We start from the raw sequence: 54,803 nt of genomic DNA, 5'->3' as shown, positions 1-54,803 counted from the left end.
ACTCTCGACTGGGTTTCGCGAAGATCCTCAAAAACAAAGGAGCAATCGCAGTATTAGGTGGAATCAAGCAATTTGTTAAGGAAGAGAGGGTTCATGTATTAACGTCGGATAATGGTAAGGAGTTCCTCAATCGTAAGCTTCAGGCATTCCTCAAAGAGCGAAAGATCACACACTACAATAACGATGCTGGCGATCACGCTAAAATGGGTAAGATTGAACGTTTCAATCGAACGTTGAAGATGCGATTACTTAAAATTAATCAGCCTATCACTGAGAAACTACTTAGCGACGTTGTAAGTGGATATAATAACACTTGGCATAGTTCTATCAAAATGACCCCAAATCAAGCCAAAGGCTCAACCATAGAAAAAGATCTTGATCATAATCGTGAGTTAATTGAAAAGGTAGAAGGAAATATACCAATCAAATCTACAGTACTCTATCGTCTATCTAAAGGTGTATTTGATAAGGAAAACGCTCGATGGAGCAATACCATCTATGAGATCGTTGGTATCGATGGATATCGTGTTCAGATTCGATCCAAAAATGGACATACCCTCTATAAGAGTCCCAACGATATCAAACTATTCAATTCAAAACCTACTGACGCACCATTCGAAAACGGACAGATCTATGAAGCTGAGCGACTATTGAAGCATAAAAAAATGCCATCTGGCAAGCTCAAGTACTTAGTCAAGTGGAAGGGATATGATGAACCTACCTGGGAGAGCCAAGACAACCTTAGATTGATCAATAAGAATCGAAGAAGTAAATTGGAACAAACTTATTTCACAAGGTAATCGAAGCTAGATCAGGCAAGCATGCTGGCATTGGCTTAGGCATCTCAATAATCCTCTGATCTATTTTTTTCTTAGACTTATGCTTACTAAGCTCCTCCGCCTCTTCAACGACCTTGCTATTATCATATATGTAACGGACAGCGAATCGTAGTCAATATACTCAATATCCATAATTTTCTTAACTATACTATATGTATACATAAGTTCAACATGCCTTGCATCGCGATCACCCTTTCCAATAAACCATGCTCAAGAGAGCCTCTCGCTTGTGGATTCTGTACTCAACACTCGAAAGATTACAAGATCCAAATCTATAAGAAGGAACTCAAGAAAATGCATCAGAGGATGCGTTTCTACGCAGGGAAACTTAATAAAATGAATACGATGCTCAGTGATATCCACCGCCTTGACTACATCAAGTATCGACTTCAGCAGTTAGACTCAACACGCATCCCGTTTATAAAGTCGAAGTCGAGGACATATTTGGGCTACCAATCGATGAATGTCAAGAAGCTTATATAAGGCTACTCGAGAAGCGCAACACAATTGTTCATAAATTCACAAGGCGACTTTGGGACACTCCAGACGAAGTACCTGAAACTATCGAATATAAGAAGCGATTTATAAATAATATCGGTTGCCACATATAGAGCAGAGCTTAGAGATTTCAATTTCAGGTCTGCGACCCTTCGATTTTCAATCTAATAGCATTCGACATGTTTCCATCATTTACATCCCTTGCTCAACGCGAGCAAAAGGGTATCGATCTACTCGAGCGGACGAAGCTCCGTGTCAGACAGAAATATGCAGCTCTACAGATGTACGCGGAAGCATCATGGGCATCGGACGCAGGCAAAACCATCTCACTTGACAAGCGGGCCACTCAGGACTCGAATGATCAAGCTGGAGATGGTGATTTAAAAAAGCCTTCAGTAGCAACTGAAAATCAAGATGATTCACTAAAATCCTCCCAGAAAATACCTGAGTTATCATCGGTTGGAATCAATACTGATCCACTGAAAGTGCCTCTTATGGTTGATGCTGAAACTACTGCCAGACCAGACATGGCTGACGCTGAAGCAGTTGCTAATCCATCTATAGCACATATGGGGTCTACAGCTAAACCAAATATGATGGATAGATCGGCCGGTGTTAAACCTGATACCGCTGATGCATGGATCGAGACCTCAGAAACCGCGGTCATTCGAGATCATGAAGATCAAGTGGCATCAAGAAATTGGATTAAAGCATTCTACAAAGCGAATCCAAACTGGGCGACCATTGGAATCAACCCAGTTAAGAAGGATGGTAGACGATAGAAAACGTGTCATTCGGGAAAATGGATCTCTTCGATCGGTAAAGAGTGGCAAAACATTTAAAAGTTATGGCTCAATCGATTGGGTCGCTACCGAGGCTAAAATACGAGATATTCTCTACGATGGTGAAAGCAATTCGATTGATGAACTTGGTGCCATGCGCGCTGAAGATAAGAGAACGCTCGAAGAGCGTTCGATCGGCCAACAACGTCGGCCTCCCCAACCGCGATCAGATAGAAAGAGAAGGGGCGAAGATGATATTGCAGATCTCGATAAAGCGCTAAAAGATCCACGGCTTACATTAAAATATTTAAATAAATCGACTTCGACAAAACTCGACGATGATGAGGCTAAATACAAGCTGACATGGATTATCATTGAGAATAAAGCTATGTTAGAGGCTAACAACCTACAAAAACGCATAACTCCTATTCTTAGAGATGGTAAGTTGTATTTGGGTGGATATCTATGGATTGACAGCGATTTTAGGATCTTCGTGTTTGGTTTAGATTCTAACAAGCATCACCCCGCTGTGCAAAAAATTGTAAATTGGTCTGCTACGCTCGAACGATTCTTGACCGTTGTCAAGGAGAAAGGGCTTAGCTTAGTATCAAATACTGAGATGGCTAACGAGAAATTTGCTAAACCATATGAATTAGCAGATGATCTCATCGATGAACGACCCGGTGTTAAAACCGGTAAAGATGAATACATGGACAAAGAGCTTGCTATCCCAGAACTTGAAGCTAAAACCATGCTCACGGATTATTACAGGAAGCTTACTGATAATCAAGTGAAGATAATAGTAAGATAACGTCCGATTGTTAATTCGGATAAAGGTTCGAAGATCCACCCGACTTACTACCTAGGTGAGCCAACTCATAACAAACCCCTATATTTTAGAAACGGTCAGCACAAGCCTGTGAAAGGCGACGCAATGTCGCATTCGATGAGAAATATTCGATGGATGGACACATTCCAATCCTTACTAACTGAGCTAGAAGACTGTGGGAAATATGTTGATGATACCGGAAATCGAAATATAGAAAAAAACCTGAATGATAATCTAAAGTTGCTACGAGAAGCCATCTTCAGCAACGCTGCTGATATCAAAACACCACTTGGATATGAAGCTTATGGCGATGAGACCCTTCAAGAGTTACACGATGACGCAGAATCTGCTTTTCAAGAATATGGAGAAGCTCAAAGCCGCTTGGAGAATAATATACACGATTATAAGAAGTCGGAATCAAAGGCTAATAAAGACGCAGTAAGAGCGTTAAGGGCAGCGGTAAAAGCTACCAAAACAGCATATTCAATCAAATTTCGTGCTTACCAATCCAAGCTTCAGCAGCAGCGAGAAAATGATCAAATGGGCGATAATGATACGTTAATGTCAGCTTCAGCACTTGCTAAGGTTGAACTGGCAAATGGGCTGAAAGGTCGCGGACTACAAGGGGCAGGTGTCGTGCCATTGGAAGATGTTGAGCGTAAAGGTAGGACTTACAACCTGAATGACATTCAAGGCAAAGCGACTCCATCAGCATATGTTTATCGCAAGCTTGGTTCTAAATTTATCAGATTGCCAGATCTTGACAAGAGGACGCTGACCATCGTTCAGCCAAATCGCAGAAAGGTTGGTCCGATGCGTGAGATCAGTGATTCTCTACAGACCATGATAAAGGATCTGGTATTTAGAAACGATATCAGTCAGGAGAAGTATGATCATCTATCTATTGATGATAAGAAGCTATTCAAAGAGATACTTGAGATGACCCATCTTCAATACAACTTTGATCAGCATCTTGAGGACCCGCTCGAGTCGCTTCGGATGGAATACGATAAGCTCAAGGGAGAACTGATGCTTGGCAATACAAATCCATCGAATCTAAAGCAACTCAAGGTAGTATGTGTGGATATGTACAGCAATCGATTGATTTCTGATTCTGAATTCAAATCGATTATCACGCGACTATTATAAGGATGTTAGTACTTGACCCTAAGAACATTGGAAAGAGCGGAGGACTCTACAACCTCGATGCTGATCATAATCTAACAGAGCTCAAATCCATCATGAAGGATCTCCTCGTTAAGGAGGTTCCATCGCGTGATCGTCCGACAGTGTGGGCGACTGATTCTAAGCCATACTCGAAAAAGATTGTCTCAACACAAACTGATGCCACTGGCGAGCAGTGGGAGAAGCACAGTGATATTAGCGGATCAGGCGTATGGGCCTATAAAAAAAAGAAGCGAAGCGTTAAGACATTCGCTCTATAATTAGCTGGGATTTAAATATTTTTTAGCTGTTTTTATCCGTGTTAGGAGATCATCAAGACATGCTTGCATGTCGATTCGATCCTTTTCAAGGACCTCGATTTGGCTCTGCTGCCTTAGCACAAGTTGGTGAAGCAAACATATCATTTTGAGTAATCGATACTGTAGGAGATATCCTTTAGATCAGTCTCAGGGTCTGCAACTTCCAATCCCTCAGATTCATGGAAAGTTATGCAATGAGGTAGCCCAGCCCGTAAAAGGTCTTGAGCTGAATAACCGACCTGGAGTGCGGAGGCATCCGGATCCGTCTTATAGCGATATAACTTCGGCTTAACGGTTAGCATCGAATCTGCGACTCCATCACTGAGCTCTGCCCAGTCCTTTTTCAATCTCTCGTCTGACCAACAGTAAACCCCTGTTGATGCTACGAGAGCGCCTGAGCAGCAAATGCCTACTGCAACCGATGTGAGAGGTACAACGGTGCTGACGAGCCCTCCTGTCGTTTTGAAGTAGGCGACGTCCGAGGCACCGGAATCGATGGTGACGGACACGGTCGTTGTGCAATGGAGCCCATATAAAGGAGTCGTAGTACCTATGCCTACTCTTCCAGCGTTTGCTCCTCCCAGAATTGTCATCCTGGTACTATCCGATGTACCAAATCGTAAATCACAGTTGGTCATCGTTCCTATAAACATAGCATTTGAAGAGGTTGCATTAGAGCCATTGCTGACCTGAATGCATCCCCTTACAGGTGTTGCATTGGATCCGTAGTAGTCCGAACAGATAGTATAAGTACCATCGAGCCAATTGACTCCATCTCCAGTAATTGTTTGCCACGAAGTTTGAGAAGCAGCTGGTGTATTAACGAGAACACCACTAACGGCTTGAAAGAGGTTTCCCCAGACATCGCCTCCACAACCGATTCCTCCACCTACGATAAGGGTTCCCGTGGCTTGTGATGTAGCGGAGATAGCTCCACTCATATAAGTTGAACCACTGGATATCCATAAAGAATGCGTATTGGTCAGAGTCATGTTGCTTCCAGCAGCTGGAGGGCCAGCGATATACAATGTAGCCGCTCGGCTAGTGATAACGCCAGTATTACTTGCAGCAATGGGGCAAGCGGCAAACTATTCATTACAGCAGATGCAGCTGTGCCAGAAGCAGCAGTGCTTGAATTGGTATAGGTTTGCGACAGAGTAGCAATTTGAGGACCTTGGTTAGTCCACGAAGCTAGAGTTGTCGAAAGACCGACGAAGAGGTTCCTAGCCCCAATACCACCGCTAGCTACTAAACAACCAAAATTAGGACTTGTTGAAAATGTTGTATTCGATAAGGTTACAATGCCAGATGCTGCAATAGTGGTTGCTCCAGCAATGGATCCCGCTAAATTGAATGAGCCGCCTATTCCAAAGCCACCAGAAATGACTAAAGCTCCAGTAGTGGTAGAACTCGAAGCTGTTGTATCTCCAAGTAGTACTTTTCCAGCATTGATCCATAGGCTGTATGCATTAGTAATCGTCATACTAGTACCAGGAGCAGGGCAATTATCGATATATACAGTTGCTCCATTTTGAATCGTTGTTGAGCTAAATCCTCCAATAGTAGGCTGAGCAAAGCTGGTAACGACAGCACTAGCGAAGGTGCCTGACGAATTGATGTTATAGGTCGTTGATATTGAATTGTGCTGGATACCACTGATTCCCCAGGACGGATAATATGCTGCAACTGTGCCTCCAATCGTGATATTTTTAGAAATTCCAAGCGAGGTAAGAGTGCCAAGAGCCGTAATATTAGGCTGCCTAGCAGTTGTTAAGGTTCCGCTAATGTTACCAGAGCAACTTATTCCAGTTAGAGTGCCAAGAGACGTAATATTAGGCTGAGATGATGTACTCAGAGTACCACTGATGTTGCCACTCACGGTAAGGCCAGTTAGCGCACCAACGGAAGTGATATTAGGTTGAGCCGATGTATTTAAAGTACCAATAATGTTTCCACTCACCGTAAGACCGGTTAGCGTACCAACGGAAGTGATATTAGGCTGGGCTGCGGTTTGGATGGTTCCAGTAAGATTTGCACATGATAGCGAATTGATACCAGTGATATTGCCCGATGCATCAAGTACCAGTGATTTCGATAAAGCTGCAGTGCCAGGTGTAATACCGATGACGTAGCTTGGCGCCGATGATACTGCTGCACCGTTAACAGTTAGACTTGAGCAACTTAGTGCTCCTAATCCGCTGAGTGATCCATCTGGGGCAACGACAAGAGCTACTCCAGGAGTTGCTGTTCCAGCTGTTATGCCCGTAATGTAGCTCAGTCGATAATCATTAATACCGAGATATAGTGTTTGGGCGTATGCATATGTCAAGTATCCCGTCTGATCAAGCGAGAGGTAGAATGCTGGGTTATAGCAATTAGAAATGAATAATGGTGGCGGATAACTAAATTCTGTCATTTTTAGCCTCTCTTATATACGTCGAACGTTTTTCTTAATCATGAGCTCTATTAGACTGAAGTCAAGTGGCGCGAGCCACGAGACAAAGTCTCTAATCCCGCTTATTCCTGACTATGGAGGTTCTCTGCCTAAGAAATACAAGGCTGAGTCGGTAGGTGATATCAAAGAGCTTGGTATCAACAAGCTATTTAGAATGGTTATGCTTGGCCCATCGTTCTCAGGCAAGAACAACCTGGTTTTTCATATTCTAAAGCATTCACCTCATGTTTTCAGTCATCTTCACATCATCGCGAGGAATCCTCATCAAGAGCTGTACGACTATCTCAAGGACAAATTGGAAGGATTCATCACGTTTCATGAGACTCCTCCGCAAGTCGATGCCATCAGACACACGCCAGGCAGCAAACCCGAACTTGTCATCATCGATGATTATTCATACGATAAGAGTCTACAGAAGAACGTTTTCAGTCATTATTTCACGAGAGGTCGCCGTCATAAGTTGAGTACGATATTTCTGAGCCACAGCTGGTTTGGTACTGATAAGATGATTCGTTTGAATACTGAGTATGTAGCGATACTGAGAGCTAACTCTCGTCGCGATCTAAAGCTACTAATAACCGATTTCAACATTCCTGGTCTCACGGAGGAAGGCATTCTGCATTATTATAATCGAGCTGTCGGGCGCGGAAAGGGCCAGATGCTGTTCATAGACTCTGTAAAGGGTCAAATCAGGTATAATTTTGATCAGCCAATTAAAATTGGCGAAAACTATTAGTCGGATTATATAACAAATATGAGTAGTTTCGTCAAGATTGATAATTCTAACTTAGTCCAAAACGGCTTGAATAATACCTGGCGATATCAATTTCCAGGCTCAGCTTGTAATTTCCAAGATGTCGAGGCTTCGATTCAATCGATTTCACTGTACAACTCCGAGTTCAACATCGATTCAGGGCAGTTCGCTAACACCAGTTTCACGATTGAAGTGCCTACTGCTGCTACCACTTCTACTATTAGTGTCAATCTCCAAGACGGATATTACTTGTACTCCGATATCAACCGAAACATACAAACGGCGCTGGTCGCAGCTGGAGCGTATCTGATTGATAGTAATGGAAACAATGTTTTCTACATTCAGATCGAAGAGAATTCAACCTATTATGCGTGCCAACTTGATTGCTCAGCTACGCCCACATGGCTTCCAACTGGATACACGCGACCAGCAACGGGTCTGTATTCGACAACGGGAACTGGTCTCCCAACGACGACACGAGTTCCGCGTTTGATCATCAATAATGCCAATTTTGGTTCGATTCTTGGCTTTACAACAGGAACATATCCAAGTGCATCTCAGACGACTTCTACGAGTCTTCTGAGCAATACCATTCCAGCTATCAGCCCTTCTACGAGCTACATAGTTCGGTGTGATCTTATCAGGAATGGCTTCGTGATTTCGGGAGATACGATGGCCTGTTTTGATAAAGGAATTGCTGGTATAGGTCAGCAGATTCAGTACTTCCCATCGCATGAAACTTGGTGCCAGACGCATGACGGCCCTCGGGCGAGCATTACCCTCTCGATATGGAACCAGAACAATCAACCAGTGAAATTTCGTGATAATAGCGTTAATATCATGCTTCTACTGCGTAAGAAACGAAGCTAAAAAAATAAGTTTTTTTCTTCTTAGTACGATCACATAGTGAAAGAGCCCCCGGTCTTGTTTTTACGCATAGAACGAAGCTTAGCCATATGAGCCTTAGCTTCAGGGGAACCCTTCGAAAACTTGGGTTTTCGCTTAGGTGCTAGACCTACTCCAAAGCAATGCTTGATACCCTTGCGGACACTGCTGATGAGCTCGTGATGTTCCGGCTTGGTTGCCTTAGAGTGTAGGAAACGCTCGCCCTCATCGATGACGTCAGTGATGATCCCCTTTGTCTTAGCATATCGGAGGGCATTGCCCGCATGTCGCTTGACATCTGCGAAACTAACGCGACCTCCTTCCTCATCACTATCATAATTGTCTACACCGATTCCGGTAAGAGACTTTAGACCTGCTCTAACAGGCACAGAAGCTTCAGGAGCACCAACTGCGGTAGCAAGAGCTGGAATGGCAGCATCAGCAGCCTTACTTAGCAGTCCTGAGTCTTTGGCGAATTTGAAACCAGACTTGATTCCCGACCAAATCGTACTCCAGATAGAGCCTCCCCGAGCCTTCTTGTAGCCTTTCTTAATTTCATGCTTCGTGATGTGAAGCCGGACGCCACGGCCGCTCTTTTTGGCTTTTAACGCCTTCTCGTGAGATTCAGGGTGCAAGTGTAATTTGGCACCTGTTCCAGCCAGCTCGGCAGCTGTAAGCGATAGCTTGCCAGATTTGACAGCTTTACGTAGCTTATGTGCGGGGACACCGCTTGAGATGATAAGTTCACGGTACATGATCGTAGTATATTTAACTCAGCTTTTTAAAGCACAACGATATTTAAATTATAAAATCGTTTGAAGATATCCATGTGATTATGCTGCTTTGCATATAACCAAAGAATACACCATATGCCGCAATATTCTCCATGAGCGGATTGGGTTTGAATTTCGCTATATTTGCTGATACTATAGCTTGTTGGTGGGCCTTCTCCCATTGAGTCGTAGTATTCATGATCATGGACCGCTGTCCAATGCCCTACATGCTGGTTTGGCTTGCGTAGTAGAATCAGAAATGATCCTTTCCTTGGGAGAGCCGATTTGATCTCATTCGACTCATAGATGTGATCAAGATGGATATCCAGCTGCTTCGCTAAAGATATTAAATCGTGATCAGAGGAGACTGGTTTGACTAAGTTCATTTAATTATTTTTCGTAGATCCTATATCGAGAGCTATATAAGTGCTCTCAACAAGTATGTCTGAAACTCAACTCGCCGATCAATTTCTATATCAGTCTTCGCTGAAGAGCGACCCGGCCGCCAAGGTCAGTTCACGCAAGCGCGTTCCGTATGTGATCGATCTAAATCAGGGTTCATACGCGAATGGCGTTATTACAATCGATGCTACTGCTCAGCTCAATGGGGCGGAGGGTTTCGCATGCCTCCGCGATGCGTACGTTGTAATCCCGTACAAAGTTAGCATGAAGAACACCCACGCAAGTACTACACTTGCATCTGTAGCCAACCGTCTATCTGTTGGTCTTAAATGTGGTGTTTGGAATGTTATCGATGGTATGTCTCTCGAGCTCAATGGTACGTCTGTCATTAGCATGAGTGAGTACAAATTATTTGCTAACAACCTACGAGCTCAGGCGGAGACTTCGCTCGACTATGTAAATAAGCATGGTGCAGAAGATTTCCTTTTCCCTGATAGCTCGGGCTCGTTGTTATTCACATTTGGTGCCAGTAGTCTCTATGGTGATGGCTACAGCGCTACTGCTGCGGATATTACTCCAGCTCTTGGGACGTCTTCTACCGGTGCTGCTTCGTACCCTGTAAATGATGGATTCGTCAAGCGTCTTCTAAGCAACCCTCCAGTAGCTGGTGGTCAGAACACGAACGGATGGGCTACTATCGCATCGGGTGCTGCTAATAGGATCGCTAACCAGTTTGGACGTGGTGCTTTTGTACCTGGTTCAACTGCTGCAGGTGCTGTTGCAGGAACGTGGAACTATATGCTTAAGATCAAACTCGTCGATCTTCACCCGATTTTCAAGGAGTTGGACCTCATGGCTAACCCCCAGATCAAGCTTCGTTTCCGAGTGAATCAGGGTGCGTCCGTCATCACACTTGGTGCGACTAAGTCAATGACTCTATCATCAACTACACTTGTTTCGGGTCGGAGCTGTCCTATTATGGTAGCATCTGCTGCTGGCTCTGCTCCGAACTCAGGTGTGTTTAATGCTACGACCGCAGGCCACATCTCGGTTGCGTGGGGTGCGATTACAAACTCCCTGGAGCCTACTATTGATTCTACATACTTCCCATTCACGACTACCCGTCTCTAGGTTCCGTTCCTTGATCTTGAGAACCCCCAAGCTATCATCAGTAAGCCTAACAAGACTATCAGATATATGGACTACTACGCGCAGTGGTTTTACCAGCGAGCTGGCACTGGTGTATCTTCTACTCAGCTAAATACTGCGTTTGACCTACAGCTGTCGGCAAGCCTGAAAAACGCTAAGGTAGTTGCTCTACTTCCATTCGCGGAGATCTCTTCAGGCAACTTCAATGCCTCTACCATTCAGCAATTCCAAAGTTGCTTCGATAGCGCTCCTTGGACCGTCCAGCCTGGTTCGTCGATTCGTGATTTCAATGTACGTATTGGTAGTCAGCAAGTGTTTGATATCAGCTATGACTATGATTTCCAAGATTTCATTAATGAGTTCTCTAAGCTCGGCTCGATCGATGGTGACCAAACCAAGGAGTTATCGAACGGCCTTATTGACTACCAAACCTGGCAGCAGACTAACTGTGTCCTCGTAGCGGATGTGTCACGTTTGACCGAGAAGGATGTTCCTCAGAGTATCCAGGTAATGGGGACGAACGCCTCGACACAAGGCTGCAACATGTTGGTTCTTGTTGGATTCGAGAACGAGATGACGTTTAATAGACTCACAGGTGAAATTTTAGAATATCAGGCGAATTAACCTCTGGTTAGCATTTCGTGAAGAGAAAAAAATATGACTCAACGATTGGTGATCAGTTGTTGAGCCATTGCTGATGCCGTTTGGTACGTGCATGAATCGTTTTAGCTTGTTTCTGGTACGTTCCACCGCATTCACATTCGATTTTCACACACCTTCGCTGTTTCAGGGCTTCTTTCCGCTGACGGTTTGCCTCTTGTCGCTCTTGATCAATCCGTTGTCGTTCTTCTGCGCTGGCTATCCCATATCGATGACGCTCCGTCTGTTCATGACGTGTTTTGTGCCCTTGAGTGTATGTTTCTCCACACTCACATTCAATAATTTGGGAAGCGTAATCCCTGTGTTTGTCTCGATGGTTTTCACGATATAGTCTCTTCTGATCTTGACCCGTTTCCTCTGATATCCATGCGACTTGCTTATTAACACAGCTGGTCGTGTCAATAACTAACTGCTCAAAAACGTTAAGATCACGTCGGCTATCAATCTCATGCTCAGAGATCAAATGAATCTTGAAGTTTTCAATACCGTGCTCACGAAAATGGTGAAAGATCATCGCTGAGCATCTTTCATTACCTTCGACCCATCGCTTGTAATGGCGTAAATGATCTCCAAATCGCTTTTCGATTGTCTTAGTAGTACTTCCTACATATACAATAGTTTCGTCGGTGTTAGTGATCTTATACACGCGTCCGATCATGATGTTGTATTAATATAAAGATATTTGTTAGGATCAACTAAGTTCTCGTTTGTAGGATCGAACGATTATATAATCGCCTTTCTTTAACATAATTCTATCATCATTAGTCTTGACTAATAGGAGCGTCTTGCCTGACCCACGAGCGATTTGCTTAACTTTTATATCGATACTAACCTGGGACACGAGTAAGTGTAAGACTCCTCTATCTGTGAAGTTATTCATAGTTATCCTAATGATTGACTTGCTTTTTCTAAGATCATGAATGCCCATAATTAAATATTATTTTTTCAAATAATTCCTGATGCCTATCTATATAGATAGACTGGATAATAATCATGAGTTCATTAACGTTTGGTAAGCATAACGGAAAGGTTATTGAAGATGTATATGCTTCTGATCCAGGCTACTGTCGTTGGCTGCTGAATCAAAAGATTCTTATTGATTCCAATCCAGATATTGCTGAATTCCTCAAGTCTAAATTCAGCAACGATGATGGATCATTCCTGCTAACTTGGGGCAAGTACCGTAATAAAACGATCAAACAGATCCAAGCTCTTGATCCTAACTATATCGAATGGCTTAAGAAGAATGATTTCGTTCGTACTAAAATGCCTGAGCTTCTTACTGCTCTAAATGAGCTGTAAGCTGATAGTAATTTTTTTTGAAAAAAATAGAGCCTTGTTAGCTTGATAAAAAATATTTACAATTTATGTGTGCTTCAATAGCCACGCTCTATCCATTGCTGATAGGTGTCTTCTTTCCCCTAAGGGGTCAATACCATGCTTCGGGATATGATATTCAGTTGTAAATGATTTATAATCCGGATGATGGCTCTCAATATGACAAAATGGCTTATTAGGTGCCTTTTTACATTTCCTGCCTGAACTTGGAATAAAATATTCACACATAATTATGGTTGGATCGTTGGATCGTATATATGATTATTTATATCTTTATATTTTATCTATCAGGATGGATCGTTCTTTATATTTGAAAAACTGGCAGTCATTTGTGCATTAGCTGAAACAATATTTAGAAGTATTGTAGCGTCTGAAAAATTAGAGAATGCTCCTTTGCATCAGAAGGTATCGAGAGGTCTTGCCCATTTTTTTACTACTTTTGGTATTCGACGGTTATATTACCTGTAGGTGGTAATATATTCGTTGGAAAAAAAACGGGCGGTCATTTGTGGTATAATGCAACTACTCACAGGACCAGAAGGCCATTCGCTTGCGCAGTTCGACGACTGGGTCACTGTGTCTGGCGTTCAAAAACGGCGTCAGAGGACAAGTAAAGTCTGCGCACTGCTTCGCGGAGTACGCAAAAAGTCGTTTCAAACGACCTACTACTGTGAGAGCTGCTCGCTCGATGATGCGAAGTCCTACCTATGCCCAAAAGCGAGACGTGAGTACAAGGGGGCCATGAAGACGTGCTTTCAAATCTGGCACGAGGATTTCGAGTGCGGCCTCGCCATCCCGCCTACCTTGGGTAAGCGCGTCGTTCTTCGTCGGCCAGGGCAAGAGACTGGATTGCGCAAGAAAACTCGGCGTGAGCTGCAGATGGATGCCAGGTCTCGCAACGGCGACGCCTCCGTGGCCTGCGCAAATTCGGATATGAACGACGACGTTAATTTTGAGTAACGGTTCCTCGTGCGTACTGTATAGGAAAGGAGATGTGATTAGCTGATGTGCCTTGTCTTCTCTGAAATGTTGAGGCGATGTACCTTTTGTCGCGCAAAATCTGAAATGAGTGGCTTCCGTGTGCAACTCTTGGATGACAAACTGAGATTTGAATGCCGTCAGTTACGACTTTGCTGTTTGCATGAGGGTCGCAAAGTCGTAAGACTTACGACTTTGCCGCGAAAAACTCGTCAAAGTCTATACACCTACACCAAAGTAGACAGTCTACGACCATACAGAGGTGAAGTTACACATGAAAGTCGTAACTTACGACTTCCACTTTGCAGTTCGGGGCCCAAAATCTTGGAAACCAAGGGGTTAATACCTGCCAAAACCCGATAACAGATGGATATATGATAAGCTTGTCTTTGCCTACTTGCGAGAATTGTGCTGGATGTCAAAAGAACCCAACGTTAACGACCATGCGGAAAAACAGGCCAATCCGTCGGTTCAACCCATCGACGCGGCATAGTGCGAGTTGAAGTGCACCCGTTGCAAGTTGAACTTTGAGGAGCTGCTGAGTCATGTTTCGCGACAGCGCAGGTGTGCCCCACTAGTAGACATCGCGATTAAATGGAAAGAGCTTCATTTTGATCCGCTTCGGTTCCGTCAGCACAATGACTACACTGCCCCGAACGCTGGCAGATTTTGTCAGGGCGGCTCTGGTCGGCGAAACAATAATGCATTCGAGTAGAATGTGAAGTTTGAGATGCCGTTGCGAGCTAGGTGGCAGGCTCTCATTTATTGTTTTGGTATTTCTGCGGAAACTACATCAGGAGGCGAGGCCGTGCTCCGCGCGCTGGTATAGCGTTACCTGAGTTGCTTTGTTGAAAGCCCAAGACCATAACTGACGGCCGGTAACTGCAGGTGCGGCTGTCCTAACGTGAATGTAGCCCCTCCTGACATGTAAAGATCTTCTTGCGTGTAGTTGTCAAGCCTTCTAAACGCCACAATGCGATTAGCTGCAAACCAGAGCCCCGAACCGGGACTACCCATCGCGACAGGCCACGGCAAATGGCCATTCCACCACTTCTTGCTGTTGAATTAACGCTGGTTGCTGACTGTTCGGTGCGTCAGGTCATCCGAGCCCATAGATGCTCCACCGATGATTGTCGAATTCGCCGACAGGCATGTAAATGAAGCCCCTGTCGCCCAAGGCCATCTCATCATTTCGTCCGAGCAGCATTCGATGGCAACGTGGGCACGACTTGATATGCCCTTATTGATCCCATGTTTTCAACGCTCGGCTCGCGTACTTGAGATTCGGTACGTCAAATTGCTGCTAATTGAAAAAAAAGTCGATTTAACACTGATAAACATGCCGCCCTACAGGAGGACCGACGAGCCATCCTGCTTCGAGTCGACGGCGGCGAGACGCAGGCCGTGCTCCCGAAAGTATACCAGGTCAGCCGTGCCGCCATTTGCTAGCTCAACAAGCACCGCGACGCGATCTTCTGCTCTCCAAACACCCCAAGATGCCCAAAACCCACCGTCGTTGGCATGTCGTCGTCCACGGGGGGAGTCACGGCAATCCAAAGTACACTCACGTATTCGGCAATACATCTGGGACCAGTTGAGGACGCACCAACCCGGACGTGTACGAGATGAGGTCGCGCGCTGTTGAGTTGCTAGTCACGACGCTGAGCAAGAAGATCGCCACAGCCGTCGAGCTCCGTCGCGTCGGCGGCCCTATGTTTCGCACCATGGAACCCAAGCATACATCTACTTCGACCCGGAGTCTCGGACGCAGATCATCAACAACGGCACTCTTGATGCAGCCACGAGCAGACTCCACCCGGTCCTGCTGGACGTGCATCTGCCCACGAGCCTCAACTACCACAACGTTTTCTTGCTGGCGCTCGTGGCGAGCTCGGGCGAGCGGCCCTGCTCTTCTGTGCGCTGTCTACAGGAGTGTGGTGCCATCGCATCCATGGTCTACGTCGTGTCGCTCATGGTCTCGGCCGCCGCCGTGCAGCACGTTCGCTCGCAGCAGCCGGACATCACGATCATTGCGGCCCACATCATCGAGAGAGGAGGGGGAAGACGGCGACGTCGGCAACCAGGGAGACGCTGCAGCCAGCCCCAGCAGAACACTCCAAGCCTCGATCCTGCGCCTCGAGCAAGCCTACGAGGCTGCCTCGATCTAGAGCAGCAGCAGCAGTTCATGTAGCACTAGCAGGAGATCGTCACTTCAACTTGGCGTGACGCACTGGTCGTCGCGCCAATGATCGATCTCGTCCAGAAACGGACACGCTGCACCGCCGGACTCGCCTCGGTCTCACTTGGCCCGTACGGCAGTCGGCCGGCCAGTTTTGATCCCGCGGAGATGCGGGCGTTCTTCGGCCAGCCGCTGGCGGAGAAGCGCAAGGTGCTGGCCAACGAGTCCATGCGCGGCTACACGCTCGCGCACGAGGAGACGCTGGACCCGGCCGTGCAGACGCGCGGCGACACCAAGGAGGGCTACTACATCTGCCGCCACGTGCCGCCCGACAGCGCCGACATGCAGCTGCCTTTGCACGGGCCCAACGTGTTCCCGGACGCCTCCGCCTTCCCCACGTTCCGGGCGACCATGGAGACGTATCACACCGCCATGTGCGCGCTGGGCTTCGGCGTGGCCCAGCTCTCCGCGGTGGCGGCGGGCCACAAGGGCCGCTTCGACGGCCCGGGCATGTTCGACAAGCCCATGGCGGCGCTGCGGCTGCTGCACTACGCGCCCGAGAAGTCGGACGTGGCCCGGGGCGTCTTTGGCGCCGGCGCCCACACGGACTACGGCCTCATCACGCTGCTGTCCACGGACGCGTCGGGCGGCTGCAGATCCGCCACGACGGCCAGTGGGTCGACGTGCCGTCGCCCGCGGACGCCTTCGTGGTCAACATCGGCGACATGGCCGAGCGGTTCACGAACGGCCGCTTCCGGTCCACGCTGCACCGCGTGGTCAACACGTCGGGCCAGGAGCGCTACTCGGTGCCCTTCTTCGACGAGCCCAACTTCACGTGCGTGGTCGAGTGCTTCCCGAGCTGCGTGAGCGCCGAGAACCCGGCCAAGTACCCGCCCACGACCACAGCCAGCACCTCGTGGACATGTACAAGCAGACCCACGCGTCGTTCGAGGAGACGACGACTTCGGCCGCTGAGAAGCAACAGAAGCCGTGAAAAAGGAGAAGACAAAGTGAGGGCGGGGGGAGAAAAAGTAGCAAGAATTTGGACGAGATACCGATGTGAACGCTGCATCTTTTGAGTATTTCAGTTTTCTGTGCTGGATTTGCTCCTGCCAGCTCAGTTCTGCGTGTTTTGTCTGCTTGAGTTCTCTATCGTTGTGTGGCGCAAGGAGCTTGTTGCTGCTAACGGTAGGGTCTCAAATCTGAGGGGCAGTTCATATGAGCGAAGTTAGTCAATTCATTTGTTTCAGAATCTTGTGATGCTGCTTCTCCATTTCCCAATATCCTGGCACAAGTGTTCACGAAAATTGATTCACAAGTACCTATTTAGAGTTGTTTTCTGCGAAAATTTGCTCCCGTACTGGACAAAACTAGAAATGGGCTGAGAATTGAACGTGATTTTTGGTAGGTTTCTGCCAAAGTTGTTGAGAGCGTTTAAAGCCTTCGCACTCAACCAAATTCGAACAAAAATTACCCGTGAAATGCATCTGCAAATGGAGTCTGAACTCGCAGCCACGATTTAATGTAGGGTTCTGCCAATGTCGTTACTGCGCTGTTTCCAAACTAGAAGGAGAATGTTGGGTTTTTCAGAAGTAAGGATCTACTAGTAGCACGTATTACCAACAGTAATAAAAAACTAAGGCAAAATGCATCTTTATTTCGGCTCCCACTAAAACACTACACAGACAACTTCGCAATATTGTTCGTTCTCAAAACTCATATAGATTCACTTTCAGCTGCAATAAGCGGGTTTTTACGTGCAGTTAAAAGACTTCGAAAACGATAAGATCTAACGCCTCAATATCTGATACCACGCCGCGGTAGTTTTGGTGCTTTCCCCAATGTCTCCAGCAGCGATACTGCACATGAGTTTTTGTTTTCTGCAGAACTACAAGCCCGAATCCGCTCAATCCACTAGTCAAAACACCATCCTTCTAGTTTAAGGAGCAGCAAACGTGCTCCATCGTCAATCTGCGAAAAACAATTCCGCGGTCGTGAAAATACTCCAGTGCCTATCCTAGAAATATTCCCCTGTTGAAGCAATTGCGAACATTACAACGTGGGGAAAGGTTGATTTAAAGTTGCGCACGATATCAAAGCTGATATCATTAACGCCAGTCGATTTCCTACGTGGCAAGCGGGATAGCATCTGCGGATCAGCGAGTGGTGCAGCCTTCCCAAATCGATACTTGACGAACACACTTTTGCTCCCCCTCAAAAGGGTAGGATGTTTCACAAACTCACTGCTTGGTCTCGTAACATCAAACCATGTCGACAGCTCGTTCACTATAACTCCAGACTGGATAACCATGTGATTACCACGTGGTTATCCAGTCTGAATCATAGTGAATGAGCTGCCCACATGGTACTTTGTCGTAGAAAACCGAGACCAGATCGAGCTCGTCACTTGTGAATACAGACTGATGTGAAGCTACATTGTGCTTCATCCGCGTCAAAATCTCGAATTGCTGCCGCGTGTCTCACATATCATAGACAAATTTCTTCTCGTTCTGTATTAAGAGCTGGTAGGCGCGATTCCCGCAGCATTTATACCAAACCTAAATCCCGAGAAAGTACGGGAATAAAATCTGGCGGAGGGGGCCTTCTCCGCCAGATTTTTGATTGGCTTCCAGACTGATGGATGCCCCTTTTCTGGCGTATTTCTAACCAAATTTGGGCTTTGGTCCCATTTGATCCGTCCCAAACGCTGCGGGAATCACTCCACTCTTTCGTTTCGCTCAACGATGGCGACACAGAGGGTCTTGTTCGCCCCACGCCCAAACAGCTCCGAACGGATGCTTATCAGGACGTGATCATGTCAAGGAGCTCCGTCCTCGAGCCTGAATTCAAAATCAACCGAAACATCTCGCCACCAATAACGCCAGTCACCACGATACCCCACACCTTCCTACCCATTCACTGGCATGGAGATAAAATGGCGACGCACGCTTCTGTCGATCATTTTCGGCTGTGAGCCTGATGTTTCCGTCAGGATCCATCAAAGCGCAGAAACCTACAAGTCTCCAAGCTAGACAATAAATAAAACTTTCACATTATCGTTTTTACCATAGAAATAGCTTACCCCAGGAAAAGTCGCAACCACTAACCACCAAAGCATTCCAGGTAGACAGCAAAATGGGCACCAGTGCATCGACGAAGGCGTTGGGCGAGTTCGATTCAGCGCTCAAAAACTCGGCCAATACTGGAAAGTTAGTGGTGACCCACTGCGAGCTTTTGGCACTGCCGCCAGAAATGCTCGAGCGTGCCATCCACCTGCGTGATCTGACACTCGAACACGCCCAGCTACAAAAACTACCGGCTAGCTTCGGCTGCCTCGAGCTACTCGAGTAAGAATCACCAGCAATTCATCTATCTACCAACATTCTACGAGTTTTAACGGTCCTTTCGGGGATTCAGACGACTGGAAATCAACTGGAGACGCTGCCGCTCTCATTCCACCAGCTTAAACGTTTTGAGGAGCTCGACCTGAGCACCAATAAATTGCGCTCTCTCCTCGGGAATTTCTGCGATCTCAGTGCACTACGCCGGCTTCTCGTTCACGATAATGCGTTCGAAAAACTACCTCGGGAGTTTGGCGCACTCAGTAACCTCGAAATGCTAGACATGCGAAGAAATCAGCTCCGCAGACTGCCAAAGTCATTTCCTTGTCTTTCGAAGCTCACTCGGCTCGATTTAAGTCGCAACAAGCTTCGCAAATTACCTGATGCGTTCGGAAATCTGAGCGCTCTACGCGTCTGTAACCTCGGGCGCAACATGCTCCAGGAACTGCCCGAGTTTATCGGGATGCTTGGGTGTCTCGAGGTTCTAACGCTGCAGAATAACGCGCTGTTTAAGCTTCCAACGTCTTTTGCAGAGCTTATAACTCTCAAGAACCTGTCGCTCACTGGTAACAAGATCGAGTGCTTCCCTCGCTCGCAGATTGGCTCTCTGAAGGCGTTGGTCACATTGACGTACGCAGACAACAAGCTGCGCCAGTGGCAACCAGGCGAGAAAAGTATCATTCTTGACGAGGTTTCACCAGACAAAGACGAAGTTGTCGATACTGAAGATGATGGAGACGTCGAAGATGTTTCGCAAATGCCGAGCAATCCTCTCGCAACCTTGACCACAGTGCAGTATCTTGATTTGAGCGATAATGCACTAGTTGTGCTCCCAAAGCAGGGCTGGGACTGTCTTGCCGACCTTCTGCACTTAAAGCTTGCTCGCAATCGACTTCATGTGCTTCCTGCTGGAATAGGCAAAATACCAAAGCTCCAGCAGCTTGATATTTCTGGGAACAAGTTGACGACGTTGCCTCTTTCCCTCTTCAAAGGTAAAACGCTCGCGTTCCTCGACCTCCAGCAAAACGCACTGGAAGAAATACCAGACAATGTCGGTGAGTGCGAGGCTCTCGTCCGCCTCGTGTTGACGCGAAACCGTGATCTGAGAGGTCTACCAGGAAGCATTTGTCGTCTTTCTCGGCTGCAGGAGCTTCGGATGGACAAATCCTGCTTCTTGGCGCTAGAAGACGAGCAAACGATTTTTTGTCGGGGTATAGCTTTCTTCTCAGTGGAGTAGAGTTCGCTGGGGTTTCCTCCGCCATTTGACTGAGTACCGTTGATAGGGTGTTCCTCACCATCAACTCATTTACGGCAACGAAGGGAGGAGGAGGAGCTGGTTCAACTCGAAGTTCCTCCAAGATGATGCCAGTGAATCATCAACCTGTAAAGTCATCGAGACGACCAATATCTACGACCGCAGCGAGTTGTACGAGGCAGTAGCATTAACCTAGGCAGCCTAGGAAAAACGCAGCATCAAGATACATACGCATAGCTGACAGCAGATAGACATGGTATAAATTCAGGTGAGCCGTTCATCTTACAGAGCCTTGCCGTTCTACACGAGCTGGTTGATCTTCTCCGGTAGCAGCTCGGCCATCTCGCCGCAGGTGGTGAGCTCCGTCTGAAAGCTGCGCCGCAGCTCTGTACCCTGCTGCCCTGGGTACTTCTGTTCATACGTCCGAACGAGTTCTACCACGGCCTCGTGGTAAGCAAGGCTCTGGCGCCAATACCGCACAGTCTTCGAGGTGTCTGACGGAAATGCGACTTTGCCGCAGGCGTGAGCAAGTGCGAAGTAGCCGAGCAGCATGGTTCGGAACTCGTTTGGTGACATGGCTTCACTTGGACGTGGAACCGACTTGCCACCACACAAGACGTTAACCCGCATGGGGTCTTCTTTGGTGGATCCATCAGGCTTAGACGACGGGTAGTAGAGTAGGAGGAACTGTTGGTAACACTGGATCGCCTTGATTGCATACGCCATGGCCTTCTCCCCCACTTCCTTACTGCGCTTAAGCTCGAACACGTCGGCATTCACCTCTGCGCACTCAAAGTAGAGTGCCTGTAGCAGATCGCTGAAGGCGCGCTCGTTCAATGTGTCGCCCAACATCGGTGCCAGTAGTGCCAAACGGCGTCTCTGCATCGCAACTTGCCGTCTCCGAGCATCTTCGAAGGGCAGTAGCTGCTTATACAGAGCGCTTTCGCGCTGGAGGAGGCGCACATGCTGTGTCACAACGCCATCCAGCACGAACAGCTCGCGGGCGCGGGTACAGGCCCTGAGACCCATTTTAAACACGTCGCGAGCTTGGTCAAAAGTCTCCACAGTTGATGCGGGTACAAACTCCATGCCAAAACCTGGCAGTTTGGTTTGTTCGTCCGCACTAGGTGCCAATTTGGCCAGCGTGGTCTCCATGCTGCTGGGCCGTGGTAGGACAGGGTCAATATCCTAAACACTGTAGCCATCCCTCCTCATCCCTGCAAGCTGAAGCGTTATGCCATGCAGGTCGAGTAGATCTCAGCCACCAGAATCTTCTGGTCCTCATCCTCGTCACTATTCTCCGTTCCGTGGTGAAGCAACATGTACTCGCTGGCTTGGAGACAAGTTCCTGCGTCCTTCGGGTTGTCCGTATCCAGGTAGAACTCCACGAGTTTCAATGCATTGCGCACCCACTCGTGCGCTCCTGCAAACCGCGTCGTGTCTCCCTGCTCTGTACCATGCACGCACTGCAGCAATTGAAGCTCCAAAGTCGACAGGCAGAACCTCGCCGAGTCACCCGCCATCCCCAAGCTGCCATACACCTGCGCCAAGTAAAAGTGCGTGTGCGTTAAAGCCGCCGCCAACGCGCCATGCTTCTTCTCCTCGGACTTGTCGCACAGCGTCTGTGCCGCCGATAGATAACACAGCGCCCTCAAAAAAGCGCTCGGAAAGGGCTCAAAACAGCACGTACGATGAGGCTCCTCCACCGCCAGATAAGTGGCGCCTGATTTGGCGGCTGCGACGGCCATTTCCTGCAGGAAATAGGCAGCAACAGCGACATTTCCCACTCTTAAACAACGCACAGACGGTTGGGGGCAACATCACGTTACATTAGCGGATCCGTATCTACCGCGCTGCAGCCGCCCGGGCAAGATGTCCGGGCTGAGCCCCACCAGAAGAGGGTGGTAGATACGTGCCGCTAAGCTAGCGTTGTCGCTCCCCTCGGACCGCTGACCATCTTTTCCGCCACGCTCGCGACGGATTCTTGGCACAGGCGCGTGTAGAGCTTGAAAGCGTCGGAGGCCCAACGCCCGTGGAATTGGATCGTCAGTGCGTCCACTCCAGCCCGGTACAAGTTGGTTGCGCCGCCTGCTCTCAGTGAATGGGTGCTGAATAGGGTAGGATCCTCGCCGACGGTGCGGGCGCCCAGGCGGACGACTCGCGCGACGCGGGCCGCTGTCACGCAGCTGGGCGTGCCGTTCTTGTCGACGAATACCGCTGCAGGGATCGACGCGGGGAGGTTGAGTCTGGAGCGGAGGAGTAACAGGGCGCCGAGCACTGGACACAGTATTGGGTGTCCTGAGCGAGCGAGCATCCGCGTGGTGGGATCCCCACTTTGGTTGGTCTTGGAGCCACTTAGCCGAATGCAGACAGCGGTGGCCCTCTTCGGATTTACCGTGGGTGTTCCAGTCGCGTCGACGGTGGTGACATCGGCCGCTTTGAGGGCGAACTACTTAAACGCCGTGTTTGTCGTGGCTGCGATCTCGGAGCGGCGGAGCATGAAGAAGAAGGCCAGACACAGAACCCCCCAGAGAGCTTGGTCGGCGGGGTCGTTGAGGTCAAGCGCGTTTGCGCACTCCTCCAGCAGCGCAACGGAAACCGGAGCTTTTTGACGGCGCGGTGGGTCGAGGCGGCCCACGCCTTTTAGGAGCATGCGAATCTGTGGATGGTCGGACGGGAAGTCAAGCCCAGCGGCCGCGAAGAAGTGTCGAATGCCGGACAGGGTCGATTTCGCGGTAGCGGCCCGGACGCCTTCACGGTGACCGGTAGCACTGTGGGTGCAGTCGAGGACGAACTCTGCGATCAGAGCGATCTCCCCAGCTAGCGGGACGCTGAGCTGCCACGGGACACCTCGTCGGGCTGCCCACTGCTTCCATTTATTGAAAGATCCGGCGTACTTCTTGAATGACGAGTCAGCGACGGAATGCTCTCGGAGGCGTTGAGCCAGGTGGACTCGAGGTCCGCGATGCTCGCCAGCGGCTGCGTGTGGTGCCAGTCGTGGGTGAGGTCGTCGAATCGACGGGCGTAGGCGGTGTTCTCCCAGCGACGGGAGCCGGCGTCCGCAGCTTCGTTCTCGGCCCCCGGAATGTGAGAAGCCGAGATGCGGAGGCCGAATTGTTGTTCCCATGCGCTGATCAGCCGGATGAGGACTTGGGCCCGGGAGTTGCGCGATGCCATCTTCGTTTGCCAGGCGACGGCGGACGTGTTGTCGATGCGGAAGTGGATGTGGAGGGGCCGGTGATGGTGGCGAGCGGCATGCCACCCCGGGGCCCATGCTAGAAGCGCGAACGCGCAGGCGAGGAGTTCACGGTAGTTGATGTCAAATTCGTTCGGGGCCCCGCGCTTGAACGCCTCGATCTGGTTGTGTTCGGGCGGGGAGAACTGGTAGCTCTGGACGAGCTTGTGCACTGGGACGAGCGCGCAGAGCCCCACGTCCGAAGCGTCGGTGGCCACGACGATGTCGGGTTCGGGGAGCTCTCCAAAGTATTCGAGGGGGACCCCGTTCAGAGCCGGGTCGTGGAGGATTCGCCACCACCACGAGTGGTCGTCGCGCATGGAGGGGGTAACCTGGACGCGTGAGTGGCGGGGGAGACGGGATTCCCCGGACCGAAGCCGTTGGAGGAAGGCCTGGGCCGGGCGGATGCACGTTGCGACGTGGCGCAGTGATCCGATGAGGGAGCGGAATTCGCTGCGAGTGAGGCGGGACGCCCGGAATGCAGATCTGACGCGTTGCCGCGCCTTCATTATCTTCGCTGTTGGCATCGCGACGATTCCCGCAGCGGTGTCGAAGATGAGACCCAAGACTTGTTGGCGAGAGCGCCACGGGGTAAACTTGTCCTCGTTGACGGCCGCCGGACCCATGATGGTCGTCATCGCGAAGCGAAGCGAGCGCTCGATGTCGGCGCAGCGGGTGCCGGTGTCGGCCGCCACATTGACGTGGTCATCGACCCAGTGGTAGCTGAAGAACCCTGTCGGGTGCTCAGGGTTGACGCTGCTGCTGTGCAGGAAGGCGACGGCTCCGCCAAGGACGCTGTACACGCCGGCCGACCCTGACCACCCGAAAGCGGCCGACAAGTCGATGACGATGGCGTTGTCCTCGGGAATGTGGCCTCCAAACAAGCGGACCGACTCGCTGTGGATGCACGCGTTTCGGTAGGCGGCCGCCACGTCGCCAGCCATAACCTTTACCTCGCAGTCGGGGTTCGCTTGTTTACAACGGGTGATTTCTCTGGCGATGCGCGAGCAGTGTTCGAACGTGGCCTTGGGAACGCTGTCCAGGTCGGTACACTGGTTAACTGACTCGGCCTCGGGGAATGAGAGATCGTGGATTGTCCTGCCTGTAGTCTGGGGATCCCCGGTGCCTTTGTCGACCACGCCGAAAGGGCTCATGACGAGCTCGGGCCAGATGCTGAAGATGTCGGCGTCAACTACGAGGCAGCGCAGTAAGTCTTGCTCCTTCCTGATATTCTTCCGCAGCACATTGATTCGAGCCGATGCGGAAGGGTGGTTCCGGGGGAAACGGGCCTGTCTTGGAGGCGCCTTCCGAAGCTGGACGCGGACTCCCTCGGACGCGATGCGCAAGAGTTCGCTCAGCTGGGGGTACCCGCGGCACTGCGTTATTAGTGTGGACGGCAGGAGCGCTTTGTTGGGTCGGTAGTCCGCTGGCGTCTGGCATCGGATCAGCTCTGTGAATTCTTTCAGCGACGAACGAGTACGGCGAATGAACTCTGACATTGCCGCTTGGAGTGGTTTATTGAGCTGGAAGGCGTGGCCCGAGTGGGCGGCGTCCGTCGGCGGGTAGGACGGCAACTCGACGCCGGCACGACGGAACGCGGAGGATAACGAAGACCATCGAATCGAATCCCAGAGATGAGCGCGGTCGGTGCTATTGGCGTTCAGGATTTGGAGCTGCTCATGAGATGGCGCTGGGCGTAGAGTGTTGGGTGGGCGGGAGGGGCCAGTATTACCGTGTCGGGTGGTGCGCGGCACTGCCCCGGGGGCGCGGCCAGCCTGCGCCAACGGGGCGGGAGGATGCGGAAGGGGCGGGTCTTCTTCGGTGGCATGACCGGCGCTAAAAGCGCTGGGCCTCTCACCGGCAGGTACACCGGGTGACGTGGTCGTAATATTATGCGGCGCCCTGCACTCCTCGGCGGAATGACCCGGGGAGGGTTGCTCGCCGGCATGAGTGGGGGTAGTTGATTGGGGTGGGCGTGCTTCGGTGGCATGTCCAGTGTTAGAGACGCCTGGATTCTCACCGGCAGGTGCCGGGTCTGCTTGGGGTTGGAGGGCACTCCTGGGCAAATCCGGTGTGGTAGTGGGGTGTGGGTCGGACCAAGCATCACCGGCGGGTGATCGCGCGGGGCCGATCTGGGTTGATCCACTGTGACTCAGATTCGAGTATGAATTGTGTGTATTCGGGTTAGATCTGAGACAGGCGAAACGAAGCGCTGGTGGACCAGCGGCGCCTCGTCCCCGTCAGGCGCGGCAGCGCTGGCCGGGGTCGTGACGGCCGAATTTTTTCTTGATGAACGCCAGCAGAGCGGCCGGCAGTTCGTCGGGCCACGCGTGAAGCCGGTTGCGGACTGCACATGTCGAAGCGGTGCCACCGAAGCACATTGAGCCGGCGAAGAAGCGTAAGCACGGTTCTTGACCCTCTGCATTGCGCGGAATTAGCGCGCGCATGTTGGCGGGGAACCCACCGAGACGAGTCTGCACTCCTCTGGCGCTTGGTTCGTGTGTGGCCCGGCGCTGTGGGGGCGATGATGTGCGTGGGTAGCTGTCCCGTGTAGCTGGAACTGCCGCCGGGGCCAAGCTGCAGAGGGCCACCGCCCATGACGACGACGAGTACGAAATTCGGTGCACAGTAGCGCTGAAGTCCCTCCACCAGGTGGGCAAGTCGCTGGCCAGGTGAACGAACGCGTCCCCGAGGAGCCGGTTCACCTCGTGCAGGGTACGCTGGACGCGTGCCGGGGTGTGGCCGGGGTCGGCGTCCATATTGGCCGTGACGAACTTCCGAAGGCGATAGAGAACATGTGCCATCGGTTCGTACCACTCCGCGTTCGCGAAGGTGGTGAGTCCTTGGACGGCGCCAAGGAGGTCGTTGTAGGAGTTGCAGGCTGGGGCCGAGGGTGGTGCCACGTTGGAACCGAAATCGAGGCTGTAGGTTGGCGTCCGAGGAACCGGCGGCCAACTGGGCCGCCAGGTCTGCCCGGAGGAAGTGCATTATAGTGATCCCATGTCGCCCAAAGCGCGCGCTGTGCGTTGCTCCGAGGATTGGCGGCGCGTCCCGGAAGCGCAGGCAATCTAGGAGACGCATTCGCATTACGAATTCCCTCGGAGTGCAATTCACCCCTTCCGGGGACAGCAGGAAGGGGTACAAACGATGTGCCGCCAGGATATGGACCGCGGCCGGCACGAAGTCACCGCGGGCGCGGTGTGCCGGCGGTGGAAAGTCGGCAGCTCGCAGGTTTCGGACAGCCGGCGGCGGCAGCGCGCCCTTGTCGTTCGGCAGAGTCCACGAGTACGCATCCAGAGACGCTGGGAATGGCTCGCGGGCCGGCGGCTGGATGTGTGCTGCAGGGGCGACTCGGCTTTGCAGGAACCGGGTGAACTCCGCGTATAGCGTGGCGGGGTCAATGTCCGGGGGCGGCACTGGCGCGGCCGAGTCGGAGCAGGCGTCGGCTCTGGACGTAAGCGGGTTGGCCGGAGCAGCGCCGGATTGAGGGCGCGGTGGACGTGGCGGCGATGGAATCGCCGCTGCACCCGCGTGGAAGCGGCTGAGGAACTCGGAGAGGTCAAACGGCGAGTGCGCTGGGATCGAGCGCGCAGATGGCGCGCGCGTGTGGGATGCGGGCCGGAGGTGCTGCGGGTGCGGACAGGTGGGGAAGGCGGCGCCTCCCCGGGGGCCTCAGTGTCCGAGTCGGAATCGGCGACATCGATGATGGGGCCAGAGGCGTGAGCGGGTGTCGCAGATGGCGACCGTGGCCCAGCGTTGTCATTTCCGGAATTGGCCGCGGCGGGGAGGGGAGGCAGCGCGAGTGTGGCGTCGGCGAGACCGGATGCAGTGTGCACGGCCGGTGGCGTACAAGAGTCAAGGGGGGCTCGGCCGTGCGCTGGCGGCGTGGCGACATCGCGTGCCAAGGCCGCGGTGATGGGGGGTGGAGGCGCTGCTACTAGAGCTGCGGGCGCAGGCGGAGGCGCGTGACCCGGCTGAAGTGACGCTGCCGAGGAAGGGCTCGGGGCCCTCGCGACCCCGGGTGGCGCTGAGACCTTGGACGCCGGTGGCGACTTCGCTGACTTTGGGGGCTTCGACGCCTTGGGCGCCTTGGCCACCTTTGGGTGCGTCGCGGCAGCGATCATTGCCGGAACGGACGGCGGCTCCCCGGTTGTGGCTGGCCCGCTGGGGAGAGAGTCGACGCTTCCTTGGCCGGCAGCACGCGAGGGACCCGAGAGAGGTTGGTCTGGCGGCGAGGCTGTGTCGCGGCGCGTGCCGAGCGGGGTCGCGAAGTGGAGGGCCGCCGCGGCAGCTGCAGCCTCCTTGTTGGCAGTGAGCTGACGCTTCTGCCGGCGCGCCTCAGCGAGTCCAGCCGCCGACCGCTTCTTCGCTGCGAGCCGGGAGCTCACCCGCGCTGGTGTCTCGTCGCTAGTGGCCGGGTCTGTGATGGCTGAGGCCCCAGTCGCTGCGGCGGGCGCGTTGGGGGCCGGATCGGGGCTCGACACGGGGTTTGAAACGGCGGCCGGCCGAGCTGGGAGGGGCGCCGACGAAGCGAGCGGCGCCGACTCCGGGGAAGGAGGTGGTGGCGCCGGTGCAGGTGGAGGTGAGGACATTGCAGGGTGCCTGATGCCGTTTTCTGATGCTTGGGCAACTTGGTCGCTGAACGCGGAATGGGAGGCGCGCCGTCCCGTCCGGCTGGCGCGCCCGTTCATCGCGTCTGGGCGCCCAATTCTGGAAACGGCTATTTCAGCTTCCTGAAACTCCCAGTTTAGTGTATTTTAGCCATTCCCCCCCCCTTTTTTTTTTTTTTTTTTTTTTAGCGTTTTGAGGCTTCTAGAGGGCGTCACGCACAGCGGGGGGAAGTCCCGTGGTCCGCAGCTTCTGCAGAATCTCCAGCGCGCGATAGTGAGACGCGTAGGCCGTCGCATCGGGGCACTCTTCCTGCTCAGAAGATGGAGACTAGACGGTGCTTTAAGACTGGAATTGCGGCGCTAAGACTGGGTGGGGGCTGAAGCCAAGTAGTGCAGCAGGAAGAGGAGATGTGCTCAAGGTTGTGTTTTATAACTGCGAAAAAGTACTACAGCAGTCGCCAATACTGAAGTTAGGTGATTCGGAAGTTTTGAAAAAATCTATCGACAGTTTTTACTATAATAGTCTACAGATCATAATGACTATTAACAGGGTGTACCGGTTTGAAGGTACTCGCGGAATTTTTTTCTCGGATTTTTCCTATCCTCTATTTACAAAAAATCTTGTGCCTGGTATCACTAATGAGGGTCTGGAGGACAATATACAATGGTACGTTGAGAGACCGACCACATGAGTCGATTCTGGTGAAGACACGGGCAACATGGAGGTTCCTGGGTTGAAGTTGCGGTCGAGTCCATCAGTGACACTTGAGAGCGGCGCCCAATCTGATTGCCGTTTTTTTTTTCCTGCCGCTCGGCGCTTGAAATACAATCCTCGCCGTAGTTTAAGTCGGCGGCGGCGTTCGCGAGGGTCCAGCACGACGAGACTCTTCAGGGCTCCGAGCCTTGAACTGGCCCGAATCCCTGCTATCTTTGCAGCGCCTTACGAACGAAACCCGTCTTGGTGCGTTGGCTCCGTCGCCCTCATTCGGTCAATCTCAGTCAACGAAGACAGACAGCTTGATAAGAATCGAAGCGCTGCTTGCTGCTGGACAGTAATGGAGCACGTGGTCGTGTGCCGCTTCCTGCGCGTGGGCTGCAGCGAAGACGAGCACCCGCTCTTCCGCCGCGAGTACGCCAGGTAGGGGGCGCCACGCGTGACGCGGCGTTGACGAGTTCACTCGTGAACAGGTCTACATGGCCACTTGTCGCTAATCGCGGGACGGATACACTTGTGTCCTCCACAGGAGCAACCGAGAGAAAGGAGTCAAGGTGCAACATCGCCAGTGTCTTCGGTTGGTCAGTGTAGGACCAGGACTAATGCAACGCTCTTGTTGAATTAGCTGCTCCGGTGCTTCCCGCACTGCTGTCCGGAGCACGTCAAGCAGAGCTACTGCGGGTGCTCCGTGCACCTCCTCGTGACCTTCTCGGCGGAAGTGCGTGGCGTTGATCTGGATGAAGTGTTGGTGGCGACTCGGTTCGAGCCCTCGCGGGTGGCTCCGCTGTGGCCAGCCAGTCTGGCAGGGTTGTTTCGAGATGCTGGCGCTGCAGGGGACGACGACAGCGCCAGACACGATAACGAGCGGAAGCTTGGCGTGGGAGAAAGCGTCCAACTTCCCGCGAGTCTGCTCGCATTAAGCGCAGGTCCGTCGTCCAATAAGGGGGTTGTCTGGGTGCGTGCTGAGAGGGAGAGTGCATCGATGCAGGGCCGTTTTCCAAAGGTAACTACGAGAGTCGACTGCATCGCTATTGTCAGCGTGAAAGCCACTAACTGTTTGATAGAATACTGTGTTGTACGCCATCAACAAGCGCAAGTTCCCCAAGTGGTTTTACAACTACGACAGCAGCACCACACGCACGCAGCGTGAAATGACCCACCACCTCGTCGCCTACGTTTTTCGACAGAACGTTTCAAGGCATTTTGCGCACCAAAATCAGGTGCATGACAGCGATTCACCGACTGCAGTTGTGTTGGCGCGGCATGCCTCGCCTGCATTCCGATTGATCTCGTTTCGACGATCGGGCACAACCAGCAACGACTCTGGCTGCGAACTGCCAGCATTGGATACCCCCGTAGTCAACGAGGCCTCACGAGTATCCGGTATTTCAGCACAGCAGCACTACCAACATCAAAGCCAATTCAATGAAACTACGCAGCAATACGCAGCTCCACACCAGCAGAATCGGTTCCCAGCCCAACAAAGCGATGAGCAAGCTGCAGAAAGCTACAAGGTCGATGACGACCTTGATATTGGTCATAATTCTGCTGGTGATGCTCCAGGCCAGTGGCATGGGTCTCGTGAGAAGGGGCAACATCTTCTGATCTTGTGGAAGTTTCTCAAGTGTATATCACTGCATGACATGGGGATCAGCGCTGCCACAGTCGGTTCATATCTGTTGCGTGTTTCGGCACCCAGATCTGAATCAGAGCAAGAGCGCGTAGCGATCTCTTTCCTGAACGGTATCTCCGATCGTCCTCGCGGCCATCATGACCGGTCTCCATCGCCTATCGCTGGCAGCACGTCGCCAGCAACACCGTCCCCAGCACCAGAGCGTGAAATCATCCGGGTGGCTGTCTGTCTTTTCCTGCGTGGGCTGTCCTCAAACACTGTCAAGTGGATTCTGTGTACAGCAATCCGAATGGGAAGCGATATGGACAGTAAAGAGAGGCTCCGCGACCAGTTCACCTTTCTCGTGAACAGGCTATACGATGCTCTCGACGATATGCTGCGTGAATACGCCAACGATTCATCATATGGGAATCAAGAGGCCGGCGTACCTGCTCTCATTGATGCCATTCTAACTCTCGTGTATGGTCAAGATCGGTTTGAAAGCATTCGACCGGAAATCTCAGCTCTGCTGGATAGTCAACAATCGCCCGAGCTGCTGACAAATGCTTTGGACGACTTCTTCCAGACGTATACGGCTCAGGTTCGGGAATTCATGATTGCGTCTGCAACTCAACTTCATGGGATTGATCTGGGTCGTGATACAGAGGCGCTAGTCGACAGGAGCGCCGTCCTTCACAGCGGATTCAGCCGTCGATGGACGCTAAATCCTCAGTCGGTGGTAATTCTTGATGCCGTGTCGGGTCGGGCGAGAGACATACTCCAGGACTTCCGCGTGATTGACGTCGCACAATGTGTCTACGAGGCCGGGTGTGTTGACGTCGAGTTGGATGCCACGACGCCGAGATTGTCCATTCAGTCCGCATTTTCATTCGCAAATCATGCGACCAAGACGCCAATGGCACTGCTCCTGGACGGTCGGCTGCGCATATTCCGCGTATTGCCCAGCGGGTTGTCGTCCATGATCGCGACGACCGGTGGATGGTCCATCGGCGACTACGCAGGATCCTTGTCAGACGACGGTCAGTCACTGAACATGGACCTCTTTGCGTTCGCGGAGGGATATCACCCTCACTCTGGGGTCGAAATAGCAGTGGTGCGTCGAGTGAACCTGACACCAGCCCTGATGCTGGGGAAGTGCATCGCTGCGGGAAATCCCATACGCTCCGGTGGTGACTCAGAAATAACGGTCTTAGTAGTCCATGGGAGGGTCTACGGTTCCGCGTTGAGACCTTCGAATCCTGGTTTGGGATCTATCGATCGGGCATCGACGCACAGACTGTCAACTACGTCAAGTTCCGATCGAGCCGCTATGTGGAGCGAAAAGAGATGGCTACCTTTGATGGAGATGCAGGCAGAGTACGTCGGGTTCCCGCTCACACGTGGACCTTCGGGTGTTTTTTGGCATTAAGCATTGTGTTCGTATCCTCTCAGGAAGCTGCTCGATCGTCAAGCACTGTGAGAATAGTAGAATAGCGCTAAAGTGCGTGACCCCCTTTGGATTAACCAGTGACACGACAAAGTCTTGCTTGCAGAGTTTGGAAGAAGAACGCTGTACATGCCACACGCGATTTATATCCCATAGCCGTGACGGGGATAGTAATGACATATTACGTGTAGCTGAAATAGCTAGCTTGCGGCAGCAGGAGGCCTGCGCTAGAGAACTGGAATTCCGTGAAAAGTTCCATCCTCTACTCGTCCTGTGGAAGTTCCTCAGGTGCGTATCGCTGGCGGATGTCCACCTCGACGCCGATATCGTTGGCTCGTAGTACTTGGTGCGTGCTGCAGCGCTTGTACTGACTCCAGAAACGAGCTAGAGCGTGTAGCAGTCTCCTTCTTGAGCAGTATCTTCGAACATCCCATGTCTCCAACGCCTAGCGTTGGCAGTACTCTCCAAGTGGTAGTCCGTCTATTCCTGCGTGCTGCGTCCTCTTGTTGTGTTGAGCATCTTCTGCGGTTAACCATCCGACCAGGAAATGATCCGAGTCGCAAAGAGAAACCTCACGGGCAGTTTGTACATCTCGTTTCCAGTCTGCACGACATCCTCGACGACATGCTGCGTGAGTTTGCGTCTGCCAGCAACGACTCAGCACCAGGGAACCCGGATGCAAGATTACCTGCTCTTGTACATGCCATATTGCCTCTCGTGTACGATCATGATCGTTTTCGTGGCGTTCGACCGGAGATCTCAACTCAACTCGATCTTTAACATTTGCCCGAGACGCTGGCAAACGATATGAACACTTTGTTCCAGACGTATATGACACAGATTCAAGAATTCTCGATTGAACCTGAAGAGGCTACAGTCAGATGCCCCGTACTCCACAGCGGATTCAGCCGCAGATGGGTGCTGGATCCTCAGTCGATTCAAGCTATCGATGTAGGGCCCAGTCAATTGCGAGACGTTCTCCAGGACTTTCGTGTTATCGATGTCGTACAATTCATCCGCGAGGCCGGTTGTGTCGATATCGACGTGACAGCGATGCGGATGTCGCTTCAGTCAGTATTTTCGATCGCACACGAGGCGCCAACCTCACTGCTCCTGGACGGCCGGTTGCGCGTCTTCCACGTGTTGCCCAGCAGGTTGTCATCCATGATCGCGACGGCTGCGGGATGGTCCTTCGGAGACTACGCGGGGGTGTTGTCGGACGACGTACACTCGCTGAGTCTGGATTTCTTCGCGTTCGCGGAAGGGTATCATCCGATCACTGGTGGAGAACTAACGGTGGTGCGCCGGGTGAGTCTGACGCTCGCAGTGGAGCAGGAGTTAGACGCAGTGTGTGCCGGTAGTGACTCGAGAACAGCAACCTTGCTCGTGCACGTGATGGTGTACGGCTCTGCATTGAGACCTAGCTTGCGATCTGTTCATCCGAGTGATCGAAGCTTGACACACAGACTGTCTACCGCATCGCCTTCCGACCGAGCCACCGTGTGGAGCGGGTTAAGATGGACTCCGTTGATGGAGATGCACGCCGAATACCTAGGTTTAACACTAGCTTGAGACTGGCCTTCGCTCGATAATAAATGCACTCCTCACAGGATGTGTTCATGTCATGCTGTCAATCCGTTCGCCATCGGGGCAAACACTTTAGGATGAGCGTGGGTGCAATTTACATTCGAGAAGGCAAGAATTTTAGGACGTTGAGAGCAGAGCCAATTTTGCCGCGAAACTCCCGTTCGTATTCATCCCGCACAGCTCATCCATATTCTCCGCCGACTCTAAATGGTAGTCGCATTTTCGTGAAACCCTGCGGGTGCACATCCTGCAAATTGTCGCGAGTCGCTTTGTCGGACAGGTTTGGGACCGTCCGCCGCTGTATGGGAGTAGTAAGTGCTGCCTGTAGCTTAGTTAGAAACACAGGTCGAATACTACAGTTAAGCAAAATTTGCAAACTGTTTTCTTCCTCTTAGTGACCTGTGTGGTCCAAAGCTGTGACGGGGCCACACCAGCACCTTGCACAGAGGAAGTGTGCTAAGGGGACTGATTGATCAGAAGTACGGTAGATCTAAGACTGAGTGTATTTATAGGTTAGTACAGGCAGTACTCTCACTTCCGACACCAACTATTGTGTATTTTTCATGCACGGGAAAATATATTGCAGGTTTTAGCCACTACAGACTAATCGACGCCACTTTGAGGATAAGATCGACAATGTCACCGTCTACATCGCTCTCTTCAACGCCATCACTCTCGCTGGCTTCGTCCCCGCTTTCTTCGTCTCGTTTCCACGGAGGGGGGTCGCAAGACCAGTCTTTTGCTAGCAGTGCGCCACAGTGTTGACTTCCGTTGAATACCACAGCAGCGAGCTCCATTGCATCGCATGAAGCTGATCTATTTTGTATGCAGACACTCCGTTAACATTCGCATCAGCCTCAAACCTTTCGATCCCGTGGTCACTCTGTAACGACCGAAAGCGTGCCTTGAAGGACGCAGCCAGCCGACTGAGAGGCCGACATCGAGCGCAGGTCCGCCTACATGTTCTCGAATATGCTCGGCCTTCCTAGTGATAGCTTTGCGGTTAAGACACAGCTCCCTCGCTGTTACACTACCCACCCACTCCTCTAAATTCTTTTCCAAAGCAGGTGCCGTTACCTTTAGTGGCTTATGCCGTTTGTCCTCACCGTACTCTGGTTTCATGATAGTGCTTGCGTTCTTCAATATGTCGGACACTGTGTTGCAGGTGGGGGCCTTGCGCAAGCGGAATATTCGCTTGGCCCACACCGCTACAGTTCTTACAGTAATTAGTCTGGCCCAGACTAAATTTGACCATCGATTTTTTTCACTCACAATAAATAGTCTGTCTTCAAAATGGACGGACTAATTTTGAATATAGACTAATTTTGAATATAGACTAATTTTGAGTATAGGCTAATTTTGAATACCTAAATAGTCTGCTTGTGGTACAGTATTGTGCCTCAATAAGGGACGCCTGATTTATATACCTTCCGAAAGTAAATATTTTTTTATTGAATTAGTGAGGTCTATCCTTCGTGTTAGCTTTGCTGACAAGTCCTGAATGATTCCGATAGTACTGTATCGTCGCGGGACTAACCTGACTCCAGGCCATCTCGCACCACCTTAGGAATGTGAGGAGGTCGACTTTGTATGGATTATCTCCTCCTCCTAAGCTATCCAAAGCAAGGAGCATTTTCTGCGATAGTACTTGCCTCTTGATACAAAGGATAATGCCTTGTTCCATCGGTTGCACGTTGACCGTGGTGTTTGGCGGCAACTTCTCCACTTGCACATTGTGGAGGTTTAGACCAGTTTCATCGTGAGATGAAGCGTATCTACCACTGGTAGACTACCAGTATGGTGTGTATCCCTGATTTTTTGCTCATCCCCAGTTCATGTTATTTACACCTAAACCGCGAACCGAAACTATTAAGTTTCACAGGCTATTAAGTGTATATCCGTCCCTTATTGACGCACAATACTGTAAAAAACGTGTATTGATGTAGTTAAGACTGCTGTTTGCAGTGTTTCTAGGGAAACACCAACGATGGCCTCCTCGAGGATGATAGGCCCTGCTCGCTCTGAGCGGCATCTAGCTTCACTCTCGTCTTCGTTGACTGGCTCTTATACATCTGTTGGGCCCCTGCCGCGCTTTGCCAACGAACTCCATTGTGTACTTCTGTATAATCTCCTGGAACTGAGGGAGAAGTTGCGTTATTGTTCATGTTCCGTCAACACCAAGCGATAAGCCACATCGCATCGTAGCTTTGCGTGCTTAATTCATGGAAATGGGTGGGCAGGAACCAAACCACTTCACCAAGACGACCCCAGTTCAGACAGACTAATTATGTATATTTGTGCCCAACTACACCTTTTCCAGCCCAAGTTCGTCAAGAGCAAATTACTTTCGGCAAGAGCAAAAGCATCTTCGTAAAGAACAAATCCAACTTCGGCGGCTGTTCATTAATATGCAATAACCGCCAAAACCTTATGCAATCTGAAAACAAATATACAGTGGTGGTGTTAGTTTCGGGCGCTATTGGCCAACTGGCATGTCCTGCAGGTCACTCACCAGGGTTTAGAAGCCCAACGGGTGGCGGTAGAATTTTCGGCAGCGGTCAGGCGTTGTCACCTCAGGTAAGAACTGATCCGCTGCTGTCTTTAGGAAGTGTTGACGGTGGTCTTTCATCGTAATACACTCGGGGACCCTCAAAATCCCCAGGCGCCGCTCTCGCATGAACGCTTTCACAGCAGACTTGAACGTGGAGAACACGTTTTCAATTGGATTGAGCATAGGTGAATACGGGCCTAGGCGAAGCAGCGTAGCGTCGAGAAACTCCGTCTCTTCGAAGACGACTTCCGCTCTGCAATGACACGGAGCATTGTCTAGCACAAGCACCACGTTGTCGAGACGTATCCCGCTTGCGTCACGAACATGGCGAAGCAACTTGCGAATGAAGTCGTTGGTGTTACTGAAACGGTTGGAGCCGAATCGAGTTTCGTAGTAGACCAAGCCGTGCTCGCTGATGTACGCAATAACGTGCATGTTCTGGCCGCCACCAGCAAACACTTTCTTGACAGCACGACGCCCCCGTAAGCCGCGGCCGCGAGTGCGAGTTGCCTATATATTGAAATTTGTTTCATCCATGAAGAGGATAGTCTTCTCCTCCGCCTGGTACTGCTGAATCTTGACGAAATACTCCCGGCGTTTGTGCTTGTTGGCCATCGTGTTCACGTACTGAGGCTCCTTGTGCAATTGTTTCAACGTGAAGCAGGAACCGTCCACATGATTCTTGACAGTCAGCGGCACCACGGAAACCCCGGTTTCGAGCTCGAGCATGTCTGCCAGCCAGCGCAGCGTTAGGTCCGGGTCATCGCGCAGCTTACTCAGCAGAAAGTTGACCATCTCGCCCGTCATTTTCGTAGCCCGCTTGCCTCCTCTTAATCGTTGAGTCAATGGCTCACCACGTGCAACATGTCGGCGCACCCAGTCCCGCGCCGTGTTGATTTTCACGCCGAGTCTCTCGGCCACCGCCTCCCACACGCCACCGTTTCGCGCAGTCTCCACAACTCGGCGCTTGGTCTCGAAGGCGTACCGCGCGTTCCTCACCGGCATCATGGTCTTGGTCTTGGGCTGGTTGCTAGGCGGAAGATTGAAAAGTGAGGTCGCTGGGCCCAGCCGCGGAGCGATCCCAGAGTTCGCTGGTTCTTGGCTTGGTTGTTTGGCGCGAATCCAAATGCACGGAAGCCATTCAATGCAGCCGCTTCGCGCGCGAACTCACACTTGGCGGGCTTCGACCTTGAAGATCGATGCGCAAACGACCTATATCTTTCAGTACAGATTCGATTATAAGTTTTTCAGAGGTCTTTGCTGAGGCCTGATTTGTTCTTTACGAAGCTGCTTTTGCTCTTGTCGAAAGTAATTTGCTCTCGACGAACTTGGGCTGGAAAAGGTGTAAATATGAACATCTTGATTTCTGTAGCACATGAATTAGTCTGGGCCCGACTAATTTTGAAGACAGACTAATTTTGAGCCCAGACTAATTACTGTAGGCACTGTAGCTCTGACTGTGTCATGCCAGGCTCAACCGCGCTCTTGTCGATGAGCAAGCGCTTGTTCTCGATCGTCATCCAGCGCACCATATCTCGGGCGGCGGCGCTCAGAAACCAACTGCGTCGACGTGCGCTAAACGTCCCTGTTTACGACGATAGCAAGTCAGTAAGGTTATTGGTTTTGGGAGGTGTCGGAAGGGAGAGTATCCCGCCGGACAGAATGCATGTAGTGGGTCTAACTTGACTCACTACTTTAGCTTACACGTTGCGCAACGTGTATGAGGACGCGTAAGTACTTAGTAATTACTTAGGTTAATTATATTTGAATACACAAATATAAGTTAAGTAAGAATAGGATTCCAAGTGACTTAGATTAGGTAAAATGAGAACTGTATTGTTTGTAAATTGATCTTCCTCTAAAATCTGCTAAAAACTGTTTATCATCTATAAAAGGGTTGGCAGCGGCTGGCTGTCAGAGCCCCGCTAATATGCATGTCTCTGATTGGTAGAAAGATGCTGCTTTCTACCAATAGGATCTTTTGGGTATGTGTGGACCACTCACTGTGGTGGTCCACTTCAATGTATCCATCGGTGTGTCTTACACCAATGTGAGGAAGTATCCAAAACGTTTAACAGATAACCTATCTGTTAAATTCACAAGTGGCTTGCAGCCACTTGTACGTGTAACCCCGTTACACCATCCCCCCCTTAAGGTTAGACGCGCGGGGTCCCCGCACGTCAATCTTTTGGAATTGACCATTCGTCAATTCTCCGCGTTTGGAGAAGAAACCCGCGCTCATTCAACGATGAGCGCGCCTCAGAAGAAGTCCGCAAAGTCGGTGGGGAGTCATCTCTCCATCGACGACTACTTCGAACGCCAGAAGGCGAAGTACGGCGACATCGTCGACTTCGACGACGACGATGAAGATATGGAGGGCGAGGAGGACTCGCCCTCAAAGCGTAAAGACTCAGTGTCGAGCGAATCGCTCGACCCTCACGCCAAGAACGTTCGTCCGCGTGAAGGGGACGAATCGGACGCTTCGAGTTCGAAGCGTTCGCGTACTGAGAGCGATACCCCACTCGCTTCCGCTGGGGCTCTCAGTACTCCGCGCGCTGCTGCTGCAGCGCGTGATGCCAAAGCTCAGGGCTCTCCGCGCGCTGCGCCTGCAGCGCGCGATCCGTGGATGCCGTCCGCATCTGAGATTGCGGACCGGTTTGGGAACTCGGTACCTCCGAATGAGGTGCCGCTGTATGTATGCAGCGCCATCAAAGATGACGCTGTGGCTGCCGAGCTGCACTTTGATGCGGAAACGCTTCAAAGGCGCGATTACTACATCGGACTCTTTCATGAGCTCCGATGGTTTCAAAGCAAGAAGACCTCTTCTCGCAGCAAAGTGCCCGAATGGCAGGCACTTTGTCAAAGTTGGAACGCCTTTGTTGATAATTTCAACAAGAGGCCGAGTGCTTACCGTGATCGGATTAAGCAAGCGCGTGATCGCTTCGAGACGTACTCGAAGCGTGGAAAGCTGGAGCAACTTCATGTTGCTGCTGAGGAGGCAAATGTGCCGTGCGCTGTGCCCGAGGGCTTTCAGTGCACGAAGTGCTTCCCAAGCGCGGTCCGCTTGAGCGACCGCGACCTGAACGGGTACACGTCGTTCCGTGTGCCCGAGAGTCTCAAAGAGCTCCGTGCTAAGTTCTTAGCACGTGAGGGTTCGGGCGCTGGCGATGATCGCAGCGCTCGCTCTACTTCCGCTGTGCCAGTGCGTACTGCTCCTCGTACGCCCTCACCATTTCCGGAACGTCCTCCAGCAAGACGTTCCGCGGCTCCCATGTATCTCGATGGGGAGGAAATCCTCTCCAACGAATACGAAAACGAGCCCCTTGAGGGTTCGTTTTCGGGATACTATGGCCAACAATCCGCTCAACAATCCAGCGGGTTGAGCCGTGGGCGTCACGGATCGGCGGTGGCGGGGGTGGGAACACGCCCCGGGTATGATCAGCCCCGGGCTGATCAGTATGCGCCTCTCCACGACCGGGTGACCGCCGTGGAGCGTCTGCAGGGCGCTGAGTTCGCCGCCCTGAAACAGGAGCTGGCGAACCAGAAGGCCCAAGTCGCGGCGGTCTCGCAGACCGCCTCGAACATCCAGGTCGAGCTGGGGACCCAGATGAAGGGGTTGCGCGCGCTGGAGGAGAGGCTGCTCGTCGCCGAGGCCAAGTCCTCCGCTTCTGCCTCGGCTCCTGCCGAGGCTTCGGGTCAGTCGAGCTAGATGGCTCGTGCTGCAGGTATGGCTTCAGCCGTCCGACGTAGAAGGTCGGATGGAGGCGCATGCTAGACGGTATGTCTAGCGTGTATGCGTTGCCGTGCCGTGCCAACACAGTGAACGGCCCGATGAAGCGCGGAGCAAGCTTGCTTGCTCCGAAATCCGAAACTGCATGTCTAGGCAGGTTTTGTGTAGCTAACAAAACTAATGAACCAACTTTAAATTCATTTTTGTTGCCTCTGCCCGCATTGTCTGCGTTCAGCTTCTGTTGATCAACAGAAGCTGCTATAGTGTCTTGGACAAACCGAATCACGGCTTGTCTTTTGGTGATGAAACTGATTGCATCCGAGCTAAAGTCATTCAGCTCGCTCTCCGCTAGAGGCCCGGCCTCTGCGTGGTTCTTTGCGGTGTCTGCGCCCTGCGCAGACCCGTGGTCGTTAACCTTGTTGTTGGGGAGTCTGCGCCCTGCGCAGACTCATGTGGTTTGTCCATTGTTGCAGCTGACACTGTGCAAGTGTCAGCGGTTTTCTGCGGCTGCTGTATTGCAGTCGTAGATCCTCCCCCACTTAAAGTGGGAGCCATCACTCCGAGTAAACTCGGTAGGCGTGGATGCCGCATGGCATTCACGTAGAACAGTGTATGCCCGGTCGAGGCATGCACTGAGTTATTGATGGCAAACTCTGCCATCGATAAACACTCGCTCCAGTATTGGAACGAGTGAGCGTAGCTCTTCAACATATCGACGAGCACGCGATTCACGCGCTCGGTTTGACCGTCCGTCTGCGGATGATCCGCAGTCGACATGGAAAGCTGGCTCCCAAGAAGTGTAAACACTTCTTGCCATAGATGCGCTGTGAAGCGCGGGTCTCTGTCCGACACGATGTCGGACGGCATGCCATGGTGTTTGAACACCAAGTCGACGAGCAGACGGGCTGTCTGCTTCGCGGTCACCTCTGCTGGCACCGCAGCAAGATGTACCATCTTGCTGAAACGGTCTACAAAGACCACAACACCGGTGTTCCCTCCGCTATCCGGGGGAAGACCAAAGATGAAGTCCAAAGATATGGACTTCCAACACTCCGACGGAGTCGGTAGTGATTGCAGTGGAGCCTGCGCGAATGGCGCAGGCTTTACGCGTTGGCATACCTCGCAAGCACGGATGTACTTGCGCACCCACTTATACTGGTGGTGCCAGTAGAAGTCGCGTGTGAGAAGGACGTAAGTCTTCTCACGTCCGAGATGTCCCGCAGTCGGGGCATCATGATATTCGTACATGATCCTGAGTCGCAGGTCATGGTCATTTGGCACGACAACGCGATCCGCGTTGTCGTCGACTGCATTGTAAAGCAGTAGTCCGTCGTGCACACGAAAGCGGTGTGCACGCGCTCGAAGGTGCTTGGGCAGCTTCTGACGGGACTTGTCAGATGGCGCTGTGCCATAGGCCAGCAAGAGCTTCGCGTACGCGTCGTGCGCGTACGCGGCCTTCACATCATCCAACAGAGGTGATGTGGCTTTGCTCGATCGCATGGCGTCAATGGCATTGACGTCAACAGCTTCTGCATAGTCCGGCCGACGTGATAACGCGTCGACCACCACGTTCAGTCTTCCGGGTTTGTATTCGACCCGGAAGTTATACTCCCCAAAGAATGAGAGCCATCTCGCCATTCTTTGTGAAATGTGTGGCGACTTCACTGCGGTGCGCAGTGAAGCATGGTCGGTGTAGACCACAAACGGTCTACTCCCAAGCAAATACACTCGGAACTTTGCGAGTGCATACTTCATGGCAAGGAGTTCCTTGTCATGCACCGGATAGTTGCGCTCAGCTGGCTTCAGCTGACGCGATTGGTAGTAGACGACACGATCACGGCCCTCGTGATCGTGCTGCATCAACGCGCATCCGATCGCGAAATCGGATGCGTCACACACTACGTGAAATGGGCGATCTTGGTCAGCCACTGCCAAGATCGGCGCCTCAGTCAAGCCCCGCTTGACTGCATCGAATGCCTTTTGGCAATCGGGTGTCCAATTCCACACAGCTTCTTTCTTAAGAAGCTGTGATAGCGGGCGGATCTTGCCCGCATAATCCTCCACGTACTTGCACAAGTACGTGGCTGCCAAGGAACTGCCTCAGTTCCTTGACACTTGAAGGCGTTGGCCATTCGTTAACCACTCTGACCTTTTCGGGGTCAGGGCGAACACCATTCTTCCCTACGAGACACCCGAGGACGGGTATCTCGCTCGCCCCGAAGATACACTTCTTCAGGTTCGCGTAGAGCTTATGCTTTCGCATAAGCTCAAGTAGCTTCCGGAGATGCACCCTGTGCATCTCAATGTCGGTCTTCCGTCCACAGCCCGGCTGTGGATGAACACATCATCGAAGTAGCTCGGTGCGAAGTCGCGCACCGAGCGCAACAAGTGCGTCACGCACCTGTTGAAAGTCGCAGGGGCGTTCTTAAGCCCCTGCGGCATTACTAGCCATTCCCAGAGCATGCCGCTTGGCGTGCTCACTGCCGTGAGAGGGATATCGCTCTCACGCATTAGGATCTGATAAAATCCATCTCGCAAGTCGAGAGCACTGTAAACGGTGCTCCCGGCCATCGAATCGATGATAACATCTTTTCGTGGTATCGGCGTCTGCGCCGGTACCGTCGCATCGTTCAGCTTGTTGTAGGCATGAACGATGCGCCATCCGCCCTGTGGCTTCTTGACACAGAACGTCGGAGCACTGTGCGGGGACCTTGATTCCCGCACTTGTCCTGCTTTACGACGACTTTCAAAGAAGTCGTCGATCGCTTTCACTTGCTCTCGCGGCAGTGGCCACTGCCGCGTGACACAGTACTTTGTGCCCGGCACGAGATCAATCTCGTGCTGAATGCCCTTATCCTGCGGAAGCTCCGCAGGAATGTCTTCCGGGAGTACGTCTTTGTACTCCCTCAGCAATTCGTAATAGGGACTCGACTTCAGCGAGTCCCAACTTTGTTCCTGGAAGCGCTCTCGCTTCGTCTTCGCACTGAGAGCGTCTTCGCTCTCAGTGGTACTTCCCATGAAGAGCTGCCTCAGCTCTTTGCTCTCGCTCTCCGTTCTTTCGCTGTCCGAAAGAACGCAGACTTGCTCGATGCGTCCATCGTGCAAGTCGCGCGTGAAGCGCTTCCAGCTCATGGCTGGAGGCGAAGTCAACTCCGACGCCGTCGTCGGAGGATTAGCGAGTTCCATGTCACGATACTGGAATCCAGTATCGGTGCGCGTCAAGACGCTTAGCGTCTTGACATTCGGCGTCACCGCCGCAGTCTGCCCAGCAGACTGCTCTTGTTGCGTCTCGGTCCCGGACCGAGACTTGCGCAGCGTTTTCCGCTTGCGCCGTCTTCTTGTTGTGCGGAGCCCGGCTCCGCACAGTTGTTCTTCTTGTCCAGGCCCGGCCGTGGACAGTCGTTCGCCGGCGGACCCTGTCCGCGGGCGCGCGTTATCAAGCCCGGCTTGACCGCTTTTTTCTTCGTGCAGCCCGGCTGCACGGTAATGTGTCCCTTCGCCGGCAGACCCTGTCTGCGGGCGCGCGATATCAAGCCCGGCTTGATCGCATGGCGCTTCGTCGTGCAGCCCGGCTGCACGACAGCATGCAAATTGCGTCAGTGCGGTACGTTTGCAACCGCCCGCACTGTTTGCAGCGTCAACTCCCGGAGTTGACACGCCTTCGTCACCTCGACGCCAATCATTGGCGGAGCCCCTCATGAACGAGGGTGCGTCGGCTCCCGGAGCCGACGCGTCGTCGTCGACCTGACCGCTTCGGGTCAGGGACTGTCCCTTACACGCTTGAACGTGGGTGTTGGTTCCCGGAACCAACACATCTTTTTCTTCCGACGTCGGCAGCATTGCCGACGTGGGTTTCACATGTGCGCGCCCTCGCTGACTTCTTGGGCACTCCGGGACAGCAGCATAAAGCGCTGTCTCGACTGGTGAGCCGCGCGCACCTGCTGGTGCGCGCGCTGCGGTAACAGGGCCATCGCTTTCTGTTCCGCTGTCGCGTCCGAAGCGCACGAGCGTGCGCTTCTTCCAGTCTATCACCGGATCATGCCGTGCAAGCCACGGCATGCCCATTACTACGTCGAACTTATCGTCCAGGTCCAGGACGATAAAGTGTTCGACAAACACTCGTTGTTTGTACGAGAAGCGCACGTTCACGACGCGCTTCTCGGTCTTCACGATGGCACCTGTTGCCAGTCGTACCTCCAGAAGACTTCGAGGTGTATCTACCTCCTCGAAGTCAATTCTCGACAGGCTTCGTAGACGAACAAAGTTGTTCGACGCGCCTGAGTCTACCAATGCTCGAAGAGAGTCACTCGCTCTCTTCGAGTAAACCTTCAAGATGACTAGGTTTGGCCTGTCATCTTGTTTCTTGCAGTGAGAGCTGGTCTCATTGGGGGCTGCAGTCCTCAGCGTGGCGTGCCCGATGTCGGCACGCGCGACTGCATTACCAGTAGGGCGCCCCGCGCCTACTGGATGTTCGCGTTTTTTGTTGGTCCGCGGCGATGCCTAGCATCGCCACGACGGCCACCTCCAGGGGGCATGGGAGCTGTGCACTCGCGTGCAAAGTGACCGATCCTTCCGCAACGGAAGCATCGCACATTAGTTCCGTGCTGCTGGTGACCAGCAGCCGTTGCGTTCGAGAGGTCCATGGGTTCCGGACCTCCCGTGCTCACTACCGGGCGCGGTTGCGGCCTCGGCACGTTCGCATGGAGTTTAGCCTGCCGCAGGCTAAACTCTTCTTGCATTGCGAGAGTAATCGCACCTTCGAGAGTACTCGGGTACTCTGGGAAGAGATAGGTCTTCATAGGCCCATCTCTAAGTCCCTTCATGAATGTGACGACCTTGGTCGCTTCGTCTATCGGGTTGGTCACGATATTCGAGACCAAGTACCGCGCACGCTGCGCGTAAGCATGGACGTCATGCTTACCCTACTGCAGGTCGAGGAATTCCGCCCTCGACCGGAACTCGTTTTGCGGAGGCTCAAACGCTTGTCTGAGCTCCTCTTTGAACACTTCGTACGTGCTGAAGCACGTAGGATCGGAGAGTCGGCGTCCATACGCCCAACTCCTTGCGCGTCCGCCAAGGCAGGACATGGCGAACGCGACCTTCGACAGCGGGTCGACGATGCGTCGAGCCGCTATGGCTGTGTCGAGTTCGACAAGCCATCGGAGGAGAGGCTCGCCCTCTCTTCCCACGTAATTGCTTACGCTCAACTTTAATGGTTGAGGACCCGGTGTCGTCCCTGACGACGCCGTCACTGAGGAAGCAGCATCACGCTGCTCCTTCATGATGAAGCCCAGAGCAACACCATGTTGCTCCGTCGGCGATAGCGTACGCAGCATTGTAGCTATCGCCGCTTCTCCAATGACTGTTGACAGTCGTTGGAGGGCCTCCCACTCTGGGTCAGACAGGTGGGGGCAGTCAGCGCGTGCAACATGCGTTGCAGGCGTATTGGAGCTCTCCATGGGCACCTCCGTGCTCATGGGGTTCTCGGCTCCGCGTTCGTACACCGCGTACGAACGTCAAGCAGTCGGTCGTTGGACGGACTACAAAGTGCTACCAGGTGTAGTGGGTCTAACTTGACTCACTACTTTAGCTTACACGTTGCGCAACGTGTATGAGGAAGCGTAAGTACTTAGTAATTACTTAGGTTAATTATATTTGAATACACAAATATAAGTTAAGTAAGATTGGATTCCAAGTGACTTAGATTAGGTAAAATGAGAACTGTATTGTTTGTAAATTGATCTTCCTCTAAAATCTGCTAAAAACTGTTTATCATCTATAAAAGGGTTGGCAGCGGCTGGCTGTCAGAGCCCCGCTAATATGCATGTCTCTGATTGGTAGAAAGATGCTGCTTTCTACCAATAGGATCTTTTGGGTATGTGTGGACCACTCACTGTGGTGGTCCACTTCAATGTATCCATCGGTGTGTCTTACACCAATGTGAGGAAGTATCCAAAACGTTTAACAGATAACCTATCTGTTAAATTCACAAGTGGCTTGCAGCCACTTGTACGTGTAACCCCGTTACAATGCAACTGCCACCTTAGTTTAGGGAAATATCTGTCAGGTAGCGAAATCCTTTTCCCCTCAAGATTTGCATCAGCAACGAATTACTAGGAGGCAGCTGTATTTTTATAGCAGGTGTTGAGCGCCTTGTTGAACGCTTTCGTGACTGTGTTGGCCTCGATTAATTCCCATGCCGAAATTACTCGCTTGGTCGTTGCTAGCAGTTTCTCCTTTGCAGTTGTAGCGCTAGCCTTTTCAGTCAACGTACGAGGCCATGATAGATGCGGTGAGAGGCTGACTCTCAAGACGAGTGTCCTTCATGAAGGTGATGAGCTCCACCGTGAACGGGGCGATCTCGGGGCGTCTGAGCGCTCGTGAAAGCGTCTTCTCGCTGCCTCTGAACGCAATAATGTCCTCCTTCTTCTTCCGCCATCCATTGAGTGTCCACCGCGGAATTTTTTGCGACCGTGCAGCTTCGCGCTCACTGAGACCTTCAGTTGCTATAAATGCGTGCCGTTTCTGCTTCATAGAGTAGTGCATTCGACGCTGGGATGGCAGGGAAAAGACCTCGTCAACGAGGCTCGCAATGGTAGACTCCTCGGCGTGCTGCATCACCGAGTCGGCTGGCGGGGAGTCCTAGAGGAGGTGCAGTGGCGAGTCAACGGCGGGCGCCTCTGGGGGAGGCTCCGAGGGGAACTCCATTTACGAAGTGACTGGCACAGAAATAGCGGCTCTATGAGCGAATCAAAACCAGGATTTTGGGTGATTTGATTAGTTGATAAAATATTTTTGCACATCGTCTTTGAGCATGCACGCCCGTTTTACGCTGAGTGGCAGTTAGGTTTGTCGGCAGTTGCATTCTGTCCGTTGCTGTACTACCTGTACGGATTTGGCCTAATACAAATCCGAAGTTCCGTATAGTTTGTCCTATATAAAAGGTATCGGTCGGCTCTCAAGCCTGTTGTGGCACTACTCAGGGGAGTGAACTTTTGTAGCCATCCCTGAATAGTGCTAGAGCCACTATTCCATATAACCCCGTTACACCTCCCCCACTTAGATTCGATCATAACGACCCATCAGAGCGAGTGTACGGTGGCGCCTCACATTTCACTCGCACAGTCGAAATCCATCGACAATGGCGCGAACTCTTGCGCCTCGGCTCTCGGGTCCCAGAAAGCAACTGGTGCATCGCCGAGCAAGCCCACGGTCTCCACGTCGACCGGAAGCATGCCTCCCAAGCGCAGCTTGCGCGGTGCGAAAGCACCTTCGAAACCCCAGGCCGAGAGGCTCAAGGCCATAAAGGCCAAAGCCAAAAACGCGTCGGCCGCGCTGAAGGAGACATGGGCGCGGCCTCAGAGGCGGTGCGCTCTCCAAGCAATTCTCCGGTGGAGTCGCACGGCGAACATACGTCCCGCAAGTCGCCCGATGCTCCACTGGATGAGGGGGCCAACCCCAGGTACAGGTATGAACGGCGCATCCGCGCCGGGACTGGGATTCACCCGAGTTCAGCTGCACCAAAGCCGTTTACTCCGGTGAGGGCTCACAAGAGGAGGAGAATACCGCCGAAGGCGGCGCTCAGGCCGCCGACGACAAGAAGCAGGCGGCGGGCGACGTGCCCGACGCCCCGGCAGACACGGACACCCAGGCCGAGGAGCCGTCGAGCGAGAAGACGGGCACCGAGCCGATGGCAGCTCCGCCGGTCAAGAACCTGACCGTGGCGGACGCCCAAGCTTCCAAGGTCGCCGCTGCTGTGGAGGACGACGTGCCCGGTGGGAAGAAGCGTGCCGCCTCTAAGTCGCCGCCCCGCGACGGCTACAGGGGTCTGTTCGATGACTCCGAGTCTGAAGAAGGGGCTGTCGTCGATCCCCGTGAGGTCTCTAATGACCTCGATGTGCAACAGGCGCAAATTACAGCGCTGGCTCGGCCGCCTGTGCGGGACAAGCAACGGCGCCGGCCACAGCTACTATGGGCCCTCTTTCTGGCGGGGGCGCTGCGCGTCCAAAGGGCTATTACCTGTCCGATGACGGCACCGGTGCTCTAGAGCTCCTGGAGAAGTTCACGCCTCCTCGTGGCCTTGTCAGCGGCTATACCTCGAGGGGCGCCTATGAGCGCGCTATGGTTGAGCCAGAGCCGCTCTTTGTCAGCGATATTGAAGCCGCTAGGTGTGTGCTCTTAGCACCACACAAGAGCCCATTGAAGGAGGTCACCAACATTCGTAAGAAGGCAGAGGACAAGGGTGGACTCCATCCAGTTTGGGGTTATCCCTAGGTCAAGCCTTCCGAGGCTATGACCTGGATTGAGGTGGAAGACCTCTTCTGGAGATACGTATCTCGCAAAGAGAATTCCTACCAGGAGTATAAAGAACTCCGTGAGGACAGCTTGCTGTCCGCTATACTGGACCGGCGCGACCTCAGCGTCGAGTTCGCTCACCTCTTGAGCAAACGTAAGCTCCACCCAATGATGGAGGAGCTCAAGCAACAGGCAAAAGGCAAAGCTGGTGAAGAGCTTGGGCACGGTGCGACTCCGTCTGCTACCGTGCCCCGTACGTCAGCCAAGATGCCAAGGACTACTTACGAAGGGTCCGCTGCTTCTCGTCCCAGATCGCAACAGTCTTTGGGCAGTCAGACTGTGAGCTGTTCAACAGGCTCCCACGAGTTTTCTGACTCTGGGTAACCCCTCCACTTCACGAGAAGTTGGCGCTTGCAGTGGAGACGCCGCTCCTGGAGGACCCGTTCCACGTGGAAGTGGAGCTCTCCATTTCGGTCAAGGAGGGCAGGCGGTGGCCTCGCACGACCATGGCTACGAGCCGGACGCGTTGCCGCCGCGCTCTGAAACCCCGAGCCAGGTAGTGGCCGTTCAGCAAGAGGAGATTCGCTTTCTCCGAGAGCGTTTGTACTCGCTCGAAATCGCGTTGGGGATTGGCCTTGGTGTCGAGGCTGCCTCTCGGGATGGTCAGCCTGGTGCCGTGGATCGGCTTCGCGAGGACGTTGGCTCACTGTTCCGGGAGGTCCGCGTCCTCCATACTCGGGTCGAGCGTCGGGCTTACAGGTTGGGCTTCGAGTCCCTGTGTGACGGTCTTGCGGGCCTTCGGGCCGAACTTCGTAGCCGCGCGCCCTATCAGGAGCCGCAGCATTTCCCATACCCGGCTCCGTACGGCCACGGCTCTTACGGGGGCCGTGCTTATGGCACTCCGATGTATGGCTCGTCATCCTACGAACAGCGGGCGTACCAGCCGCCTTATCGCGAGCCGACGCCCCGCTTCGAGGAGCTGCACCCTCCTCCACATGGCCGCCCACCGCTTCCTGCGGGGCAGCCTGAGCCTGAGGGTCGTGGTACCGCTTCAGACGACCCACGTAAAACGTCGGGTGAGTCGTCATCGACTTAGGCAAGTCTATGGTGTACGCAGCACCGTGTCGGCTGAGGACCGTGAAAGGTCCAATGAAGCGGTGCTTCAGTTTGTTGCTCTCGACCGAGCTAACTGTGTTGAGCGGTAGGTTTCTAGTATCTAGGAGAACTAAGGCCCCAACCATAAACACGTTTAAGTTTCCTCGTCCCTTTTGGTCTGAGTACTCCTTTTGTTTATCCTGGGCTTGTACCATTGCATCTCTAGCCCTGCTGATGATATTCAGCCTGTCCTCGATAAACGAGGACAATTGCTTCCGCAGTGAAGCTGGGCTTACGTCCGAGACTTGAGAGGAAAGGCTTTTCCGAGCCTCTCCCCCACTTACGACCGAAACTCAGGTACCGCCTCGTAAGGCGAGCGGCACCTGAGGGTGTCGTAACCCATTGAGGTAAAAGGGGGTGAACCCCGTTGACGCGTGTACCGCGTTGTTGAGGGAAAACTCAACCATGGGCAATCGTTCAGCCCAAGAGCGGGGATTCTCCGCGCAGATACTGCGGAGGGTGTCCTCGAGCACTCTATTGACGCGCTCTGCCTGGCCGTCCGTCTGCGGGTGATCCGCCGTAGACATCAACAGCCGAGTGCCTAGAAGGCGGAACAGCGTTTGCCAAAACGCAGCGGTGAACCGCGGGTCTCGATCAGAGACGATGGTCTCGGGAAGACCATGGTGTCTAAAGACACAGTCCAAGAACAGGCGAGCGACCTCGTCGCCAGTGACGGTGTCACGGGCTGGTGCAAAGTGGACCATCTTGCTCAAAGGCTACAACACCGGTGTTGCCACGGTCATCGGCCGGAAGACTAAAGACAAAGTCGAGACTCATCGACGTCCAGCAGCCCGCTGGGACCGGCAGCCTCTGTAATGTAGCCGAGGCGTGACCAGCAGGCTTGACCCGCTGGCACGTCTCACATGTGTGGACGTAGGTAGCGACCCATTTGTCATGTGGGACCACCAGAACGTCTGAGAGACGGACGAGTTCGTCTTCTCACGACCGAGGTGGCCACTGGACGGCGCGTCGTGCGCCTCCATCAGGATGTCGTACTTGAGGTCCTCGTCGTTCGGCACGACAATACGGGGAGGATCCTCGGGCTCCACCCTATAGTGGAGCAGGCCATCGGCCCACTCATAGCGGTGAAGCCGCGCACGCTGGCGAGGCGTAAGCCACTCAGCCTTGGCGTCCGTACCAGCGGCTAAGAACCGCGCAAGGGGCCCAAGGCTGGCATCATCACGATACGCCAACCGGATGTGATCGTAAAGATCCGTCGTGGCCCGACTAATGTGAGCGAGCTCGTAGTCGGGTCGGCGCGGCAGTGCGTCGGTAAGCACATTCAGCTTGCCCGGCTTGTACTCGACGCGGAAGTTGTATTCCGCGAAAAAGGACAGCCAGCGCGCCATCCGCTGAGATAGGTGCGGCGTGTTGACGGCTGTCCGCAAGGACGCGTGGTCTGTATAGACAACAAAGGGCGTAGAGCCCAGTAGGTGCACCCGAAACTTGACAAGGGCGTACTTCATTGCGAGTAGCCCCTTGTCGTGAACGGGGTAGTTCCGTTCGGCTGCTCTATGCTGCCATGACTGGAACGAGATGACCCGTTCGTGGCCAGTATCGTCACCTGTAGGAGCGCACAATCAATGGCGAAGTCTGATGCGTCACAGACGACGCTGAAAGGCTTCGTCTCGTCCAGCAGGGCCAGTACTGGGGCGCGCTGTAAGCTCGCTTTGATGTCGTCAAAGGCGTCTTGGTGGCGACGCTCCCAACTCCAGTCGGCATCCTTCTTCAGGAGATCCGACAGCGGCCGTGCCAGACTAGCATATCCAGCACTGTACTTGTGCAGGTAGTTGGCAAGGACCAACCACTGGTGTAGGTCTTTCTGTGACTGAGGTGGCGGCTAAGCCGCAATGGGTCCTTCTCCGGGTCCGCACAGACCCCAGCGGTACTAACGAAGCTGCCAAGGATCATAATCTCCATAGCTGTAAACACGCACTTTTCGATGTTTGCGAACTGCTTGTTCGCCCTCATGACTTCAAACACACGTCGGAGGTGCTGGAGATGCACCTCCATGGCCGTCTGGCCTGCCTCGGCATGGCTAAGGACGAATATGTCGCCAAAGTACGTATGTGCGAACGCACGCAAAGGTCGGAACAGTTGTGTGACTAAGCGATTGAACGTTGCTAGGGCATTCGAGAGCCCCTGTGGCATTCCCAGCCATTCCCAGCGCATATCGCTCGGCATGTTCACAGCCGTGAGCGGAATGTCGCACTCGCGCATCAGGATCTGGTAGTATCCATCCACCAGATCCAGTGCACTGTACAATGTGCACCCGGCCATGTTGTTGAGCAACACGTCCTTCCGCGAGATAGGTGTCTGCGCTGGCACCGTCGCGCTGTTCAGCTTGTTACAAGCATGAACCAGACACCACTTTCCGTTCGGCTTACGAACACAGAAGGTGGGCGTCGAGTGCGGAGACTTCGACTCACGCACCATGCCTGACTTCGCCTTGACGGCAAAGAAGTCATCAATGACTTCGCATTGCTCCCGGGGAAGAGACCATTGCCTCGTGACACAGTACTTTGTGCCCGGCACGAGGTCAATCTCGTGCCTGATTCCCCCTGTCTGGTGGGAGTTGGAACGGAAGGTCCTTCGACACTACGTCCTCAAACTCCTTCACTAAGGGATACACCGGCTCCCGTGGATTCTTGAGAATCTCAGAGCCCATGCGCGACACGCGCTGTCTCTGGAACTCCGCCAGGACGTCCTTGTCTATGACAGAGGAGGACTTCAACTCCTTTGATGCTGGTTCCGGCCTTAGGAGGACCAACCCTGAGATCTTCCCGGTCATCAACTCGGCCAAGCGTCCTCCATTGCGAGCTCTTCGAGGTTCAGTAACTCTGTAACCTCGGACAGGGCCGTAAGCTGAACAGCACCCGCCTTAACCTGGCAACCGGCCACGCCGTCGAAGATGGGATAGCATTCTTCGGTGGCTGGAGCCCATCCTGATGGCTCCAACTCGTTGGTGACGGACGTCGCCGAACAGGCGACTAGGCTCGATTTACGACGTGACACTCTGGTGTCTACGCCTGATGGTGCCGACTTGACGGCACCACCGATCGTCTTGATCTTGTGCGGAACTATGTTACCCACCCCGCCATTTGGAACTTGGTTACCCACACCAGGAGCGCTCTCAGCGACTCCCACATCAGTTATGTTCTGAGTGACCTCGTGTGGAACTATGTTACCCATACAGGAAGTGCCTGTGGTAGCTTCCTCATCAGTTAAGGCCTGCGTGACCGGACGTGGAACTAAGTTATACACGCCAGCGCCGATGGCGCCTTCTCTAGCAGCACTTGCTGTCCGCGGAACTCTGTTACCCGCATGTGGGCCTAAGTTACCCACCTGGCAGGTGCCTTCTGGCACCCCCACACCCGGAACCTGGTCGGTCCGGTCACCTTCGGAGTCGCCGTTGATCTCGACGACCCCAATGAACATTGTGGACGCTGCTGCGCCCTGGCGGCCCTCACGGGCGCCCCAGCTTCTGCCAGAGGTGGAAACATGACTCACCCAAGCTCTGTCAGAGCGCGGGGGACGGCTTGCCCAAATGGCCTTGCCGCGCCAATCGATCCTAGGCTCGTGTTTCTCTAACTACGGCATGCCAAGGATCAAGTCGTACTTGTCCATGTCTAGGACCAAGAACGGCTCCTTGCTGTCAAAGTCTTCGAACTTGACAGCCAGGTCGATGTGGGCCCGAGGTACTTCTACCACCGCACCGCCAGCTAGCCTTACGGAGACCAGCCCGTTGCCTTTGCTGCCACATATACCATCGCCATACATGTCGCGGTTGCGCGCGACTGTCTGGCGGCGCGCAAAATTCTTTGACGCCCCAGAATCGATCAAGATTATCAAGGGATGATCGTATCCCGGTACACTCGCGTGCACCACGAGCAGCCACCGCTGCTCTTCTCCGCTTCGAGAGTGCATAGACTCTCAGGGGCTAAGTCCCCATTGCGCGCGCCACCCGCCCGCCCCTCATGAAGACTTACGAACTCCCCAGTAGGGCGCCCAGCCCTTACTGGTGTCCTGTGTTTCCCTGGTCCCTGGACCGCGGCTTCTACCAGTGACCCTTAGACCCAAAGGGCTTCGAAGAGTAACTCTTCTTTGTGGCAGCCACGTTTCATGTGCCCAAGCTTGCCGCAGCCGAAGCAGCGAATGTCATTCTGCTCGGCCATTCCCAGGTCATCTATGTAACGGGGTTACACACACAAGTGACAATAGTCACTTGTGCATGACAACAGTCACAAGTGACAACAGCCACTTGTGGATGACAACGGTCACAAGTGACAGTTGTCACTTATGGTTTTAGATACTTCCTCACTTTGGTGTAAGTCACACCAATGGATACATTGAAGTGGGCCACCACAATGAGTGGGTCACACCTACCCAAAGATCTTATTGGTAGAAAGCAGCATCTTTCTACCAATTAGAGACGTGCATATTGGCGGGGCTCTGACAGCCAGCCGCTGTCAACCCCTTTCATATATGATAAACAATTTTAGCAGATTTAGGAGGAATCTCAATTTACAAACAATACAGTTCTCATTTTACCTAATCTAAGTCACTTGAAGTCTTTATTTGAATTATATTATACTTGTGTATTCAAATATATTTAACACACGTAATTACGAAGTACTTACGCTTCCTCATACACGTAGCGCGACGTGTAAGCAAAAGTAGTGAGTCAAGTCACCTGGTAGCACTTTGTAGTCCGTCCAACGACCGACTGCTTGACGTTCGTACGAGAAGTACAAACTCGGAGCCGAGAACCACATGAGCACGGAGGTGCCCATGGAGAGCTCCAATACGCCTGTAACGCATATTGCACGCGCGGACTGCCCCCACCTGTCTGACCCAGAGTGGGAAGCCCTCCAACGACTGTCAGCAGTCATTGGAGAAGCGGCGATAGCTACGATGCTGCGTACGCTATCGCCGACGGAGCACCATGGTGTTGCTCTGGGGTTCATCATGAAGGAGCAGCGTGACACTGCTTCCTCAGTGACGGCGTCGTCGGTGACGACACCGCGTGCTCAGTCGCTGAAACGGAGTGTAAGCAACTACGTGGGAAGAGAGGGCGAGCCTCTCCTCCGATGGCTTGTCGAACTCGACACAGCCATTGCGGCTCGACGTATCGTCGACCCGTTGTCAAAGGTTGCGTTCGCCATGTCATGTCTTAGCGGACGCGCAAGGAGTTGGGCGTATAGACGCCGACGCTCTGATCCTATGTGTTTCAGCACGTACGAAGTGTTCAAAGAGGAGCTCAGA

General features: G+C 52.8%; 9 protein-coding genes across 9 annotated transcripts; 3 read left to right on the top strand and 6 right to left on the bottom strand.

The window, feature by feature from the left end:
- Positions 1-13,370: 13,370 nt before the first annotated feature.
- IUM83_18709 (uncharacterized protein) lies at positions 13,371-14,082 on the bottom strand (the record flags this gene model as incomplete). The annotated part of the gene is made up of 4 exons (XM_067943719.1): positions 13,371-13,428; positions 13,652-13,760; positions 13,888-13,949; positions 14,018-14,082. 4 exons carry the CDS (start codon positions 14,080-14,082, stop codon positions 13,371-13,373), a joined length of 294 nt encoding a protein of 97 aa, XP_067780043.1.
- Positions 14,083-16,173: 2,091 nt separating this feature from the next.
- Positions 16,174-19,356, top strand: IUM83_18708 (gibberellin 2-beta-dioxygenase; the record flags this gene model as incomplete). Its single annotated transcript, XM_067943718.1, has 4 exons — positions 16,174-16,575; positions 16,662-16,929; positions 17,122-17,193; positions 19,256-19,356. The coding sequence occupies 4 exons, from the start codon at positions 16,174-16,176 to the stop codon at positions 19,354-19,356; spliced, it is 843 nt and encodes a 280-aa protein (XP_067780042.1).
- Positions 19,357-20,901: 1,545 nt separating this feature from the next.
- Positions 20,902-21,756, bottom strand: IUM83_18707 (KIF-1 binding protein; the record flags this gene model as incomplete). Its single annotated transcript, XM_067943717.1, has 1 exon — positions 20,902-21,756. One exon carries the CDS (start codon positions 21,754-21,756, stop codon positions 20,902-20,904), a length of 855 nt encoding a protein of 284 aa, XP_067780039.1.
- Positions 21,757-21,833: 77 nt separating this feature from the next.
- IUM83_18706 (KIF-1 binding protein) lies at positions 21,834-22,349 on the bottom strand (the record flags this gene model as incomplete). The annotated part of the gene is made up of 1 exon (XM_067943716.1): positions 21,834-22,349. One exon carries the CDS (start codon positions 22,347-22,349, stop codon positions 21,834-21,836), a length of 516 nt encoding a protein of 171 aa, XP_067780038.1.
- A 701-nt stretch (positions 22,350-23,050) lies between these two features.
- IUM83_18705 (putative secreted RxLR effector protein) lies at positions 23,051-24,675 on the bottom strand (the record flags this gene model as incomplete). Its single annotated transcript, XM_067943715.1, has 2 exons — positions 23,051-23,421; positions 23,499-24,675. The coding sequence occupies 2 exons, from the start codon at positions 24,673-24,675 to the stop codon at positions 23,051-23,053; spliced, it is 1,548 nt and encodes a 515-aa protein (XP_067780037.1).
- A 1,401-nt stretch (positions 24,676-26,076) lies between these two features.
- Positions 26,077-26,640, bottom strand: IUM83_18704 (uncharacterized protein; the record flags this gene model as incomplete). Its single annotated transcript, XM_067943714.1, has 1 exon — positions 26,077-26,640. The coding sequence occupies one exon, from the start codon at positions 26,638-26,640 to the stop codon at positions 26,077-26,079; it is 564 nt and encodes a 187-aa protein (XP_067780036.1).
- Positions 26,641-29,501: 2,861 nt separating this feature from the next.
- IUM83_18703 (uncharacterized protein) lies at positions 29,502-30,766 on the top strand (the record flags this gene model as incomplete). Its single annotated transcript, XM_067943713.1, has 5 exons — positions 29,502-29,584; positions 29,691-29,715; positions 29,787-30,164; positions 30,226-30,381; positions 30,725-30,766. The coding sequence occupies 5 exons, from the start codon at positions 29,502-29,504 to the stop codon at positions 30,764-30,766; spliced, it is 684 nt and encodes a 227-aa protein (XP_067780097.1).
- Positions 30,767-36,868: 6,102 nt separating this feature from the next.
- IUM83_18702 (Replication protein A 70 kDa DNA-binding subunit) lies at positions 36,869-37,366 on the bottom strand (the record flags this gene model as incomplete). The annotated part of the gene is made up of 1 exon (XM_067943712.1): positions 36,869-37,366. The coding sequence occupies one exon, from the start codon at positions 37,364-37,366 to the stop codon at positions 36,869-36,871; it is 498 nt and encodes a 165-aa protein (XP_067780096.1).
- Positions 37,367-47,434: 10,068 nt separating this feature from the next.
- IUM83_18701 (ATP-binding cassette (ABC) Superfamily) lies at positions 47,435-48,135 on the top strand (the record flags this gene model as incomplete). The annotated part of the gene is made up of 2 exons (XM_067943711.1): positions 47,435-47,550; positions 47,604-48,135. The coding sequence occupies 2 exons, from the start codon at positions 47,435-47,437 to the stop codon at positions 48,133-48,135; spliced, it is 648 nt and encodes a 215-aa protein (XP_067780041.1).
- Between the last annotated feature and the right edge of the window lie 6,668 nt (positions 48,136-54,803).

The sequence above is a fragment of the Phytophthora cinnamomi genome (assembly GCF_018691715.1).
Source record: "Phytophthora cinnamomi strain GKB4 chromosome Unknown Contig129, whole genome shotgun sequence".
NCBI lineage: Eukaryota > Oomycota > Peronosporomycetes > Peronosporales > Peronosporaceae > Phytophthora > Phytophthora cinnamomi.
This window is presented reverse-complemented; position numbering and strand designations above follow the sequence as displayed.